This window comes from Dama dama, chromosome 17 (genome assembly GCF_033118175.1).
Source record: "Dama dama isolate Ldn47 chromosome 17, ASM3311817v1, whole genome shotgun sequence".
Lineage (NCBI taxonomy): Eukaryota > Metazoa > Chordata > Mammalia > Artiodactyla > Cervidae > Dama > Dama dama.
Window position 1 is genome coordinate 70178951 of NC_083697.1, and position 70231 is coordinate 70249181.

Below are 70231 nucleotides of genomic sequence, written 5' to 3' on the forward strand. Positions count from 1 at the left end.
GAAAAATTACCCCAGATCAGTTTGAAACATTAAAGTGCTGGAGAAAAACAAACCTGGCCAACTGGCACTTAATACTGACAAAGTCCCCGAGTTTATCAGTCACGCTTGAGCTAATCTGCCTTAAGGAAATAGGGATCATAGCTGAACAGCTCCAAGTTGTTACTAGGGAAGATGCTGGACCACGTGTTAAATGGCCAAAAAAGCAAGAGAGTCACTGGGAAGAGAAGAATGGTGGGTGTTTTCTGATTCTCTTTCCCTCATCTATTACTTGCTCCTCCCCAGAGCTCTCAGTCTCTATTTCCAAGTGCATGTGTGCATTGCTATGTCCAGCAATTTTTGTGATCCTATGGGTTGTAGCCTGCCAAGTTCCTCTGTCCAGGGGATTCTCCAGGCAAGAATACTGGAAGGTGTTGCCATGAACCCCCTCCAGGGGATCTTCCCGACCCAGAGATCAAACATCCTGCATTGGCAGGCAGGTTCTTTACCACTAAGTGCCACCTAGAGAGCCCCTCCCATTGTTAAACCTTATGGTGATGACTCCCGCTTTCTGCAGCACCCTTTCCCCTACGTATTGGGTTGGCTGAAAAGCGAATGAACTTTTCAGTCAACCCAATACTTCTGAAGCACTGAGGATGACGAAGATCAATTTCCAATCATTCCTGCAAATGGTATGTGAAAAATTAAGGTTTAATGATGATTACTGGTTATTTCATTTTGAATCTAAAACCCTGGACTTCAGAAATAATGGAATTTGGTATAACATTTGAATATCTTGCTTTTGCCTCCTTTTGTTCTCATGAAAAAAGCAAGTCATCTTCTAGAAGGTGCCAGAGGTACTTTCTATGACAAAACGGGGCTTCCTCTAGTATCCAGTTTCACAGTTACCAAGTGTGAAATCGCAGAACTGAGATGCAGGTTCTGAATTGTCTTGGACAGTGGATCTCACTAGAAACTGAAACTTCACCAGGTCCTGTTCTAAGGACTTTCTCCTGTAACAGTGTTCAATACTGGAGCACAGGAAACTGCTGAAACAATAAAATCTGTGCAAAAATAGTTTATTAAATAACATAAGGAAGATTATGAAGGACAGTTCCAGAATGCCCACTCATGTGGCTTGTAAAGGTGCATTTTTCATAAAGATCTGTACAGCTCAAAAGCATGACATCCTGCAGGGGAGGCTCCTTTATTCCAGGATTTGGCAGAATTTATTTTCATCTTCTATGCATGAGCCACCAAAGTAAAAAAAAAAAAAAATCCACTCCTCTTCAGTAAAGCAGTGTCCTCAGTAAAGGATAAGGTTTTCATGTAACCTCAGGGACTCTCAGGGCGCTTCTCATGAAGAGCAGCCACTATAATGACCACCATGGAGCAATTTTTTCATTCTTCATTGATGAGACATAAAGAATATTACAGAAAAATCCAAGTTTAGAAGTCACTCTCAAACATACATGTGGAAAAGTTACTGTCAGAATACTGTCAAGCTTTAACAAATTGGAAGAGCCTGTGATTTTTGCACTGTTTCTCAGTCAGTGGCTCTAAATGGTGATATTCACCATCAGTGACTTCACCCGGGGTTTCCTTTCACGACAGTCTTGCAGGATGATCCTCTGGGTTGGCAGTCCCTTTAGGTCACCAGGTTTCTGCAGTCTCTGTAAGAACTTGCAGCAGCTCAGCAAACGTCGGGCGGCCTTCAGGTTTCTGGAAAAGGGAATTGGAGGCGGTCAATTTAGTTTAAGACTCACACAGAGACCAGCTCTGGAACTTGCTGGCAGGACCTGGATCCAGGCTGCTTCACCACGAACAGAAGAGACAGATATCTTGGCTGATACACAGGGCATGAACAGCAGTTGAGCGAGGCAGGGGTGTGAAAATATAAGGGAAGAGATTGCTGCAAAAATAAAATGGCTAGAGATGCAAACACTAGCCGCATGTGGCTATTTAAATTAACTGAAATTATATACATCTTAAAATTCAGTTCTCAGTCACCCTAGCCACTTTTCAATTCTTTGATAGCCTGTATGGCCTGACCTGTTGGACAATGCAGATAGCATATTTCCATCACCACAGAACGTTCCATAGATCTGCCCTAGAGATCTATTTGGATGACTTGATATGCATGGAATAAAGGAAGAGCTGGGAGAGAGGGGCCTCTAGAGTCCCAAATCCCCAAGCTCAGCCCCAGTTATTCACTATACCTGATCCCCTGTAGAAAGACAGATTTTAGTCAGAAAGCAAAGGCGTATTTCCATGAGGGCATTTTCAGGTCTTGAAGCATTGATTGTGTTGCCTTAAGGCTCAGTCAATAACTTCCCAGCCGTGAAGATTAGAGCCCTTTTTGTATTTCACAGTGGGATGCGGTTTGACTTTGACTCCATGAGGAAGCTCCATGGCATCTTAGAAATCCATGGGAAATAGAAATATTCATAGTAGTAGAGGTCCCTGGCAACAGGATTAGTAGGGAGACACCATGCCTAGTGGCAGATGGCATCAATAAAAGTACAGAGTAGGAGACAACCTAAATGTGCATCAATGCAGGAATGGATAAAGAGGAAGTACATATATACAATGGAATACTACTCAGCCATAAAAAAGAGAAAGTAATACCATGTGCAGCGACATGAGTAGACCTAAAGTTATCATGCTGAGTGAAGTCAGTCAGAAAGAGAAAGACAAATACCACATGATATTACTTATATGTAGGATGAACTGTGAAACAAATGAAATTATCTATAAAAAAGAAACAGACTCATAGACATAGAGAACAAATTTGTGGTTGCCAAGGGTGAGGGGGAGTGGAGGAGGGATGGATTGGGAGTTTGGGATTAGCAGGTGCAAACTATTATATAAAGAATGGATAAACAACAAGGCCCTACTGTATACACAGGGAACCATATTGAATCTCTTGTGATAAACCGTAACAGAAAAGAATAAGAAGAATGTACACACATGTATTAACCGGATCACTCTGCTGTGCAGCAGCAGTTAATACACAACATTGCAAGTCAACTATGGCTTAATAAACTAAATTTTTTAAATAGAGTAGATAAAATATAAAAATTAAAGGACAGAATAGAAGGGTACGTGAGCACATGTGAGAGTCTTCCTTGAGACTTCAAGGATAAAGAGTGGAGCCTGTTGCTGGTGCTGAGGTCGTGCCAGGAGCAGAGCCAATGAAACAAGTGTAACCATGCCGACATAACCGTGTTTGAGTCTAGAGACGCTTAAGCTCCTTGTTTACTTGGTCCTCTTATTTACTTATTTACAGCATCTTATTTACTCCTTTCTCCATCTCCTTTCCACAGATATGTAAAATCTCAATAAGGATTATATTGTATGTGCATGTACAAGTATATTGCTTTTAAGCATGTATATTCCTGAGCTATTTATTTTATTATTGCAAAGATGCTTTTCAGACATCTATTTGCTACAAACAGCTTACTTTTTTTTTTTTTTATGTCTTTCAAGATTCCTTGCAGAGCAGTTAATCATATGTGAAGTATTTTCATACACTGGGGATATTTATAAAATTAATACTTCTCTGGGATGGAAACAACCATGGTACTTCTGAAATACTGAATTTTTTTTAGTGTTTGTGAATTGGAAGTTGAGTGATTTCTTTTTTGGCCAGGAGGAAGTCCTCATCCAGCTGTAGTTATTCTGGGCTGAAACTGTCAACTGGAAAGAGAGGAGAACTGTCAAAGTCACAGCGGAGTCTGATGATGGGGAGGGGTGTGTTGAGTTGTGCCCAGAAAAGACAGAGGTGGGATGTAAACCCTTCTGGCTTTATTTTTAAGCTTGGCATTTCAAGTAAAAGAGAAACTGGCCTTCTGAGAGAGTGTTTTCTGAGTACAAGTTCCTGGCACACTTCTGTCTTCATTCCTATTCTTGTTTAATCTCTCTATCAGGAGTCTCAAATGCCACAGGAGAGATGAAAGCCATTACTCTTAGCCTTGAAAAAGCAAGACAAATTAGAGTAGAGTGAAGTAAATAAAAACACCATCCTTTTCTTTCGACGTGAAAATTGACAAGTCTGATTCCACCCTTAGTTTCCACCCAGAAGTTCTTAAAAGGAGTAAAACCTCTCATCACTGAGGCTTTAACAACATTGAGAGTTTCTGTAGGAACCAATTTTGGAAAGATAAGACTTAGAAAAGGTACTGAATTCCTCAGTTGAACAGCCACTGTTAAAATGGGTTAATGATTTTTGTTGTGGAAGTACTTCTGCTCTCAGGGATAATTATCAAGAAATAGAAACCTTTTTCCTGCCATGACAGAATCCTGGGGTAACATGGGTGATAATCAATCTGCTCTCAGATGTGGGAACTGCCAACCTTTGCAGGAAAGTAAGGGCACTCACCTCATGCCAGCAGCTATACATGATTTCATATATGGACATTGGTGCCAGGTGAGGTCGGTACAGCCTAAAGCCTTTAGAAATAGCTTCCACAACTTGCAAATTTGACCTATTTTCAAAAGGCATTTTTCCTTCTGAAAAAACTTCCCACATCAAAACTCCTGAAAATAAAACACATAAAAATAAGAAGTTAGAGAGAGGTGGTTACTTGGAACTGAAAGAGCAGTTTCTAATTACAAGGCATTATTTCCCTCCTGCAGCCATGGAGTTACAATCATCCACAATGACTGCAGTTCTATACAGGAAGCAGATCCTGTGCATCTTAGTTTTGAAGAGGTCATCAAACTGAATATATTCCAAGGGAAAACAATTCCTTCCCTTTTCTGTTGGTCCTAACTGCCTCCTTATTGGAAGAAAATGCTTGAAGCATCTTTAATTCAAAGTACTATTCATGTCTCCACACCCTGACATCAATGAAACTTTCTACCATTCCATAGAAAATGGCAATATTGTGTAATCCCCTGCTGCCTGCTAAGGCCAGGAAAACTCCTGACCAGTAGATGGCATCCATTTCCCTCTCTCCACTGAAAGACTGCTGAGGAGAGTCCCAGAAAATCTGGCAGGGGTTCTGTTTATATAAGCAGGTGTTCAAAAATCACTGATGGCTGATGAAGCTCCTTCAAGTCTCTCAATTTGAGTTTATTTAATTATTCACTTATTCTACAAATATGTGTTATGTATTCATCAGACTCCACCCTTATGCTAGAGCCACAGAATTCTTAAGATTGAAATCTGTCCAAGTTCTTAAGAATTTAAGAAGCTCACTGTCCAGTGAGGATGAAAGACAGGTGGTCAGGTAAAACTCAAGGGTTGCAAATTGTTCTACAACCAGCATTCAGTTTAGTTCAGTTCAGTTGCTCAGTCGTGTCCGACTCTTTGCGACCCCATGAATTGCAGCACGCCAGGCCTCCCTGTCTATCACCAACTCCTGGAGTTCACCCAAACCTATGTCCATCGAGTTGGTGATGCCATCCAACCATCTCATCCTCTGTCATCCCCTTCTCCTCCTGCCCCCAATCCCTCCCAGCATCAGGGTCTTTTCCAATGAGTCAACTCTTCACATGAGGTGGCCAAAGTACTGGAGTTTCAGCTTCAGCATTAGCATCAGTCCTTCCAATGAACACCCAGGACTGATCTCCTTTAGGATGGACTAGTTGGATCTCCTTGCAGTCCAAGGGACTCTCAAAGTCTTCTCCAACACTACAGTTCAAAAGCATCAATTCTTTGGCACTCAGCTTTCTTCACAGTCCAACGCTCACATCCATACATGACCACTGGAAAAACCATAGCCTTGACTAGAAGGACCTTTGTTGGCAAAGTAATGTCTCTGCTTTTTAATATGCTATCTAGGTTGGTCACAGTTTTCCTTCCAAGGAGTAGGCGTCTTTTAATTTCATGGCTGCAATCACCATCTGCAGTGATTTTGGAGCCCCCAAAAATAAAGTCTGACACTGTTTCCACTGTTTCCCCACCTATTTGCCATGAAGTGATGGGACCGGATGCCATGATCTTAGTTTTCTGAATGTTGAGCTTTAAGCCAACTTTTTCACTCTCCTCTTTCACTGTCATCAAGAGGCTTTTTAGTTGTTCTTCACTTTCTGCCATAAGGGTGGTGCCATCTGCACATCTGAGGTTACTGATATTTCTTCTGGCAATCTTGATTCTAGCTTGTGCTTCTCCAGCCCAGAGTTTCTCATGATGTACTCTGCATATAAGTTAAATAAGCAGGGTGACAATATACAGCCTTGACGTACTCCTTTTCCTATTTGGAACCAGTCTGTTGTTCCATGTCCAGTTCTAACTGTTGCTTCCTGACCTGCATATAGGTTTCTCAAGAGGCAGGTCAAGTGGTCTGGTATTGGCATGTCTCTCAGAATTTTCCACAGTTATTGTGATCCACACAGTCAAAGGCTTTGGCATTGGTCTCACAACTCAACTGCTCTCCAGCAGAGCTTAAAATGTCACCAGCCAAGACTATCATATGTCAGTGGCGAGCTAATGAGATCAATACAGGCTAAACCTTATCGTGGGAAATAATATTCACCCCCTTTGAGGGTACAGATGTCTCTCAAAACCTAAGAAGGCACCCAGGAAGGTCAAGGTGAAAGAGAATAGATAGATCATTTACACATTGATTGCCATTTTCTGAAAGTCAAAGAACAAATTCCATCAGACATGGGTCCACAGTATCTCTTTTTCAATGAAGAACATTACCCAATATAAATAGCAATTGATAAACCTCAAGGAAGCCTATGTCTAATTTCACAAAATATGGGAATAATAATGTAAATGAGATGGCATCACTGATAGTCAAGCAATGAAGGTTATTAATTATACTCAAGATTAAATGATGCTGTAAGATCAGTTTTCCTTGCAAATCTCTGTGGTGTGGGAAGGTTGGCTGAATTTGTTTTCTAAATCAGCAGACTGTAATGGTTTTTACAGTAAGTGCTCACTGGGAAAGGAAAAGACCCTAAAGGCAAATTTATGTAAGAAGGTTGCCAGTTGCCAAAGACAATCTGATTTGTTAGAACACCTGAGACAGAAACATGGTTATAAGAAGACTTTTAGCTAGATCATATTAAGAAATCAAAGTTAAAAGAGCAATCTCTATTTTATTCAATAAAGCTCTAACAAATGAACATCAAATTCACTCACCGAAGGACCAGACGTCAGATTTGCTGCTATATCTGTTGAAATGGAAAACTTCAGGAGGGGACCACTTGACTGGGAACTTGGCTCCAGAAGAACTGACATATTCATCATCCAAAACGTACCTAGGGCCATCAGATTTCAGAGCACATTGTGTTAATCACCCCTAAGTTCTGTGTACTTCTAACCCTTTTAGTTAACCCTGATTTCTAAAATACGAAGTATTTTACCACAGAAAGGCTCAGTATACTTTCTCTTCTTACTCTCAAGGTGGGAAAGTAACCCTTATACAGTTTCCTCCTTAAACCAAACCTCCATTGTGTTTATTATATTTGAATCTCAGAAAACCATAGCGATTCTTCAGTCTAAAACAGGCCTGTGGTTTAATAATGCCAGGCATGAAGGAATCTTGCAGACAGAAATTCAGGATGAGTCAGCAACCACCTGTGTGAAGAGTCAGACAAGGACAAGACAGTGTCTTGTGGCTGCGGGGAAGACAGTGTCAGTGGATAGCAACAGGGACCAGTCAGGCCGTCTCTAGAATGTGGCCCCATGAGACAGAAGGAGTTTGGATTTTGACCCTGAAGAGAGTCAGGGAGAAAACCTGAAATCACTAGGATTAAATTTCTAGCAACCTGAAGGAAAGCAGACTCAAAATATAAATTGCACTGAGTTGTTGAAAATAAGGTTTTCCAACCTTATGTTCACACCCTTGCTGTCTGTCAGCTACTACAATTGATAAGAGAAATGCAGGAAAGGGACAGCAAAGTCAGAGCTGAGCAAACAAATTATTTTTTTTTCTATTTCAGAAATATATAAGGAAAACTTTTCTCTTAACCTTCTACATATGATAAGTAGACTGAGAAATTCTTTTTTGTTTTTAAGGGATGACACACTTTTATTCATAATGACCTGACACATCAGAAGACTGGCCCACAGTCTCAGTTTCCCTTATAGCTAAATTGGTGCCTGTCCTAAAGCTCAAATTGGGTCAGCAGGACATCCAACCACATCAATGCTTGCTTCAGGGAAAAAAGAGCAAAGCCAATAACACCTTCAGTTTGTCTACAGACGAATGTAAGATTCCCTACTATGAGTAAACAAAGAAAGAAAGTGTATCTTGTACCTTGTCATTCCAAAGTCCGAAATTTTTATTATACATGTAGAACTGACCAAACAATTCCTTGCTGCCTATAGAAAGAAGAAAAGAATCCAGGTTTGAATACAAAGTTTTTTTCTTTCCAGAGTTTGTACTCTTTTCCTTATTTCCTTTGTGGCTCAGCACTACCTCTGAGTGAATAGCCATGTTACTTCATGGTGATAACTGTCGATGCTACATAGGATTTAATGTATCTGCCCTCACGAGAAGGATTTTAGTGATCTTTTTGAAGAAATGATAAAAAAAAAGAAGAATTTTAACTAACTTTTTTTCCTTTTTAAAATGTGTAATCTTTCTCAAGAAGTATCCTTGACAAGTATCAGGATAAACTCAACCTAAGAGGTAAAAAACTATGAATCTTGATATAAAAAACTGTGTATTTAAAACTTTGCCTTTATAAATAAGAAGAGGAAAGTCCAATATGCATGAAAAATAAAAGATCATTATATATGTTTAGGATAATCATTATATAAAATTACTTATAGAAATTAAGAAATTGTATTTAAAACATACATTTTATTGAATGTAACTGTTTACAATTGATATTTTCTTATTTATTAAACCACAGTGAACCAAATATAATAGTATATAATGCAGAATTTATTTGATGCCAAGACAATCTATTTTCAGTCAGCTTAGTCAGGAAAATCATTGACTTGATTTTTTAGCCTCATGTAGGTCAAAGGTTTGACAGAATTTTTCTCTTTTGAGCTAATTTGTGGTTCAGTTAGTTCAAAAACAAAAGAAAAAACTTGAAATGGAGAGCCAGCAGGAGCCAGTCTGGAAGATGTTGACAGATGCCAGCAATGATCTCAAAGTCAAACCACGAGGCAAGGCCTCAGCAGAAAAAACGCGCACTGTTAGCTGACACACCTCAAGTGGCATGTAGGTGGGGAAAACGGGGCACAGAAGAAAGTGGCGAGCTCTGCAAGGAGACAGCTGGAGCAGACCTGACTGAACTTTGAATCCAGTCTTTACGGGGAGGAAAAACTGCAGGACCAGGAAGGTGAGTTAGGTGGAATCGATACCATATGCATCCGATAAAATGTGTGCTCAATGCAACTCAGGCCAGACACTGGGGAATGCGTCATGAGTCATGGAAAACAATGGTGGAGCTTTTCTACGTGCCAGGCACTGCTTTAAGTGCTTACACATATTAATTCATGTAATCCTCCCAGTAAGCCCATAGGAAGAAGGTGCTATAATTAACACCACTTGACTAGTTAACTAACTTACTTAAGGTCACATGGCTAGTAAGAAACAAAGGCGAGATTTCAACTAGCTCTGAGGCAGGGTATGCCATCTTGACTACATAATGAACTTATCAGGGAAATTTTCCAAAAAAGCTGATCACTAGATTTTACCCCCAAAGATTCTGATTTCATTGGTTGGTGGTATGGGCTTGGTACTGTGATGTTTTAAAGCTCCCAGGTATTTCTAATGCCCAGCTAAATTTGAGAGCCATTGCTCAGCAACTTGCACTCTCATGACACTGAACTGCAGCTCAGAAGTCAACATCTTGATGTCAAGGAGTCTGGAGTCTAATATTTGTGTAAACAATGTAAACAATTATTAAAGGAGGTAGTAAATAATTAATGCCAATGAGAGCTCTAAATCATGTGTAGGACAAGCAATGGTGTGCTGGGGCTAATGAAATTATGACCCCTTTCTTTCCCCAAAATAGTCCAGCCTGAATGATAGATATTATGGTCACCCTAGTCATGGCTGATGGAAGTTTAGGATTACCTGCAAGTGTCAGTAACAGGGACTTCTCATAAATTCTCAAATTTTCATTGGATTTAATTTGGGAACTTAGAAACGAGACATGAAAGGACACAGAAGGAATAGTACGAATATCATGAATAAATATGGAGCAGATAGAAAATGTTTTTCAAGGGGAGGTAGCAAGGCAGGGAAGCAGAGTTATTTGCTTCTGAGGTAAAACCAGCTTTGATCTTTTTTGTTTGGTTGTTTGTTCTGAGCAATACAGAACAAAATGGTTTAACATTTCAAGGCCTTCTCAATAATGCCAGTAGTGCTTTTATGATGCTGTAAGAACCAAACCACCTCCACTTGGAGGCAGTTTCACCCACTGGGTGAGACCCACTGGGGCTGGTTCTTCAGCATGGTTCTCCAGCACCTGGCAAAGAGCTTGCCATATATAAGCACTTAATATGTATTTGAATATTGGTTGAAACAAAGAAAGATTGCAGTAAGAGAAGGAAGAAGAAAGGGGGAGAGAGGAAAGAAAAGTAGTTTTAGTTGATTTGTTGGTGAACAATTAGTTCAAGACACATGTAGAGTAACTTCTTACTTGGTTACAGCATCAGTAGGCAATAGAAAATAAAGGTACATTTCCCAACAAATTACACGAATAGAAAAATGTTTTAAAATTAAGCCAAAGGATGCATTATTCACAGTATTGAAAGTCCTAACTTTCAATATATGTTTAATACACAAAACAGCCAGCAAATTTGCAGTGTACTTACTAAATCTCTATGGATAAAGCAGTTTCTCTCCAGATACTCCATTCCTTCACAGACGTCTTGGCACACACTCAGTAGCAGCTCCTTGCTAAGCTTTCCTTTTCTCTCTCTCAGATAGTTAAGCAGGCAGCCATTTCCCATAAACTCTGTCACAATATAGAGGGGCTTCTGCTGCATACACACTCCATAAAGCTGAACCAGCTTTGAATGAGATAGCTTCCTGTTGAAGAAAACACAGATCCATGAGCAAAATTGTTTTTGCTTTTTAAAGTGTTTGAACTCAACTGGTGATATTTACCATTTCCATATAATGTTCATCATCAAGCTATGATTAAAACTAACCCAAGCACAGAGCCAGTAGAACAGTTTCCTTCCCACTTTATGTGCTAAGAGAGTGGGGTCAAGAGGTTATGTGGTACTGCTTCCTAAGTTGTGGTACATACAGAATAGTCCATGCCCCATATTCTATTTTTCTTTTTTCCATTTTGTAAGCCTTGTGTTTCCTCTTTACTGCTGCTCCTTGCCCAGTTCCTGTTCCTTGAGTTTCAACCTCCCCAATCACAGCTCTCTAGACAAAAAATTTGGGACAGACAGAGGGAAGAAAGAGCAATTGATATGAATTTTAAAAAGAAAATTAAATTATAACTAATAAATGCATTTAAAGGAAATTTTTAGATTAAGTTGAAGACTGGAAAACCTTTACTGACATGAAGCTCTTCTATGTATTCAGTAACCACATGCATACACACACACACACATATCATAATTTTATGTCCCCTAAAAGGGTGATGGCTGTGACACCTCATAGAAATGAGCTTTGAACTGTCAGATAACTCTTAAAGAAAATTTCACTTTCGAGAATTAAAACATTTGTGCTCAGCTACTTGAACTTTTATCTCCTCTCTTTTTCTCTTCTCACACACACATACACAGTGTCCTTGAATATTGCCTACTAAAATACACTAAAATAAAGTTTTTAAGAAATGATACAAACGAGGGGCTTCCCTGGTGGCTCAGTGGTAAAGAATCCACCTGCCAATGCAAGAGACGCAGGTTAGGTCCCTGATCTGCGAAGATCCTACATGCCATGGAGCGACTAAGCCTGGGAGCCACAACTACTGAAGCCGGCACGCCCTAGAGCCTGTACTCCTCAAAGGAGATGCCACTGCAACGAAAAGCGTGCGCACTGCAGCGAGAGAGTAGCCCCAGCTCACCGTTACTACAGAAAAGCCCGTGCAGTGGCAATGACCCAGCATAGCCAAAAATAAAATAAATCTAAAGAAAATTTGTTTAAAGAAATGAAATGATACAAATGAACTTAGTTACAAAACAGAAACAGATTCACAGACTTAGAGAATGAACTTATGATTGCCAGCTGGGAAAGATTGGGAGAAGGGATAGTTAGGGAGTTTGGATCCACACGCTATATCTCAAATGGATAACCAACAAGGACCTACTGTACTCTCCTCAATGCAATGTGGCAACCTGGGTTGGGGGGGGGGGCGTTTCAGGGAGAATGGATACATGTAAATACATGACTAAGTCCCTTTGCCATTCACCTGAAACTATCACAACACTGTTAATCGGCTATGGTCTAATATAAAATAAAAAGTTTAAAAAAAGGAAAAAACTTTTTAGTCATCTATTTGTCAAAAGTTTATTGTTTCTTTTGTACTATAATATTTAGTCCCTAAAGCCCTTTTATGCCAACTAGTCAGCTTGAACATGGAATAGAATATTCAAATTAATGTTTGTAACTTTAGGAGGTATATAATAAACTATATTTTGTTAGTCAAAAGTACCTTGAAATGTTACTTCTTTCCATCCATAAAGATAATACAAGATCAATGAATCAGGGAGATTAATTATATTAAAACAACATGTATGAGTGATTGATACATTCCCATATAATGAGCAAACAGAAACACTCCAGTAAGTAGGGGAGAAAGATATTCAAGAACCTATACATAATTTTAATTTGTAGATATATGTATTATATGGTGGCACTAGTGGTGAAGAATCTGCCTGCCAATGCAGGAGACACAAGAGACGGGTTCCAACTCTGGGAAGATTCCCTGGAGTAGGAAATGGCAACACACTGCAGTTATTCTTGCCTGGGAAATTCCATGGATAGAGGAGCCTGGCAGACTACAGTCTATGGGATCACAAGAGTCAGACACAACTGAGCAACTGAGCACACACATGTACATATTATATGTGAGGATTTTGTCTGATTTACCTTTCTAATTCATGAAGTGTATTTTCACTTAGGGGATGCAGCAAACATGTGTGCAGAATAATGGCAGGGGGGCAATTCTTTAAACGGAAAACTAATTTTCCACGAGAAAGCCACCAAATTGATATTCACATGTAAGCATTTAAGAATTAGAACATTACACTGTATTTGCTCAGTAAGACCACTAGCAAAAGTTTATCAGAAAAAAAGAAATAACCTTTACCAGAAATAAGGCAAGAACAAATAAATAAACCCTCACTTGTATGGTTCAGTCTAACAAATAGGACAAATATTTTTCAAGGGCACAGAAAGATGCAAACAGAAAAAGAACACTGCTGTTTGCTGTAACTTTAGGACCCATTAATAAAAATTCCTTTCTCATCTTAGAAAAATGCATATGATTCACTGTAGAACAAATATGTCATATTTACGTAAATTTGTTACTTAAATATTTTCAAACTCTGTGGTCTCCTTCTCTTCTAACTGTTCTTTTTTCCCATGTGATCAGATCAAGTCAGAATTTTTAATGTCATCTGTGGTGACCAGGCTGACCTCTCTCCTGAACTCTAGACTCATTATGCACTTGACCCTTGGTCATACTTGGCTACCCACTAGGTCTCTCAAATTCAACATGTCCAAAGTAGAATTACTCATTTTTCCTCCAAAACTATTCCTCAGCCAGTCTCTCCCATTTCAGTAAATTGTGCCATTCTCTGCCTAATAGTGCACCGAAGACCTTGGTTTTCACTTTTTGGTCCCCCAGTCTCCTTAAGTGATTTGCCACATCTAATTTATCAGCAAGTTCTGATAATTTTATCTCAACAATGTATCCTGAAACTATTCTCTTCTTTCCATCTCTGCTATCACCCCTTTCACCATCATCTTCCACCTGCTTTATCAAAAGGGCTCCTAAAAATGTATAATGAGATTTGAAATAAAAGTGAAATATTTTCCCCCAAAGTTTAAATTGATCAAATTAGAAGTACATATTTAAACATCTCAGAAGAAGGATTTAAATTCTAATTCCTTCTTTTTGATAGAGATTCTAGGTGAGATTTTACAGGTGAGGAAATTGAAGCTTGGAAAAATGAAATAACTCAAGCCACACAGAAGCCAAATAATTTACCCAGGTCCCACAACTAGCTTGGGCAGAGTTGTGACACAAATCCACTTGTGACTGACTCCAAAATCCATGTTCTTTCCATGACACCCAAATGTTGTGCCATACTTATCTGGGTTTTGTGTATACTTACATCATCACTTTAGCTTCTTCAATGAAATCCTCTTCAGACATGAAGCCTTCGTTGATGGCCTTGATAGCTACCTGGACATGTGCTCGCCATTGGCCTAAATAGACCACTCCAAACTGACCGCTTCCAATCTGCTTCACAAAAGCCAACTCAGATGGATCTATCTCCCACTTTTCTGGAAAAGTAAAATATCCATGTTACAAGGAAAAATGTTAAATTTTAGAGCTAGAAAAGATCTAGGAATTATCTCGATCTATTTTCTTTTATTTTTCAGAGAGGTTGAAAACATTTATAAATGAGTAGAAAGGGCCTGTTACCATTTTTAATACTATCACTGTGGCTTAAAAGTATAATTCCAGAATTCAAGTTTAAATGCAATAATTTCTAAAGGAATTTTGTATGTTGAGTCATGCCATATAAACACATTTTTGTAAAATAAGTAAAATAAACAAAGATACAAATCTCACTTACTTGGAGAGAAATTATGGGTATCAAAACAGGCTTTTTCTTTCCCAAGAGACCCAGAAGGAAACACTGTTCTGTGTCTTCTAAACTAAACCTGCCCAAACCAGATGTGGGACCTAAATTTGTATGTCCCTAGACTGTTTTTGTTCTGATAAGTAAACTTGTGAGGTAGATAAAACCTCGGTTCCCCCCACCCCCACCCCAGTTTCTTTTACTGTTCCTCTGCCACTCCCACCCCTAAAGGGCTTTTTTGCTCTTTCTCTTTTGCAAAAAGTCTAAACAATTCATCACATAAATATTTTCAATATTAAGATTCTAACCTATATCTAAGTGTATGTTTGAAATGAGATTTGCATTACTGAATATGTCTCATCCTATAGAAGCAAATCAGTGGCGGGGGGGGAGGGAAGGACTATTTTTGCAATAATGCTTTGGAAAACTCTGAGAATCATATCTTAGCTTTTCATATATATATATATATATATATATATATATATATATATATATATACATACATACATATAGCCTTTTATATAGCAATGCCACCATCTGCTGGAACTTTAAGATAATGCATTTAAAAGAATTAAAGGGAATTCCCTGGCTGTCCAGTGGTTAGGACTTCATGCTTTCACTCTCCAGTGCCCAGGTTGAATTTCTGGTCAGGGAACTAAGATCTCACAAGCTGTGAAGCACATTCTCCCCTATCCGCTCCCCCCACCCCCCCAAAAAAAAAAGAATTATAAGGACTGATGGACCTTTGTATCAGGCTTTGCAAGGTACTCCCCTTTCCAAATAGTAGGTGTGTTTTTAAAGCAACATAGGAGAATATATTCATGACCTTGGGATTGGCATAGATTTATTCAATAGAATATAACCATAGGAGAAAATATTGATAAAGTATACTTCATAAAATCTTATTTATCAAAAACAGCCCGTTAAGAAAATGAAGAAGTAAGCCACAGACTTGGGGACGATATTTCTTAAAATATATAACAAACCTAAGAAGTCCTTTTTAAAATAATAATAAATCAACTAGGAAAAGGCATATAATCCTATTTTTAAGTGTTAAATAAAAACTTGAATAGAGTTTTCTCTCACAAAAGAGAATACCCAAAATGGCAACTGAACCTATGAAAAGTTGATCAGGGAAATTGCATATTTAAACCAAAATGATATATGCACACATGCACTAGATTAGCTAAAATGTGAAGAAAAACCAAGCCAGAACAAGCAAACACTACCAAAACACTGGCAAGGACAAAGATGTGGAACAGTTGAAACTCACATATGTCATTGATTGAAATATAATTTGGGATAAGTTCTTTGGAAAACTGACTAAATCTGAGTGTGTGCATACTCTATGACTGAGCAAATCTACTTCTAAGTATACATCCAACATTGTCTGGGCATAAATGTGATTAAACTTTATCAAAAGACAAACAAGAATGTTCATAATAATATTATTTAGAAAAGCCAATAATTGGTTACAACCCAAATGGCTGTATAAAGAAAAATGGGCAAGCCCATTGCAGTAGAGTCTCAGAGCGTAGCAGCGCAGTGCGGCACGGATGCAAGCAACCACGAGCTGGCTGGTTCCGACACCGCGGGTGAATTCACTCATGGGCCGGTGGAGAAAGAAGTTAGACATGGATGCACTGTGCTGAATTCTGTTTATGTAAAGTAATCAAAATGAGACAAAATTAATCAGACTCTAGATTTATAAAATTATATACTGTTAAGGATATTTAAATTTTGAAAAGTTTATTTTTTTAATGAATGAGGACCATATTTAATTTAGATAAATTGCTGATGGTAGAATTTTTAAACATGTAGTATTTATGGGGTAGAGGAATAATCTAAGCACCCATAAAACTCTGGAATCATCTTTCCATCCCAATTCAGAGACTGAATCCTGGGTACCTGCTACACAATAATTGTGTTTTGTTTTGTTTTTTTTAGCATATTCTTAGTCCCCATAGTGAGATAAATTTAAGGAAATAAAGTATCACCAAATTAGAAAGAAATATTCTTTGGCTCTTACTTATTCTCATAGATGTGCAACTACCACATTCACTAGAAAACAGTTCAAATCAAACTTCACCCAAGTTCTATTTGAAAAGGTGAAAAGGACAGATTTAGCAGCTCATTTTAGTAGGTCCCATTGGGAAGCAGTCATTTCCCAGTCACCCACATAACTCGAGAGCAAGAACCCAATCATTCAAATAAAACCAGTTGGAATTTATCAAACAGGTTCCAAATAATGTATAATGAAACTTGAAGCAAAAGTGAAACATTTCCCCCAAAGTTTATATGCCCTTATGAGATGCATTTAAATGCATTTGAATCTCAGAAAGGAGATCAAATCTTTGAGGAGAAAACATATATCAAGACAGACATCTCAAAAGAGCTGACAATTTAAAGAACATAGAGGGAACTTGGGGTAAACTGTTTTACTGGATTCGATTTTTACTTGAGCACACACGCATACTTTACCATAACTAAAACCAGCTGTGGCCGGCAAACAACTGCCCATCAGACCAACTGGGTAACGGAGACGGGACAAGAGCCCTGGGGAGAAAGAGAAACCAGCATTTTAATCCTAGTTCCTGGTACAAGAGAAAAAGCCAAATATACCGGAAGATGGAACCATTCCCTAAACAGATCAGCCAAAGAAAGTATTCTACAGCTAGTCTGTTTGCTTATTTTTCCTATTTGAAAAAGACTTCTCATAATATAGTATATGCTCATTGAACACAAGTTAAAGAATCCAAGAAAATACAAAAATGAAAAGGTCCCTTCCAAAATCTTAGTATCCAGAGATACTTTGTTATCATTTTTGGGACCATCTTTGCAAAAATCTCTATCTGTGTATTTGAACGTATATACACATCTGATATGTTTCATGGAAATGCCAATGTTTTGCTATAAACTTCTTACACTCAACAAATAATCAATAAACATCAATGACTAAATAGACCTTAAAATTATTTCCAAGATTTCACTATAGGAAAACATGCTGTGTGCTGAGGGGAGTGAGATGAGGGTAAGAACATGGCAAGCAAAAGGATGAAATTGAGATAGCTCGTGTTCGGTGACTGATTTTCTTTTAATTTTTTAAAACAGAATATAGTTGATGCACAATATTATATAAGTTACAGCTGTACAATAAGGTGTTTCACAATTTTTAAAGGTTACACTCCACTTACAGTTATGATAAAATGTTAGCTATAAGTCTCTATGTTGTACAATATATCCTAGCAGCTTATTTTGCACATAGTTTATACCTCTTAGACTTCAATTTTCTTAGTGAAGTAGAGAGGCAATTTGCTGATGGGCAGTGGATAATTCTGGAAAGAGGGATTTTGAGAATGGTAGAAGTTTGAACAGAAAACAGGAGAGGATGCTTACTAGTGACTCTGAGTGACTAGTGACTCTAATCCCTAGAGTCTAATTAGGGATTAATCCCTAGTCTAATTAGACTAGTGACTCTAATCTCTAGTTGGGATTAGAGCCCTCATCAAATTGGGACTCTATAACACACTATCCAAATAAAAACACAAGAGGAACTGCTTTAACACCCTAACACTTCCCTCTGAATTCAAAGTTTTTGTTTGCCAAATATTTTTATCCTGTGAATTACTACCAACAGTTTAGTGACAGTGTATCTCTCTGATAGAAACAAAAATTCTGTCACTCTCTTTGCACTATTCTTACTTCTGGTAAGGAGATGGATTGTTACGAGCTAAAGTGACCAGAAGTCAAAAAGTAGATGGGTCAGTCATGGGTTCCAAGACTCCTCTAAAATGGTCTCTCCAATCATCTAATTTGCTTCTTTCTGGAAAAGACAGCAGTCATTAAACACAGACTGTGGAGCCAGTGGGTTTAATGGCTCCAATGGTTTCATAGATTTCTGTGGTTTCAAATCTTGGCTCAAATACCTATTAATGGTGTGAGCTTGAGCACAAATCATGCCTCAGTTTCCTCATCTGTGAGATGATGATGTCAACAGTATCAACCTCATTGGATTTCTCTGAGGATTAAATAAATAAATAGACATAAATAGGGTCTGGCCCAAAGTAAGTCTTCAATAAATACTAGTTGATTCTGGATCCCGTGCCTTTCCTCTTATCATTTTTCTTCCTCTTTGTCTTATCTCTTTTCTACTTTCTTTTCTCTCTAACAGCAGCCATAGTTATAAGTTTTCAACTCCTGTTTTTCATCTTCTTATTGTTTGATCTAGCTTTAATTTTAAAAGTTATCTGTATGGTATTTCATACACTGTAAGAATAATTTATGTATATGTATATTGTAATAAAAAAAAAAAAAACCCTAGGGCAATCTATAAAGCAGAAAATAAAAGTTTTCCTTACCCTCAGTCTCCTTCCCCAGAGGTAAACATTAGCAGTTTATAGTCTGTTATCATCTTATTAGTTCAAAAATTATAATCTAAACTTTAACAGAATTTTCCTAGGCACACATGTCTGTGTGAGTGTGTATTACTCTGCAAAAGTGAGGCTATAAATATACTGTTTTGCACTTTTTTCCCTTTACTAAACCATTTATCACTAACATCTTTTAGGTTAGCACATCCTGATCTGCCACAGTACTTTTTTTAACCTCACCACCACAAACACTGAGTTTCTTAAATTTCATCTTTGAAGGAAGAGGAAAGAAGAGTGTGAAGAAGAAAACTCAGACCTGATCTGATTCTAAAGGTTTCTATCTCTGGCCACAAATACGTCTTCACTGGCCTCACTCAAACACGTTGCCACTTCCTCTCTAACCAAATGCCCAGTGACCACCAGGAATATCCAGGTGGACTCAGCCCATAAGTGTATAAAATTTCCATGGATTTATTCCTGATATATAAAACCAGTGTAATAGAAAAGTGACTGCTTTCCAAAAGGGATTCTTTTTGTCAATACAACTTTTCATGAGAAAAATCTTTAAAAAAAAAGAAAAATCTTAAAAAGTACTGTGCATCAAGAAATCAAAACAATATGAACTGTACATTGGGTTCCAAATTCTATCATGTTGAGGTAAAGAGATTCCCCTTGGACTCAGAGTAGTCCAGAATAGACTGAATGAGGGCTGAAGGTCAGAGCTGTGATTGTAATTGTGATGGAACTTTCTAGAATCTTACATCTTTCCACAGATGATAGGTTTGCAAAAGTAGCCATTATTTCAAATAACAGCAAGAGTAGGGGGTTAAATATGCCTCTGGTATGGTATATTTAAGTCAGATTATGACTGAGAAAGACTGTGCATGGTCTCCAAACAGGAAAGAACAGAGAATGAGACATTTAAGGGTAATTTTCTACTGCAACTGTCTAGAGAGCAAATTTATAGGGGCAAAGAAAAAAAAGCATGATTCTTTAAGACATTTGAAATTTTATTACATTTAGCACCATGTAAATTTCAAGAACAAATGTATAGTGACTAAATGGCCTTTTGAATCTTTGTCATGTATCTTTTTTCTAACCTGGCAGAAATGTAAAAAATCAACCTACTCTTGCCCCTCTGACTAGAAAAACAAAAAAACATCACTGAGGAGGAGAACTTCCCAGAAGACAGGTTGTATTTCAAGCTCTTAAACATTTCTTCAGGGATATTTGTTCCTGTTAAATGTCTGACCAAAGACACATAACCTGCCTGGGGCCTGGCTTCCCAACTCTCCCAGCCTGAATTTTCCAACTTACCGGCTGCATTGTGCTGGTGATACCAGATCAACTCAGGGATTGATTGAAACAGGTGTCCTTCAGCCACGTACCACTGTCCTGAGTCATTCCTTTTAATTTGATAATGCTTGATGGTAGCCTCCATATTTCTACAACCAATAAAATGTGAGTTTGTAAACAAGCAAAAGATCACTTTGGAACCAAGTCAATCATTAAGCAACAGGACTCAACTTCAAAACCTCGTATCCTCACTACACACTGAAAAGTAGATAGGGTTACAATAAACAGGTCCTCACCAACGGCTATGGCATTAGGGTCTTAGATTTAAATATAACTTCAGCCAAAGATGTCTAGGTGACAAGTCTAGTGTTCAAAAATGTACAGCTTGTAATGGACACTTACAAGTATCTACTGAATCAGGTATCAGTCCAATGAATAAACAAATGCACTGTGAGAGATGTGAGACAAAGAAAGGAGGAAAACCAGCATAGCGTGTCTTGATGAGCAGGTTTGTTAATCCCTTTAGGAAGCCATGAGAGACTGGAACAGACCTCGGAGTTGTCCCACTAAAGTGCAAAGGACCTGAGGAATCTATCTTCTATTTCACATGGATGGAGGGTCACTCCTACAATGCTCTTAGTCACTTCCAGTCCACCCCCGGGAGATCACAAGAACCCATAGGCAAAGAACGAAGTAAAAACAGGAAGCTTCCTGCATACAAGAGAGCTCTCTATAGGTAAACCCTGGGGTTAACCAAGGGATATGAGGAAAGCATCAGCAGTGTGTGCTACAACTAATCAAATCTCCTCACTTGATACTTGAGAAAAGGAGACGAGAGAGTGTAAGAACTTATATTTAATATCACACACAGAGCTTCTTAGGGGATAAAATTAGTTGGGAACCAATTAGTTGTCCCAATATCCAGGCCAGCAGTTTTCTATGTTAGGCTCTCACTTCCATTCTCTTTGTGGTGGTGTCTCTTTAACAATGAATATCCTAGTGATTGTTATTTCTAAAGTGACCAAAATCACAATTGCTTACCTCTTATCTCTTATAAACACAGAAATGGTGTAGGATCCCAAATGTCTTGAATCTCTGACAATAAATGCACCTTCTTTAGACTGCAAAACAATTCATTCATTGTACATGTTTATTCCTTATTTGGAAGAAAGACAAATATCTCTATAATAAAAACTAAAGCTATACTGACTTACTATAGAAGGATGATATTATTTTTATAAGTACACACAATCTTATCTCTTAAATCCTTACAGATTTAGCTATCATACCTATAAAATAAAATTGGGATAAGAATCTGCAATGTGTGAGCATTTTAAAACTTCACTTATGATTTTTCTAATACTGCACTTGACAACCTTGTACCCCACCATTTAGTTATTTTTGTATATTGATTAAGTAATAGATAAAAGAGCTGATGAATAAGAAGAACTCTGAGACAAATGGACAGGATTTTTCTTTACAGGAAAAGAAACAATATGGCAAGGGGGGGGTGAGGGAGGCAGGGAGAAATACATCTGGGAAGCTGAGGAATGGGGAGAAAAGACCAGTTTATGACACAGATGGAAAGAGAATAGACTTGGAGAAGTCTTGAGAGAAGAGCAAGGAGAACCATTTTCTTTGCTCTAAGGATATAAGCTTCTTGGGTGGTACTAGAGGTAAAGAGCCCACCTGCCGATTCAGGAGACACAAGAGATGCAGATTCGATCCCTGGGTTGGGAATATCCTCTGGAGAAGGGCATGGCAACCCACTCCAATATTCTTGCCTGGAAAACCCTATGGACAAAGGAGCCTGGTGGGCTACAGTCCATGGGGTTGCAGAGTTGTGCACGAGTGAAGTGACTTAGCATGCATGCAGGGATGTAGGAGAGACAGAGGGAGACATGGCAAGAGGGAAGAATATTATAGTAAGTTTGATGTTTACATTATCAGTTGGATCCCCAATGACATTCTTTAGGCTTTGGGTGGCTCAGATGGTAAAAAATCTGCCTGCAATGCGAGAGACCTAAGTTTGATCCCTGGGTCAGGAAGATTCCCTGGAGAAGGGAATGGCAACCCATTCCAGTATTCTTGCCTGGAAAATCCCATGGACAGAGGAGTCTGGCAGGCTATGGTCCATGGGGTCGCAAAGAGTCAGGCAGGACTTAGCAACTAACACTTTTGACATTCTTTGAAACTACTTTTAAATAAACTTGAAGGTTGGACTGCTTGGTTTGGTTTGTTTGATATCATTTTCTAAAAAAAATCTTTATCTCTATTAAGTTTGCTTATATTCATGAAGAGGAAAATATCTCAGATCTTGTCAAACTCATGAACATTTACACTTATGAAGTACTGGTGAGAATTGCACAACCCTAACAACATGATGTGACCCCTCAAGAGGAACATAATACATTGTCTCCTCCTTCCAGATGCTTACCAAGAAACAAGCCTTTTCTGGTCAGAGTTTTTAACCAGTGGTACAATAGAGAGCCCAGAAATAAACCCATGCTTATATGGTCAAATGATCTGTGACCAAAAAAGGGCAAAAATACACAATGGGGGAAAGACAGCCTTTTCAATAAACTGTAATGGGAAAACTGGACAGCCAATGCAAAGGAATCAAACTGGGCTACTTTCTGCCACAACATATCAAAATAAACTCAAAGTGGATTAAAGACTTACTGTAAGACCTGAAACCATCAAAGTCCTAGAAAAGAACATGGACAGTATGCTCTCTAACATTGGTCTTAGCAACATTTTTTTTGGATTTGTCTTCTCAGGCAAAGGAAACAAGCAAAAATGAACAAGACTACATTAAACTAAAAAGCTTCTATATAGTGAAAGAAATGACCAACAAAATGAAAAGGCAGCTTACTGAAAGGGAATAGATATTTACAAAAGATATATCTGATCAGGGGTTAGTACCTAAAATATACAAAGAACTCATACAACTCAACATCAAAAAACAAACAATTCTGTTTAAAAATGGGCAGAGGACCCGAACAGACATTTTTCCAAAGAAGACCTATAGATGGCAAACAGACCCATGAAAAGATGTTCAATACCACTAATTATCAGGGAAATGCAAATCAAAATCACCTTGAGATATCACCTCACACCTGTTAGAAAGGCTGTCATCAAAGAGACAAGTGTTGCCAAGGATGTGGAGGAAAGAGCACCCTTGTGTACTCTTTGTTGGATTACAAATCGGTGCAGCCACTATGGAAAATAGCATGAAGATTCCTCAAATAGAACTACCACATGGTCCAGTAATTCTACTTCTGGGTATTCACCCAAAGAAAACAAAAACATTAATTTGAAAAGATACATGTTCATAGCAGCATTATTTACAATAGTCAAGATATGGAAGCAACCTAAGTGTCCATTGATAGATGAATGGATAAAGAAGATGTGGTATACATATACAATGGAATATTACTTAGCCATAAAAAATAATGAAATCTTGCCATTTGTGACAATATGGACAGACCTAGGGAGAATCCCAGGGACAGCAGAGCCTGGTGGGCTCTGTCTATGGCGTCCCACAGAGTCGGACATGACTGAAGCGACTTAGCGGCAGCAGCAGCAGAGGGTATTATGCTAAGTGAAATAAACCAGACCAAGAAGGACAAATACCATATGATCTCACCTATATGTGTATATATATATTCTTTAACACAATAGCCGTTATTTACTTTGGTCCCAAGTCCAGCATCATGCTTTATGTGGAAATCATTCTGACTAAAATTAGGAAAAAAGAAATGCCCACTTTCAGCACTGGTATTTAAAACTGTTCTGAGAAACTAGCCAGTGCCATTAAATGAGGCAGAAATTAGAACCCTGAAATAAAATTGTAAAAGAGGGTTGAAATAATGTTTGCTACTGCTAAGATTACGTACCTAAACCTAAGAGCATCAACTGAAAAACTACCACAAAACAATATTTGAGCCACACTTGCCTTCTGTGATGGCCCATATTCTGTCTGTGGGGTGTGTTTCTCTCTAAATAAATTCACTTCTTACCTAACAAAAAAAAAAAAGAAAGCTTTGAATTCATTAAAGTCATCAGTTACAAAATTAATTCATGGAAATCAAGAGATTTCAAAAGTAAAAATAAAAAGATATGCCCATTTATAATAGAAAAAAAAGATAAATTATTTTAATATAAATTTAAAAATACATGTGCAAGAGTTAAATGAAGAAAACCTTAAAATTCTCCTGAAAAATACAAAAGCATTTGCTTTTTCTAATTAGGTCTTTCATCCTATCTAATATCAACTTTTGCTTGAGGTTTGGGTCTAATTTTGATTTTTTTCTATGTGAATAATTAATATATAGGTCCTGGAACAAACTGGTCCCCAAACCACACTGATTTGTAATGCATAAATAATCTTCCCTAAATTAATCTGTAAATTTAATGCAAACAACAGGAAGGTTTCTTAAACAAGGCAAATTAATTCTGGAGTTCATACAGACAAAACATATTTTCAGAAAGTTTCTTAAACAGAGAGACCAGCCAGAGGGAGCGTCATGCTTAAAACAGGAAAGCGCACTGTGCTGCACAGCAGGAACTAGCACGGCGTTGTAAAGCGGCTGTGAATCAAGTTTAAAAATAAGTGAGTTAAAAAACTGACAACTGTCAATATCTCCAGTGCTAAGATAACTGGGTGCCACCTAGTGCTTGATTTCCGCAGCTACTAACCTCACATTTTTCAAAACTGCTACTATTAATAAAGCCCAGGTTTTAAAAACTGCATTTTGGAAACAACATTTTTGTTGATATGTTTATAGTGGCAGAATAAGATCATGAAAAGAATGCATGTGATATCAAAATTAGTATGAAAATAGCCACATGCCCCTTAAATATGAAAAAGAGACCAATCATTTTTCACTGCAAATGCAGACTTCTGCTTCCCTTAAATTTCACCAAAATCTCAGGGGAACATCTATGTAACTGGAATGTACAACAACTCACTATAAAGTCAGCAGGCTAGTCAAAACTAGGGCTTAATTATAATCCACGATGAGTGTACAGCAAATGGTATGTTCAAAACTTCCATTTACTTTCTCAAAGTGGTCAAAGTGGAGAAGGCAATAATGTATTTTTTTCTCTTTCTTACAAGGGTAGATATGGTCTTTGTCAGACTATTTTATGAAACTTTAACTAACCTTCAAGAAACAAATAATGTCTATCTGATATAAACAATTTCAGAGATTAGAAAAAGAGATTAAAAAACCCACATTCCAATTCATTTTATGATGTTAGGATAACATTTATACCAAAACCAGACAAAGAGAACAGAAAATTAGAAGCTGGGCTCACTTTGAACTTAACAGGAAAATTGCTAAATTGAGGAAAGCCAAACTAGCAATATATATTTTAAATGGCTCATAACCAAATAAAATTTAAACCAGGAATAATTTTAAAAATAAAAATTGGAAAATATGTAAATTACACAAATATTTTAAGACATATAGGAAAAATATGTATGCATTTAAAACATCATACATACATTCTTCAGACAGATTAAAGTCCTAAATGTGAAAGCACATCTTTAAAACATTTAAAGAAAAATATAAAATTCCTTTATTACCTCAGAATAGAGAGGAATCTCTTACAGTAAATAAAGCAAAACAAAAAGCAGATATCATAAAGAAAAATATTGAGAGATTTGACATTAACATTTAAAAATTTTTGTATAAGACAATAGTCTAAGGTTTACAAAAAGCCAGAAATCCAAAAAATATCATTGCAACACATAATGCCCAAAGATTGGTATTCAGAATATATTTCTTAAGTACAACACATATTGATCAGTGTAAAAAAACCAAACACATAGAAAAATGAGCAAAGGATATTAACAGGCATGTAACAGCAGAGGCAGCACAGCTGGTCAAAGACGCATGGAAAGTTACTTCAGTTGAACTGTTTACCAAGGAAACGTACATTTTAAAATACAGAGTTTTTTCACTCAGTGAACTGGGGAAAAAATGTGAATGTACCCACTGTTAGTAAGAATGTGAGTGAGTGTTAATCACTCAGTTGTGTCTGACTCTTTGCAACCCCATGGTTATAGCCTGCCAGGCTCCTCTGCCCGTGGGGTTTCCCAGGCAAGGATACTGGAACAAGTTGCCAAGTCTTCCTCCAGGGGATCTTCCCAACCTAGGGATCGAACCCAGGTCTCCTGCACTACAGGCAGATCCCTTACCATCTGAGCCATGAGGAAAGTCCATGTAGGAAACCAGGTTTTTCACTCCCTGTAAGAGTATAAATTGGTCTAGGTACCTGAATCCTGATTTGAACACACAGTATCTAGTAATGTTAAATCTACACATCTCCTCTGACCAGATGGTTCCATTCTGGAGTGTAATTGAAAGAACCCTTGCCCTTGTATACAAGATGACATGAACAAGGATGTTCTTTGCAGCACTGTTTGTAAGAGCAAAAAATTAGAAATGATTAGAATGTTTATCTACAGTAAAATTGATACATTTTTATATACTCGTAATGAAATAGTACACAATAGTTGAAGGTATGTGTTTGATCCATGTGTATGCCTAAGAATTAAATAGAAAATATACTGTTTTGTTGAAAAATCAACATACATGTGCTCTCCTTGACATCAAATGTTAAAACACATAAACAAGCACTATAGGTTGTTTATGCACATACATGTGATAAAAGTATAAACCCATGGACAAAATGGGAACATGCCCCTCTATTGTGGTTGCCTCTGAGAAGTAAGAACCAAAAAGATAAGGGAGAGGGTGGGCCTCAACAGTTTCTGGAATGTCTTATTTTATTACAGAATGTTATGATCAGTGCTACCATTTGTGATATCTGGGTTGTGGGTATGGAGGTTTTGCCACAAAATGCCCCATTCTACTCTTGGTAGGGAGGTCAGATCCTCACCCTGTTCTGGCTTCCTCTCAGATGCAGAACCTCATGTAGAACCCTCTCAGCCCAGTGATTCGGTCCATATTGCCTGTGATAAGCTTGCTTTCCGTGGACCGAATGGTCCACTTCCTTCCTCCAGTGTTGCCTGCCTATCACCACGTCTTCCTTTTCCGTTCTGAACCAACTAATACATAACATCGCCATGCCGGGCAGGTATCGCATTTGCCGCCATGCTCCCTTTTCTTGTAGCCAACAAGACCGGGCCAGACCGCCAACCTCCATCCCCACCAGCCCCTGAGAGGCCTGTGTTCCTTGTACTCAGCCTATCCCCCAAATACTAACTGGATCTTCCCTGTGTCATAGGTCATTACTGGCACTGAGTTTTGAGTTACAGAACTGACTTTTTTCTCACTCATATTACTAGATTTCCTCAACATCTGACATCAGGTCATAATGACACGCATGCTTCTCAGCTACTTTCTAGTTTTGACTATTCATTTACCCACAGCTGATACCGTCAGTGGGATATTTAAACTATACTCAGTTCTGTTTTGTTTTGACCTAAATGAGCAGTTTTGATCCAAGTATGATATTCTGGCTGCTCCACTCTTCCTTCTGTTCCCAAGAATGAAGGTGTAGCTGCACGCACTTTTCTGTATCTGTGCTTTTTATGAGTCTAAGCTGAGCTCAGGAGGACAGAGTATCTCTTGGATTGACGTTGATGCAAATGTATACAGGCAGTTCAAATAGAGACCCTTCTGGCAGAATGCACCTTGCAGTGAATGAAGCAGTTTTGGTATGTTAGAGATGAAATCATTTCAGGAGAAAGATATGTGAAATTGTGGTGAAAATCAATGGAAAACATGATTTGATACAAATCAATCTAGTTTATAATTTAATAGAAAATGTAGTAGCAGTAAAGTTGTAATAATATTTTAGAAGTAAAAAAAAATCAGGAAGTGATAAAACATTTTAGCTGAGTATTTATAATTTACCTCTCAGAAATTTTGAAATTCCACAAAATTACTTATGAATAAATTACCTCTTGTCTCAAAAGATGTTCTGCCTGATTTCTAGTAATATTCCTATGGTACCACCTGTAAAAGCAATAAAAATAATTTTTAGATGTTATATATCACTTATTTCCAGAAAAAAACCTGTTCCATTTCCTTCATTTTAAAAAACACACTCCAGAACTGATTTTATAAATGGACTGATTAATTCACATAAACAATAATGTACTATGATAATATATCAATAGATTTAACACAGTTATATTAATTACAAGCCAGTATCTAATTTTTCTACCGTATTTCAATTCAACTTTCTGAAACACACTTGGTTTAACACACTTAATTTTGAATGGTTTAACTTCCTGAAAATTTCCACGAAATGTATGTGGTTAAACAGTCATCATCTTCGATAAACACTTTCCTGAGCTTTGGTTAAACCCAACTAAAACATACCCATTTCTTTCCCCTCAGGAATATCTTATTTGCATGCTTTTACATGTGCTGTTACCTTTCCAAACCTAAAACTCACACTGATTTATCTGATTCTTCTAAATATGTTGTTGCTGTTTAGCTGTTAAGTCATGTCCGACTCTTTCGCGACCCCATGGACTGTAGCTCGCCAGATTACTCTGTCCTTGGGATTTCCCAGGCAAGAATACTGGAGTGGGTTGCCATTTCCTTCTCCCAGGGATCTTCCCCAGTCAGAGGTTGACTCACATCTCCTGCATTGGCAGGCAAATTCTTTACCACCGAGCCACCTGGGAAGCTCCAAAGTATGTCACCTTGTAGTAAAATCAGTAATTTAATAGAGTAAATGGAACAACCCTAACCCTAACCCTAACCATCCCACACCCTCCTGGGCCTCATATTCTCCTCATTCTTCCCTCAACTCACTAACTTCCACCACATTGGAATTCTTTCCTGGCTGAAATTCACCAAGCCTTTTTTTGCCTCCAGCCTTCCTGTTATCTCTGCATGAAACATGTCATTAAATGACCTTAAAATATCAGAGGTTCACACAGTAATCATAATTAATGAACACTGTAATTTAAACATACGGTTTTGGGACTTCCCTGGAAGTTCAGTGGTTAAAACTTCATCTTGCAATACAAGGGGTGTGTGGGTTTGATCCTTGATCCAGGAGCTAAGATCTCATATATCTCAGGGCCAAAAGACCAAAAACAAAGCAAAAGCAATACTGTAACAAATTCAGTAAAGATTTTTTTTTAATGAAAAAAAAAATGGTCCATATAAAAAATATTTAATAAAAATTTAAAAAAAATTTAAAATAAACAAACATGGTTTGATGTGACAACACCTAAGCAGTAAGCAAATGTTGTACAGGAAAGAGAGAGGAAACAACTGTAGAACAATGGAGAGGAAAAGAAAAATGGAAATACTTTCACTTCAAAATAAGATTTTAAAAAGAAGTTAATGCAATATTACCAGAAATACTATTTTTGTGGACAGTGGAAGAAAGGGTGTGTGTATAACCAGGCATTAAGTCAAGTGGGGGAGCCCAGTGGTGGCTGAATGAGACTCATATCTGCCTGGGGCAATGGAACCTATCTCCTCTTGTGGACTTCCCCTAACCTTCTATAGTAGAAAGCTGCCACTAACTAGCATGGTCAGGTTTTTAAAATATTAATATTAATGTGCTCAAATTGAAAATGGTCTTTTAAAAAGATGAACCAGAGAGGACAGGGATGATTATAGATGATTCTAGTCAAAGTCCTATAACTACTTATTGCTAACAGGAACAAGAGGAACTGTGAATTTAAACTGTGCCTATCATTCAATACTTGCTAATGAACATTCACATGGTAAGAGGGAATTTCAAGGTGAGTCTGAGCCTCTTGCTGTACAAAGAAGTTCTTTCAAAATAAATGAGGCAGAGTTAAATTCACAGGGGACCAGTTTAAAGAGGCCCCCATACTGGCTAAGTTATGAAATATTGGTGCTAAAAAGAGACTAATGATTATAGCTCACTGAAATAGACTGAAGTTGTGAAAAGACTGCATAAAGACACTCAAAAAGGGAGGAACTAACATAAACTGATTTTTTTCTAAATAATGTTTCTTTACCTGCTATCATGTTATTATTAATCCTGTTGCTTTGTACTTATTATAGTGATAAATAAACTATATTAATTGTGATTAAATATAAATTAAAAATCCATCCGTGTGGAAGTCATTCTCAGGATGACTTCAAAGTAGTAACAAAAGAACCAGATAGAAGTATATGATGAATTTAAGATCAATTAAAATAAGGCAGAATTCCATCTGTATTATGATAATGATAAGGAAAAGGCAGAAAAGGGATAAATGTAATTTAGAGAAGGTTGAGGCATGGTATTTCAGAATTTCAACTATTTAAATCAGATGATAAAAAGTAGAAGAGTTTTTTGTTTTGTTTTGTGTTTTTCAAATAGGTAAGGCTGCAACTTCTTTATTGAGACAACATTGATTACAAAACTAATATTGAATGTCAGTAGAAGCCCCAGTACACAGGACTGGGGTGGGGATTTTATTAATACATTTAAAAAAATCTACTACATCTAACTGTGGTTGAGTACAACCATCACATATGGAACATGTGTGTAAGCCTCCCATGTGCCAGTCGTAAAGAACAGTATTGTGGCTTTGAGTTTTAGACCTGGAAACCCTATTAGATCTGAGAAGGTTAATTTGCTTCACTTGGTGACTTTCTGACCCTGAGAATATTAAGCATTTAGTGTAGAGAAAATGAGATAAATCAGACTATATATCCATAGCTCAGGATAATCAATGTCTGCTATTTAAAATATTAGATATATTAGATATTATATATATTTAAGAGAATCTGGCATATCAGGGTTTTGTCTTTGCTTTAAGATTTATAACTAATCTTCATCTTGTTTACCAGCTGAGCCGCAAGGGAAGTCCCTGATAGCTCAGTTGGTAAAGAATATGCCTGCAATACAGGAGACCCCAGTTCAATTCCTGGGTGGGGAAGATCTAATGAAAAAGGGATAGGCTACCCACTCCAGTTTTCTTGGGCTTCCCTGAGATCTGGGTTTGATACCTGGGTTGGGAAGATCCTCCAGAGTAAGGGAAAGGCTACCCACTCCAGTATTCTGGCCTAGAGAATTCCATGGACTGTAAAGAGTTGGACATGACTGAGTGACTTTCACGTCACACTTCAACTTGTATTTGAAGTTTGAGAATAAGTCATTTTTAAAATGGTTAAAAGAACTCAATTCACATTACGTTTAATTAAATATTTATGTTTAATTTATTACATTTCCAGGATCATGTAAGGACTTACAAGGGGCTATTACCATTGCAAATTTGGCCTGTTGGGTATGTCCTTTATAAAGAAAACTGAATTTATTCAGTTTATTAATGCAAGTTAAATGTTTCAGGAAACTTAATTAACTGAGTTTGTAAACAGGATGGATTGTTTAAGGACATTTTTATGTTAAGTATGAATTTAGGTGATTGTTCTTGTTTCTTAGATTTATAAATAGTATATCAAGATTTAAAAGTTCAACTTGAAGGCTTACTGAAAACAAAGTTTTTTCATTGTAATGTTGATAATTTGGATATTAATTTCAAACCAAAGTAGCCATAAACATTTCTCTGTATAAAGGTTCCCCAGAGATGTCAGAAGCCCATGTGGACAGCATTCCTTCTTCCATCAGCCCCCTATCTCCCTTCTTTTTCCTTTAGGCTTCAAGTGATGTCCTCAGAAAGGTCTTCCCCACTCAACATGCTCATTTAAATTATATTCCCTCCCCTCTTGTTTCCTTCCTGTGCCCCATACTATTCCTTCAAAACACCACATTTTAAAATGATGTGTCTATTTGTGAATTCAGGGTTGCTTAATGTCTATTTCCTTGTGAAGCTGTAAGTTCCATGAAAACCAGGATTCCTTCTGTGTATTCTGTATTGTGTTTCCACTGCTTACAACAGTTAACATCTAATATTATCCTAAGAACATAATGATAAAAATCAAACAAATGAAGTGGAGGACTGAAGTAACTCTGAATGTAGTATACCAGTTATACTAGGCAAGGTGGACAAAACTGTAAATGTCTTTCTTGTTTCACAGTTCAAGGAAATAATCATAACTTCTAGAATGTATTGAAGAGCTACTATGTATCAAATGAGACAGGCATTATTATCCCCAGGGTTCAGATGATTCAGAGGTTTAAAAACATTAGGTCACTTTGCTCAGAGCTGAACCATTAGTCAGGGGTGATGCCAGGATTTGAACCCAGATTTCTCTGATTTCTAAGCCCATACTACTGCACTTCAATATGGGACAGTAATTTCACTACAGTCAGTAGAATGGTGCTTGGCATATAGTAAGTGGTTGATTAATTTTAGTGATTTATATTGATGATCTATATTTTAATGATCTTCTTGAAACCATAATAAAGTTAAAAATTGGTCTTTTCATAATTAGAGTCATTATAAAAGAAGACTTACAGAAACATAAATCCAGGCTAAGGAAATGAGATGATTATCTAACTTCAGAGCGGTTTAATTTGTGATCCAGTATCTGCAGTATAAACAAGTTGTTAAAGCCAGATGCTAAGCCTGGTCTAAACAGGGGAAGCAACAAGCACATCGATTCATAACAGAAGGAAGAGAAGTAGCCCTGCTGATCACAGAGCGTCCATTCTAACCACCAGGCACTGTGTTAGGTGCCTTCACACAGGTCTCCTTTACTCTCCAGGAAAATCCAAACTGAAGTTAGAATATGGTGATAAAACCATCTTATTTTTCTGGTTTTTCTTAGCAGGAGATTTTCAAACAAAATTTTCCCTGACCTGGCCTTCAAAGAGACCTGTTTGTGCCGAGCAGCTTCAGCTGGGGCTAGTGGTGAGTACCCCCTGCCCACTCCCCACCCCCAACTCCATGCATGGGGCATGCTTGAGCAACTGTGGAGAGTTGTGGGGCTGTTTGCTAAGGAAGGTGGGGTCAGCCACCTGGGGACTTTGAGTGGAGACGGGAATTTCAGGGCAGAGCTAAATGACACAGGTCAAGAGATGGGGTTATGACAAGCTAAGCACAGGAGAGGGAGAGAGAAGAGGCACTGTGATGGAGCTGAGGACAGAGACTTGAGAAGGAGAACAGAGACAGCCTGCAGAAAGTTCTGGTAAGGTTATGGGTGTTTTCGGTGACACATGTGCTGAGTCTGCAGTTTCCCAGGTGGCACTAGTGGTAAAGAACCTGCCTGCCGATGCAGGAGATGTAATAGATGCAGGTTCTATCCCTGGGTTGGGAAGATTCCCTGGAGGAGGGCATGGCAACCCACTAAGGTATTCTTGCCTGGAGAATCCCATGAACAGAGGAGCTTGGCGGGTTAAAGTTCACAAGGTCGCACAGAGTCAGACGTGATTGAAGCAACGTGGCAGGCAGGCAGGCAAGCAGGCAGGCATGCTGAGTCTGGCCTACAGATGGGCTTCAATGAGCAGCAAGGCAGTCCAAGGCTGAGTTATCTTTCAATTTGCCTGGTTCTCAGGGAAGTACCTGTTCTAATGCCTCAACTCACATCACCTATTACAACCTACTGGAACATATACTCATTGCAAAACCAGTATCTAAGTGGGGGGAGGGCACTCAAGTGCTCAAACTGCAAACCTAAATTTATAAAAGACTAGGAAATGAACCCTGAATACTCTTTGGAAGGACTAATGCTGAAGTTCCAATACTCTGGCCACCTGATGCAAACAGCTGATTCATTGGAAAAGACTGTGATGCTGGGAAAGATCGAAGGCAGGAGGAGAAGGGGGTGACAGAGGATGAGATGGTTGGATGGCATCACCCGTTCAATGGACATGAACTTGGGCAAAGTCCGGGAGATGGTGAGGGACAGGAAAGCCTGCCAAGCTGCAATCCCAGGGCTCCCGAAGAGTCGGACATGACTTGGTAACTGTACAACAAGGACCACTCCTAGCCCTGTCACTTTCTATCTATACATTAATACCTCAATCTTAGTTTCTGATCTGCAGATTGAGCAGTTAAATAGTGATTGCTAATGTTTCTATTTTCTAAATCCGTTAATATAGTGTAACAAGAATGCATTTCTAAGCAAAACTCTAGTGAACATATCAAAAGTTCTTCTGCATTAGCCTATTTCTCATCTTCAGTGATTTCTAAACACTTCAAAACATGAGTCAAACTATAGTAATATGTCTGTATATTAAGTCTAACTTCATTAATGAACAATTGATGTCATTTTTTATTTTTTGTTTTTATTTTTGGTCAAGTTGCACCGCATAGAAGATCTTAGTTCCCCAACCAAGGATGAAACCCATGCTTCCTGCAGTGGAAGTGTAGAGTTTTAACCACTGGACCACCAGGGAAGTCCCCATTTTTCATTTTTATTCTTTTTTAAGTCCCCATTTTTTAAATAATAACTTTTCCACTTAGGACATGCAGTAAAACAGGTGCAAGATGAGTGTTTGGTTTCTTGTAGTCACTGTTAAAATTTTCTTTAACTGGCCATACAAAACAACAAAAAAAGTAATTTTAAGAAAAAGAAGTTTCTGAATCAGCCATTATTAAGATCAAAAATCTCTTAAGCTAAAGCTGCCAAATGTATTACTTTCTTTTCCCTTTTCAGGCCAAAAACAGTATGAATACTGATAAGTTACCCAAATGTACCTGATTTTTATAGATTAACCACGGGACATATTTTGGAGGACACTTACTCATATATTTCTAAATTAGTTGGTTTGTTTTCGGTCACATAGTTGCTTGGAATTAAGCCTTCATTCCTACAAAGACAAAGCAAAAATCAAAATTTTGGCACATCTGTGGTATTATTGTGGCAAAGACCCCTTTAAAAAACCTCAAGGATGCAGAGGAAAATCAAATTCATTTGACTAAATTGTTGAAAGAAGAAAAAAGTTTTTTCATTTCAACATTCAACTAAAATCTTTGCACAACAAATAATAAGTTTCTGATGTTTAACATTAGTAGTTTAAGATGTTTTCTGACAGAGATATCTTTGCAAATAGAAAAAGAGACACTTAACGTGATCATAGTAACTAGATTAAAAACATATCAATTGCAAAGATATTGACTTAATTCTTTTTAATTGCTGCAGAGCATCCCACAGAATAGATATTCTAGTTTAGCCATGCCTCTATTACAACAAAGCTGTAAAGAAATACTTGAATATGCCTTCTTGTGTACAAGTAAGAGTATTTCTCTAAGACAGATACAAAGCAGGGAAAATGCTGTGTTGCTGATTAAGTGCACCTTTTCAGTAGATACAGCTATCGAAGGGCAGCAATTTTCACACTTATCAGCGGGGGAGGAGTTTCTCTTTTCCTATAACTTCACCAACAAAATCTGAAATTTAAAATTATGAAAGATCTCTAAGACATATTATTGAGGAATACAAGCAAGTTGCAGAGCAACACATAAAGTATAGTCAGATTTAAGTAAATTAAATCTTCAGACAATACCATATTTTTAATACATCCCAGAAAGTGCATTGACAGTGATCTGGACAGGAAGATCATTGAAATGAATCACTAAATGAATAATGGTGCTTACTTCTGGGAAAGAGTCTGGGTTTGGCGGTGTGGCAACACAGAATTTGGGCACTATTTATCATGTTTGAATATTATTTTTTAAAAAACCTGTTTTCACTTATTAACTTTGAAGTTAAAAATTGGTGCTGTTTCTCTTTAAGTCTGAGTCATGACAACACACCACCTGCAAGGGTAGTTAGTGATACAGCCCTGAACCTACTAACTTACATGCTCACTGGGACATCATTCCTCTTTACCCACTGAAAAGTCTCCAGCATATGTTGAGTCTTAATTAAGAACTGGTAAATGAGCCAAATCAATAGGAAAACATAAAGAAAGAGGTTTGTATGTACTTCGAATGCTTACGTATTTATAACCTCAAAATCTTGACAAGGATCAGAAATCAAGGCCAGAATCCTCTCCCAGAAAGTAGACATACCCCTCAGAATTCTTTTCTACCCAGGACTTCAGCCTAGAATTAACAATCTATTGCAACTGGTACAAAGAAGTCTTTTTGTATCCCAGGGCCTTTTTGCCTAATTTCATTCAGAAACTACTGCAATGTTTACTTCCATTGTAGAAATATGAAAATGAGTAATACACTGTTTCTGCTTTTATCTTAGAGCTTAATAGGAAAAAAAAATTCAAATTGCCAAAAAACCAAAGCATAAATTAGAATAAGAACTTGTATGGTAGAAACTAGTATTCTTATTTACAAATAATATTCATTAAAAACAGAACTATCATATGATCCAGCAATTCCACCTCTGGGCATTTATCTGAAGAAAATGAAAACACTAACTTAAAAAGGTACACGCGCCCCCATGTTCACTGTAACACTATTTATAATAGCCAAGATATGGAAACAACCAAGTGTCCACTGATGGATGAATTGATAAAGAAAATGTGCTACATATGAAATATGATTCACCCACAAAAAGAAAACTTTTGTCATTTGCAACAACACAGATGGACCTTGACAGCACTATACTAAGTGAAATAAAGACAAAAACCATGTGGTCTCACTTACATGTGAAATCTTTAAAAAAAAATGAAAAATTGAAACAAAACAAGCTCAAGGTACAAAGAATAGACTAGTGGCTGCCAGAAGCAAGGGTGGTTGTAGAGTGATAAAATGGGTGAAGGGGATCAAAAGGTGTAAACTTCCAGTTGCAAAATAAATGAGGCTTGGGGATATGATGTATAGAAACGTGACAAGTTAATAGTACTGTATTGCATGTTTTACTTCCACAGTGATAACAGAACAGACTTCTGTAAGATTTCGATACATTTAGACAATGAAATTTCTGGACCTGGTCTTATGTCCCTGAATCTGTTCCAGTATCTCCTAGTTTATTGTCTATCAATTCAGTTCAGTTCAGTAGCTCAGTCATGTCTGACTCTTTGCAACCCCATGGACTATAGCACGTCAGGCTTCCCTGTCCATCACCAATGCCTGGAGTCCACCCAAACCCATGTCCATCAAGTCAGTGATGCCATGCAACCATCTCACTCTCTGTTGTTCCCTTCTCCTCCTGCCTTCAATCTTTCCCAGCATCAGGGTCTTTTCCAATCAGTTAGTTCTTCAAATCAGGTGACCAAAGTATTGGAGTTTCAGCTTCAGCATCAGTCCTTCCAGTGAATATTCAGGACTGATTTCCTTTAGGATTGACTGGCTGGATCTCCTTGCAGTCCAAGGGATTCTCAAGAGTCTTCTCCACCACCACAGTTGAAAAGCATCAATTCTTCAGCGCTCAGCTTTCTTTAGAGTCCAACTCTCACATCCATACATGACTACTGAAAAAACCATAGCTTTGACTAGATGGATCTTTGTTGGCAAAGTAATGTCTCTGCTTTTTAATATGCTGTCTAGGTTGGTCATAGCTTTTCTTCCAAGGAGCAAGTGTCTTTTAATTTCATGGCAGAAGTCACCATCTGCAGTGATTTTGGAGTCCCCCAAAATAAAGTCTCTCACTGTTTCCATTGTTTCCCCATCTAATGGCCATGGAGTGATAGGACTGGATGCCATGATCTTCATTTCTGAATGTTGAGTTTTAAGCCAACTTTTTCACTCTCCTCTTTCACTTTCATCAAGAGGCTTTTTAGTTCTTTTTACTGTCTATAGGAACTTGAATAGAATTTGCATCCTACTGTTGTGTGAAAGTTGTATAAGTTTAAATTATGTTGAATTGATTCATAGTGCTTTTCAGGTCTACTATATCCTTCTACTTCTCTGTATATTCATTCTATTAATTTTTGAGGGCTTTATATTGAAACTCTAACTAAACATCTTAATTTACCTACTTTTAAAAAATTATAATATATATAATAGAACTATATGTAACTTTGCTCTATATTTTCCAAGTCTCCTGTAATGTGTTACCTTATTTTCATAATTTAAAAAAGTTAAAAAGCATTAAAAGTGAAAAAGAGAACCATATTGCATGTCTGAAAGTTGCTAAGACAGTAAATCATAAAAGTTCCCATCACAAGGAAAAAGAAATTGTGACTATGTATGCTGCCAAATGTTAACTAGACTTGTAGTGATTATTTCACAATCAATACAAAGAGCAGATCATTACATTGTACACCTGCAACTAATATAATGTTCTATGTCAATTATACCTGAGAAGAAAGAAAGGAAGGGAAAGGGGAGGAAGGAAGGGAAGGAGGGAGGGAGAAAGGAAGGAAGGAAGGGAAACAGAGAGGCTAAGTAATTTGCCCAAAAACACACAGCAGTGTGTGGCTACATAAGGATATAAAGACACATGTATCTAGTTTGGAGAGTCTGCCTGAAATAACATTCTGCCTGAAATGCCCATTCATACAGATGGAGAGGTGTGGGAACAGCTTCTGTTTCATTTACAAGGGAGAGTTATAAACCTTGAAAAAATAAATAGAGTCTATTTCTCTAATAAACTAAACAGAATCCACTTCACACTTAGGAAGTTTTTAGGGACTGAAAGAGGAACGATTTGGTAAAGACAAACCACCAGTCTTACCCCAAGCGGTCTCTTGCCTTCCACCAGTGAGGATCATACTTCTCCAAGATAAAATATTCCTCTGCTTTCTTTAAGGCTAAATCATAGGGCTCTCTGGGTAGGAAATTGTACAGTGCCTTAACGTGGATCTTCTCTTCAGAAACCTCAGATGGTGGGAGGGGAGGCAGTGGCTTGCGTTTTGATGGTTGCCCATGGCCCCTGTTGGACTGTAAAAAACTAAGGAGTGAGTCGTGGTACTGTTGTTTAAGTGATCTAAGCTAAAAAAGAATAGGGGTAGAGAGTATCTGCCTGCCACCTTGTTTCTCCCAGCTTGCTGCAGTAAAGCAGAAGCCTGGGTGGTATAAACGTAGGAAATGACTAACTACAAAATAATTTTCAGATCCAGCAACACACTCATCATTTTGTAAATTCTCAAGATCACAAATTCTCTTGCCAGCATGGCACTGAATATTTTTCATGTCATAATTCTTAAAAAATTTATTTCCTCCTTAATAATTTCACTTTAAGGATTTTTCTCCTTTGGAAAAAGGAGAAAAAAAAAAGAAGCTTTTCCCTTTAATATGCTGTAAGCTTGTGTTTGGGCTTATCAACTTCTCAAGAAAACTTATTTTCTAACACTGAACTGAAAATTAATCCCGGCCTCAAAATGGTGATAGCCAGAAGGCATTTTTCCCCCAGTTTCAAATTCTGCCAAAATATTGCAGAATAGGCTGGTCTTTTTTTCTTTCCCTGTCTTCTAGGCTATTGATTCACTAAAAGTTTATTGAGAACTTATTATGTGCCAAGCATGACATTAGGTCTGGGCAGGGTAGCAAACGGTACCTCACGAAGCACAGACCCTAAAAATGGCACCTTCCTCTACCCGCCGTCTTCCCCATCAAAATGATACTCACTTGCTTCTTACTTGGCAATTCACGGAACCATGATGGGCGACGCTGTGTGTATTTTTCTGAAAGTTCTTCATCTTTGTTAAGGCTTATTTGTGTCCTCACTTGTCTGACATTGAAAAATAATCACGTTACAAAGGATTATTTTACTCTTAGCTATAAATCCACTATAAACAAGCTAGTAGTAAAGTCTCCTTCCGATTTTTTATTTAGAAGACTTCCTAACTCCATTTCCGTGGGCAAGGTACTCTGGGACCTGTCAGAACTTTATTTTACTTTTTTAAATCTAGGACTAGAGACACTAAGAGCATATAGAGTTGTTATGAATAATAAAATTGAGAAAAATACATGTCACGTGGGCAACAGAGTCTGGCGAATATTAAGGGCATACAATTACAATCACGATAATGAAGACCTTACTCTGCGTCAGGCACAGTGTTGAACATTTCACATGCATTACCTCATTTGAAAGTATCTATTGTTAAAAAGTAGACATGGTGTAGTGATTAAGAACATGAGTTTGGATCCCAGATCTACCATTTTTATAGTGTGGCCTTGGGCAATGTAACCTCCCTAGGCCTCCATTTCTTCATCTGTATAATGGGGATTATAAAAACAAACAAATAAAAAGGGTGGTTTTGAGAGTTACTTGAGCTAGAAAACGTAAACTTCTTAGGACAGTCTGACATATAGGACTCCCATTAAACAGTGGCTGTTACTATTATCATGGCACCCTGGATTTTTATCTTTATATATCATTTACTGGGCACCAAAGTATAAAACACATTGGTAGTTTCAGGGAGAACCTCAAAGAAGGCAGGATTCTTGCCCTTAAAAGGTAAAAATTACAGAGTGAGACACAGACACATGAATAGCATGTGTGAAACAAATATTAAATAGAGAACCAGGCTGCATGCTCAGGGAACACAATGGAAGGAGCAACTAAGTCCAAGAGGATCGAGAAAGGACCATGGACCTGACACGTGACCTATCGCTAGCTTTAAATGAATGGCCATTCAACAGGGAGAAAATGGGAGGAGTTTCCCAGGCAGAAGAACAGCAGATTCAAAGAGACGTGGAGATTCCACCCGAGAAGTTGCCCTCGGACTCACCGCTTCTGCAAGGAACCGCAACAGCAGCAGCAGAAAATCGACTGGATGATGGTGTTATCTGTAAAGCAGATCATCTTCAGCTGTTAGAAAGCCAGGAGCCCATGATATTGGAAAGAGGAGGCTGCTGGCACTATTCCAAGGGAGGAAATCCTTGAGGGCATGGGTGATAGAAAGTATCCTATTAATAAAGCACATGCAAACCTTTACCATGCCCTTCTTCACTAGTAGAAGAGGAAAGATTGTCACTAACTTGAAAATAAGTTACTGGTACCCTGGCCACTGTGGTTTCCTTTCTCAGGCTCTTGTCTCTGGGTCTGGTTTCACACATTTCCTTAGTGAATGATAAATGACCGCTGTATTCTACTTTACTTTGATCAGGGCTGATGTTGGCTGACGAATGTACAAAAGAATATGATTCCGAAAACAACGTTCTCCTAGGGAATCTGCTAGTAGGGATTTTAAATTAGGTCCATCACATTTCTTCAAATGTATTTTAAAATATATTTATATAAAGTAATATAAATATACTAAATGTATTTATAATATTATGTAATATATAATAATATAATTTAGCATGTTTATTCTATTTTTATATTTTGTGTATTAAAATACACTTACCTTTTTGGATCTGAAACTTTCTATGGATTAGGTTCAAACAAACTGAATATTTAAAGAAAGCACTAACTACTTAGTAAATCTGGGTCATTCTTACACTTCTTTTGTCAAGCTTAATCTTTATTTGTTAGATTATTTGCCTATTTTCAAATCATAAATAAATTCTGAATTTATCAAAAGCTGTTTTATGTTCATAGAACCTACATTTCACAGCAGCTCTTTCTCATACTGGCCCCTGAAAATGAAGTATTATTGAGAAAGCAGAGTACATTAGCTTTGAGGTTAGAAAGGGCTGCATATGAATTCTAGCTGGAGGTGGGTGGGGTGCTGACTACATCTGGAATAAGTCCCTTTACTTCTCTAAGTCATTGTTTTCCTATCTGTAAAAACAAGAAAATCATACCTATCCCCTATGAGAAGCCTTAAGGGGCAGAGATTAACCTCCACCTTTGTGGGTTTGGGCAAGCTACTTAACTTTTTGTGCTTAGGTTTCCTCATCTGTAAAATGGGAATAATAGGATACTTACCATGTAAGGCTACTGTGAGGATTAACTGAATGAGCTCATACACAACACCTAGAACAATGCCAGGTATGTCCTAAGAGGGCAATCAAGATCTGTTATCATTACAGTGTTGTTGAAAAGATTAAATTAGATATTTTCTTTAAAGTAAAGTTTCTCTCCCAGAACATAGAAGAGGGAAGGATACAAGCAGAAGACAGTACAATCTACCCCTCAGCATCCACTCTGTGCCCCCAGAACACAGGATACAATGGGGCCGCATCAGCTACCATATTATCACCAGGTGATGTCAATTTGATCACATGCCCACCTAAAACCTATTACCTTAACCACCATTAGGATTCTTACATCAGATAGAGAAAGAAACAAGGTGAAAACAAGAGTAACATAGGATACAGGTACTCCAATTCCCACCTTTATAGCTATCCTGAGTCCTAAGCTGATCATAGATGCCCTCTGTCACCTTCCATTCCTTGGACCCTCTTGTCTTTGCTTACACTTTGGTAGAAGGAGTTTTCATCTGCTGGAATTGTCCAAATGTTCATTCCTGTAGGATCTGGGTCCTCTGTTGGTCTTAATGGGGTTATTACAATTTTCTACTGACCAGTACTATTTTGAATATTAAGAAATGAAGCTAGTGGCTACTGTTGTCTCTTGAAGTGGCCCACACTCTGTGGAGTGTATTTCTCTCTAAATAAATTCACCTCTTATTCTCTCTAAATAAATCTACCTCTTACCTATTATTTTGTCTTTCACTGAATTCTTTCTGTAATGAGACATTATGACTGAGCTTCATTAGGTCCTAAAACCAGATACTGAAACCCCCACCATATGGAAGGAATTAACCTCATGCCACCCACAAGCCATGATCCCCAGACCTGTTGGAACCAGAAGTTGATGATGCTGACTCACCACGAGCCAATCAAAAGCGCGTCCACGAGCTGAGCACGCCCTGCTCCTTGGACCATTTCTATAAAACTCATTACTGCCTCCAGGGGCGAGACAGTTTTGAGGGCATTGGCCCACTGCAATCTAATCCCCTTGCCTGGCAAAGCAATAAAGCTATTCTTTTTTACTTCACCACCAAAAAGGAAAGAAATGAACCTAGTATGTCCCCTGAGTTTACAAGTCCTCTTTGTCCTCATTGTAAAGAATGAACCCAGTTTCTTCCTGGAAATTGGGATACTCATCTTGGATACGTTGAGTCCTTTCTGTGCCCATCAACTCACCAATACGAAGAATCCCACAATGGTCAGAGGGCAGTCTTAGCTCCCAATATTCCCTAAGAAAATGATTTTTCTCTTGGGCACTGGTATCTCCAAGCTCACCAAACCCAAAAGTCATGGGGAAAGAAAATAACAATATTCCAGTGGGTTAATTGTTGGTAAGAGGGGCCACTCCTATCTCTTCTCCCTCAGTTGCCAGACTCATGCATCCTAGCTTTATGAAGACATCACCACATTTGCTGCTGGTTTAAGACATTTACTCTATCCTATAGAACATCATTCCAACTTTGCAAGATGTTGTCTCCCAGATGTCATAGGAATTGAGGCTTTAGCAGGCCATTTAGCAACCAGAAGCCAGAAAGCTTGGAAGCATGTTGAACTAAGCCCTACAGATTAATTTTCCAGGAGAAGAAGGAATACCAAGAAGCCAAGCTCACTAAGCCACCATGGAGGCTGGTTCCACATTTGACTCCTGCTGGTCATCCTTCTAGGATAGAACAGGGTGAATAAGAATAAAGAGGACACCCAGACAGTAATCAATTGTATATTGTTTCCTTTTCCTTTCACCGAAGTTGACCTTCAAAACCTAGATTCATGTATTAGTTACATGCCTTTCTCTGATTTGGACACTGCCATTATTCTGTCTTTGGGCTATAGACACCTTGGGGGTTCAGTGGCAAACCTCTCATTTCTATCAGGCAAAGATTCACCTTTACCCCTCTGATTTAGTAGCTTTCTTCCTTAGTCAAGAAACCATCTGTTCTCCATCCCAAAGCTGATCTCTGGAGACTCAAATAGAGTCCCTCCCAAATTTGCACTACACTGTGTATTATTAGGCTTTTGGGTCTCAACTGCTTCTGTCAGTTTTCAAAATTTTACTGTTTTCCCCCACCCTTCTGTTACTAAAAAGCTCTAAGTCTCCATTATCTGAATTACACCAATAGCCTCCTAACTTCCTACTGCTTCTACCCTTAACTCCCCCTGTGGTTTCTTTCCTGCAGAGTAATTAACTTAAAACCTAGGTCCGATCATGCCACCCCTTGTCTCAGAAACCCACAATGGCTCTCCATTTCACTGCGCGTTTGAGCCAGTTTTCTCAAATAGTCTATAACCCTCCCATGGTCTGGCTTTCTGGTGCCTTCTCACCCATCTCTCCAATGTGCTCATGCTCATTTACCCCGCACACACTGGCCACACTGTCCCCACAGTGCTTCCGGGCCAGGCCTGCTCTCAGCAAAGGCTCTTCACTTCCCCTCTGCCTGGACCATTATTCCCTTGGGTGTCAGTCTTCATCACCCTCTCCACTCCTCAAGTCTGCTTCAATCTCACCTCCTCAGTGAAGAGTGCCCTGACCCATGACTGTTGCTACCTGTCCTCCACCCGCCAACTTCAGGATTCCTGACTTTGCTCTATTTTTCTTCTTTTTTTTTTTTTAAGAAATAACATTTCTCACATGCTAACCTGATAAGCAATTTATTATTTTTTCCCCTTACTGTCTCCTCAACTAGAATGCAAACAGGGATCATTGTCTACTTTGTTCACAGTTAGATCCCAAGAGGCTTGAACAGTTTTTGACACCTAATCATTATTCAACAAATATTTGTTGAGCAAAATAAATATATGAATGAATGGGTTTGAAGGAGCATCAAATGATAACTTTTTCAAAGCACCCACCTGTTTTGATTCAATCCCAAGAGGAAAATGAAAACTGAATGTGTGGGGGACAGAATAGGCAGGTGAAACTAAATAAGCAGCAGAATAAGTAGTGAGCTGTAAGAGTGGGGATATAAGATTAGATTATGAAAGTCCTCGAAATCAGAGAAGATAGGATCTTGACTGTATATGTAGAACGGAGTCATTGACTACCGAAGACAGAGAACAATTTGGTCACAATAAAGCAGAATAAACTCTGTACTCAGCCTAGAAACCTTTGTAAGATAGTCTGGCAAGGTGAGTGATGACCTTCATGGCCACAGGTTTTAATATAAGCTAGAACATTGAATATCATCAAAGCTAAGTATTTATAATGGTTACTTTACTCCTTGAATAACTTCTGGCATGCTAAGAAAGCAAAGACCCAGAAAATCAGGTAGGTCTGTGACTAGTTAGATGCCTATTCTAGGACTGAAAATTTTTGAAAGTATATGATTTTTGGTGATAGATACAAAGATTTTTTTATTTCTCTAATATCTCACCTTTTACCCAAACAGAATTATCATCTTCCTTGCAAGCCCCAATAAGAAAACTAGCCAATCATTTCCCCTTTCCAGTTTTCCTTTGTCTGTGTATGAGTCCATCAAAATCATGGATTCTCTCTGAGCCCCATCCTTTATATCCAATTGCCATGATTCAGTTCAAATTGTTCAGCTTTTTACTTCTTCTCCCCACTGCTACCAGCCTAGTCCAAGCCCTCAGAAGCTCACACCTATAATTCTGCATTAATTCACTTAATCCGCACAATGACCCCATGAAGGAAGTCCAATTTTTCAGATGAAGACTCTGGGTCACAGAGATGTTGAAAGTCAAGGGCTTGTAAGTGGAGAGCCAGGATTAGAACCCAGGGAGGCTCACTCCAGAGTCTGCTCTGAACCTCTGGGCACCCAGGGCTTTTTCAGTGACTGAATAAACTGGTCAAATTCCCCACTGGTAAAAGTCCTCCCCCTCAATACGTACTATATACTGATTTCCCTAAAAGTCTATCTTAGCTAACTGCTCCACATCCTCAGCATCTAAAATGACTCTCTGGTGGCTATAGTTAATAATACTGTATTGCATTTCTGAAAGTTGCTGAGAGCTTAGATCTTAAAATTTCTCATAATTACACTGTAACCAGGTATGCTGACTGATGTTAACTAGACTTATTGTGTTGCTCACTTTGCAACATATACATGTACCAAATCACTGGGCTTCCAAGGTGGTGCTAGTGGTAAAGAACCACCTGCCAATGCAGGAAACATAAGAAATGTGGGTTCGATCACTGGGTCAAGAAGACCCCCTGGAGGAGGGCATGATAACTCACTGCAGCATTCTTGCCTGGAGAATCCCATGGACAGAGGAGCCTGGTGGGCTGCAGTGCACGGGGTCACAAGGAGTCAGACACGACTGAGCGACTCAGCACAGCACAGCCCCAAACACTGTTGTAGAGCAACAGCTATTATAACATTCAGTTCAGTTCCGTTCAATCACTCAGTCGTGTCCAACGCTTCGTGACCCCACAAATCGCAGCATGCCAGGCCTCCTTGTCCATCACCAACTCCCATACCAGTTAATCCTCAATAAAAAATTAAAATAGATTCTCAACAAAATATGGCAACAAGATTGTATCTTTCCTTATTTTCAGGGCCTTTCAAAATCTGATCACCCCGACCCCGACTCTTACTGTTCACCAATTCGTACTACATCAGCTTATTCTATTTGCTGTCCTCACAGACACCTTGCCTATTTCTGCCTCCAGCCTGAAAAAGGCTTCCTTTGTACTTTACTACCGCCTAATCCTCCTTCAGGCTCCCAAAGTGCTGTGAACTGTCTTGCCCTGTGGCTTTTAATTAGGTACCATCTTCCATGGTCATTTATATTTCTTTGTGTAGCCTTCATCGCTCACTGGGCTTCTCAAACTCACCACTGTTGACACGTTAGACACTTTAGACTGATGAATTCTTTGTTGTGGGGAGCCATCCTGTGTATTGCAGGATGTTTAGCAGCATCTCTGGCCACTATGCACTAGGTGCCGGCGGAAACAGCCCCATCACCCCTCTAATACCCACCTCGCCCTCACAAGTGTGAACACCACAATATTTACCGGCATTGTCAGATGTCCGCTGAGGGCAAAAATCACCCTTTGTTAAGAACCATTGAACTAGATTGTAAGCTCTTCATTTTCAGGGTCTGAGTTGCATGCTCTTTTGTCTTGTCCATAACATCCAGATCAGAGGCTCGTTTAGAACAAGAACTCAATAGGTAACTGTACTTCCGCTGCTTGCTTCTTCATGGGCAGTACCGCTATCACCTAGGAATATCTTTGCAAGGATCGCAAAGGGAAGGGGAGATACACGGCTCTGCCTCTGGAACTTCTGTCCTCTGAGCCTTCCCTGAAGGAGGCTCACTTTCCCCGAATCCTGCAAACTCCCTGTCCCAGCCTCCTTGAAAAGTGCTTCTTGGAGTTCCTTTCTTAGGGGCAGTTATCCCTGAGCTTGGGGCCATAGGGAGTAGCCCCATACTCACAGGGAAAGGCAGAGCCACCTCCACACATCTCTTCCCTCTGCTTTGCTCCATAGGAGAGCTCTAGTGAGCCTAGGTCTGTCAGGAAAATTCCTGGCTTTTATGGGAACACACTCGGTGTGTGAACCTGTATACCCGACCTAGGGGCCACAGGGAGCCTGTTTTGCTCGAGTGGGCCCTGAAGCGGTGCAGCCTAGCAAGAGCTTGAAAATCCATCCAATTGCTCTTTTCTTACCTCTGACAGAGCTAGCTTTGCTCCACCCATCGGCAGTGTGGAGGGAAGAGGGCCCAACCGCCTGCCCAAGGGGACATGGGGCCTACTTTGAGATGAAAGGCCCCTTGAGGAGCTGAGCCCAGGAAGGCATCCAGTCATGTCACACTCCTGCTGCTTGCTTCTTAAAGGGCAGTACCGCTATCAGCTAGGAATGTCTTTGGAGGATTGCAAAGGGAAGGGGCGATACATGCCCCTGCCTCCGGAACTTCGGTCCTCTGAGCAGATCTGGAGGTCTCCCGTTGTATAAGTGAAACTGTTCCTTCCAAATAGAGGCTTGCAAACACACACCAGGTGGCAGCCTCTTCTTCCCCGAAGGAGGCTCGCTTTCCCCACATCCTGCAAACTCCCTTTCCCAGCCTGCTGGTAAAGCGTTTCTTGGAGGTCATTTCTCAGGGGCAGTTTCCCCTGAGACTGGGGCCATAGGGAATAGCCCCAGACTCACAGGGAAAGGCAGAGCCACCTCCACATGTCTGTTCCGTCCCCTTTGCTCTGTGAAAGAGCTCTAGTGAGCCTAGGACTGTCAGGAAAACTCTTGGTTCCTACCGGGACACACCCTGTGTGTGAACCTGTACAGTGGACCTAGGGGCCACAGAGCGCCTGTTTCTCTCCCGGGCGCCTGAAGCAGTGCAGCCTAGCAACAGCTAGTGAGCCTAGGTCTGTCTGGAACATTCCTGGATCCTGTGGGAAAATCACCCTATGTGCACCCCTTTATACTGGGCCTAGGGGCCGAAATTCGCATTTCTCTCCCAGGGAGCCTAACGCGGTGTGACCTAGCAATTGCTTGAAAATCCATCCCATTGCTGTTTTCCTCCTTCTGACAGAGTTAGTTTTGCTCCTAGCTTTGGGATATCTCTAACAAGGGGCTGGTCTGTAACTCCTTGCCTGGGGCCCATTGGATGACCCCACCATGGCACCCGGCCCCCTCAGACACACTCCCGCAGCCCTCTTCCTCATGGGCAGCACCTCTCTGCCCCAGGAATGTGTTTTCAAGGCTCGGAATGTGGAGGGAGACACACGGCCCTGACTCTGGAATTCAGGCCCTCAGAGCAGGCCTGCAGGCCTGACATCTGAGAAACAAAACACTTGCTGCAAATAGAGGCCAGAAAACTCTCTGTGGATGCCTTTCCTTCCTCCAAGGAAGATAGCTTTCCCAGTCTCCTGCGTGCTGAGTGTCACACAGCTGGAATGCGCTTGCGTGGAGGTCACGATTCAGTGGCAACGGCCCCTGAGGCCCTGTGCCCGGGTAGGGCTCCCACACTCACAGGCAAATCAAAGCAACTTCCAAATGAGTCAGCTCTTCGCATCTAGTGGCCAAAGTATTGGAGTTTCAGGTTCAATATTAGTCTTTCCAATGTATATTCAGACCTGATTTCCTTTAGGATGGAGTGGTTGGGTCTCCTTGTAGTCCAAGCGACCTTCGAGCATCTTTTTCAACACCACAGTTCAAAAGCATCAGATCTTCGGCTGTCAACTTTTTTTATAGTCCATCTTTCATATCCATACTTGACATATGGAAAAACCATAGCCTTGACTAGATGGATCTTTGTTGGCAAAGCAACGTCTCAGCTTTTTAACATGCTGTCTAGTTTGGTCATCACTTTCCTTCTAAGTCATAAGCATCTTTTAATTTCATGGCTGCAGTCACCATCTGCAGTGATTTCCAAGTCCCCCAATATAAAGTCTGCCACTGTTTCCACTGTTTTCCCATGTGTTTGTCATGAAGTGATGAGACTGGATGCAATGATCTTAGTTATCTGAATGCTGAGCTTTAAGCTAACTTTTTCACTCTCCTCTTTCAACTTCATCAAGAGGCTCTTTAGTTCCTCTTCACTTTCTGCCATAAGGGTGGTGTCATCTGCATATCTGAGGTTATTGATATTTCTCCTGGCAATCTTGATTCCAGCTTGTGCTTCATCCAGCCCAGCGTTTCTCATGATGTACTCTGCATATAAGTTAAATAAGTAGGGTGCCAATATATAGCCTTGACATATTCCTTTTCCTATTTGGAACCAGTCTGTTGTTCCAGGTCCAGTTCTAACTGTTGCTTCCTGACCTGCATACAGATTTCTCAAGAGGCAGGTCAGGTGGTCTGGTATTGCCATGTCTTTCAGAATTTTCCACAGTTTATTGTGATCCATACAGTCGAAGGCTTTGGCATAGTCAATACAGCAGAAATAAGTGTTTTTCTGGAACTCTCTTGCTTTTTCAGTGATTCAGTGGATGTTGGCAATTTGATCTCTGGTTCCTCTGTCATTTCTAAATCCGTCTTGAACATTTGGAAGTTCACAGTTGACATATTGCTGAAGCCTGGCTTGAAGAATTTTGAGCATTACTTTACTAGCGTGTGAGATGAGTCCAATTGTGCAGCAGTTTGAACATTCTTTGTCATTGCCTTTCTTTGGGACCAGAATGAAAACTGACCTAGCAACCTAGATGTTTTCAATTGCATATGCTAAAAGAACTGGCTTTGCAGTTTCCAAGCAAAAAAGTCCCATTTTAACCAATTTTCTCTGAAGTCCAAGGAATATCATGGCCATCCTGCATCAAAAAGTCATCTTTCCTTTATGTAGTCATAGTTTCATGCCTAAATTATAGACCAACTCATGCTCAAATTGACTCTGATATCAGGGGTAGATCAGCTGATAAAAAGCTTGGATTGTCCCTCTGGAAGGAAGTGGGACCTTGGTCCCATGAGAAGAATCTGAGGGCTTAAGGGAATTTGCAGGAGTGGGGAAAGCTTGGTCCATCCTACATGTACCATAATCTTAAATAATGCTTATGTACCTTACCGAAGTAAAAAACAGATGATAAAAACAAACATAAATCACTGAAAGGTAAAGAAATTCATCTGTGATTGAAAGCTGCATTCTAAGAAAACTTTGTTCTCTTAACCTAGAGAGGAGACTAAATTCCAGTCTGGTATCAGCTTACCAGATAACAAACAAAAAAATTGTTTACAGGTAAGCTTAGAAAAGTCTTTTCTATGTATCTTGAAGTAGCAGTATTTTTGCAAAGGCATCAGTGTGAAACCATAGAAGGCATGTTTAAAACCTGATTAGATAGAAATTGACAATGTAGTCTGGTCACTGCTGTGATTGAAACACTGTAATATGGTAACTAGAATTATAAGTGACAGCATTTTACCAGGACATACCAGATTTTCATGGATGTCACATAATTTCTAGGATACCTATGTTAGTAACTGAAGGAGTCTTTGGGCCTAGAAAAGAAAACAACAGTCTCAAAGGCCCTTGCTGAATCATCTAACTTCGGAGAAAATAAAACCCAACTTTAGGTCCTGCCCTGAGGCTCCAGGCCGTTTGTAGCTATCTGGGACTTATCACCCCCTGCCCGGGGGACTTATCACCCCCTGCCCAACTACAAATGCCATCTCTCTCTCCTTCTTTTCTGCCTCAGCCCAAACTATACCTTATAGTAACATCCACCATATAATATAACTTGGGAAGATTTATCACTCCTGATGAACTCAGGTTGCTTAATATCTCTCCTTGGGAGGCCTCAGGGGCTTTGAAGCATCCCAAAGTTACCTAGACGTCAATTATTTAGGAAGGTTTGTTCATAAATATCAAAAGGGTTTTTAACAGTCAGGTAGGATCAAATAAGTCACCGTGAAACAATATTTATCCACTTAGCCAAAGTTAACAAAAGATTTCAAAGGTAAACCTAGAACAGATCACTTAAGAGGTAAAGAAACTTAAAATCCATTAGCAAAGGCAGTTCAACATCTCAAGAAAACTTGTACTAGGCACAAAACTCTTTTCTGGGGGTCCACTTTCCATAAAACCTCTTTATCCCATTCTGTATCCATTCCTTTGCTTCTCCCATCCTGACACTGCCACCTGTAAGTCAAAACTACTTCGTTTTCCTTCATCAAATGTGATTTCATTCCTCATACCTTCTTTAATAACAAGTTGTACATTTTCCTTAAGCAACAAAGAATTGACTTTTATATTGGCATTCTGTAGATTGGTGAACATACATATCAGTGATAATATATATAAAAAAATTGCTTTCTTACACTGAACATCTCAGGATGGCACCAGACACTATTCATGGATAGTCAAAAATATCTTTAGTTTCTGTGTAAGAGGAAGGTCCTGTCAAGTAGTGGATGTTTCAGAAACTTAATTTATTTGGAAATGACCTAGCTATTCAATACACTGTCATCACTTAGTTTAGCACAATGATAGAGACTCAGGTAACCGAAATCTGGAGAAACTATTGTAAGTTCAGTTCAGTTCAGTTGCCCAGTCGTGTCTGACTCTTTGTGACCCGGTAGACTCGAGGATGCCAGGCTTCCCTGTCCATCACCAACTCCAGGGCTTGATCAAACTCACGTCTGTCGAGTCAGTGATGCATCCAACCATCTTATCCTCTGTCGTCCCCTTCTCCTCTGCCTTCAATCGAGACTATTATAGACAGATAGTTTAGAGTATAAGTATTGTTAATAGTTTATCTAAAAGCTCATATCACATTTACATTTTTTAGGAGTTTTTTTGTTGTTGTTTTTAGAGGTACTTTCTTTGTTGACAAACTTGTGACAAATATAACAATATAGCAATTTGTAACTTATAATAAACCTAGGCACTATGAAAATTTTGTGCTTACTGTTAATGACTCTTAGACATGGCTATAGTAGAGTAGTGTAAAAAAAATACTAGATATTTAATATTGACTATTTCCCAGTTGACGTGAATCTGAAATATATTTAGGTAAATTTTTTCTTGTATTTACAACTGTTTGATTTGTAAGGGCTTCCTTTTTTTTAGACCATTTAAATGAAAACTCACAACTTCAGCAATATTATCAAAAAACAGAAGACTCACACTGAAAGTGAAAGTGAAATGGCTCAGTCCTGTCTAATTCTTTGCGACCGCATGGACTGTAGCCCACCAGGCTCCTCTGTCCATGGGATTCTCCAGGCAAGACTACTGGAGTGGGTTGCCATTTCCTTCTCCAGGGAATCTTCCTGACCCAGGGATTGAACCCAGGTCTCCCGCATTGCAGACAGACGCTTTAACCTCTGAGCCACCAGGTAAGCCCAACTCATACTGAGACATAAATCCAGACAGACAGACAGAGATCTAGTTTTCTGCCTGAGATTTAAAATATTTCTTTGAGCTCCCCCCTTTTTTTTTGGGGGGGGGGCAAGAATACTGGAGTGGGTTACCATTCCCTTCTCCAAAAGATCTTCCCGACCCAGAGATTGAACCCCTGTCTTCTGTGTTGTAGTCAGTTGCTTTATCGTCTGAACTAGGGTAGTCCTTCAAGGATGTGGAAAGGGTTCACTTCAATCTTTGCCCTAGGCAGGCCTTTGTTGTAACAAGCTAATTGTTTTGAATTGCATATGCAAAAGAAGCAGCTTTACCATTTCCAAGAAAAAAAATTTTTTTTCTTTGTAACCAATTTTCTCTGGTTCTATAGAATATCATGGCTGTCCTAGGTCAGGTCATGTTTCCTTTCTGTAGTCATAGTTTTATCCCTAAATTATAGACAGATCAGCTGATAAAAAGCTTGGATTGTGTCTGTGGGGTGGATTTGCTTGTCATTGTGCTTCACCTGGCGGCAGTAGGGAGGCCCGCGCGCCTCTCAAGGAAGTAGGCGTGGGGGCGGGGCGCACCTGGGCGGCGCGTCAGGGGCGGGGGTCCCAGTTGTGCTCTCAGCGGTCACCATTGCGGCTGGGAATGTCCATTTCGTGGGCTCCTGGGTCCCCATCGATCGGCATCCAGTGGCGGAGTGGAGGGGTGCGGACCACAGGTAAGGGAACTGGGGCTCGGTGGCGCAGGGAACCACGTATTCTGCCCTCTCTGTTGGCACAGTCTTGGAGTCCTCTAACCTGGCGGTGGCAGAAAGGCCTCACCTTGGGGTCAAGGCCTTTACCGCTTTACCCCTTCGCTTAAAGCTCAGACCCGCGCGGTTTTCCCAAGCAGCCTAGTGCCTGCTGGAAGTCCAAGGGGTTTATCCCGCCTGGTGATTTCACCTGCTGGGGCGCCACAACCCTTACTCTGGCGGGCTGGCCCAGCCCAGCGGGCCCTTGACCACATGCTGGGATGGGACAGGGAAGGGTCCTAGAAACTGAGTAGGGTGCGTGGATTTAAAAACCTGGTGCAACAAGTCAGGAAAGAAGGGAGGAGGGCACCTTGCTGCCCTTTCACGGGGGAATCTGTGGCTGTCCTGCTGAGAGTGGGCCTTTCCATGGGTACCCTGTGCAATATGTTTGGTGTTTTGGAACTGAATAACTAGAACGTGTAAAAATTTTAAATTATGTGGTACTTTAATTAAAAAAAAAAAGCTCCAAGTTTTTTGCAAATTGAGGTCTAAGAATTGAAGGCCTATTTTCCTTCCACTGTGGTATTCTATGAAGAAATGTGCATTTCTTTTAAGAAAAGAGTCAGAAAAGTGAGGGAAACAGGAAACCCAGAGGTGCCCCTGTAGTTTGGCGAAGGCCTTAGGAGGTCACCTGTAAATGCTGCTGGCTGTCGGGAGGCAGTCTCTTCCTGTGGCTGATGGGCACAGAGCTCTGCAGGCTTGTCCTTTGCATGGATGTTCTTGTTTGTGTAAATCCAGCTTGGAGCCATCTCCTGATGTGTAAGAATTTCCCAGACTAGACCCCTAGGCAAATCCCGCAGGGCCAGGGTCTCCTTCCTTCATTGTATTTGTCTGTTTGAAAACCAGCAATGATGTATTTTTCTTTCAATCTGGTCTATCATCCAGGCCTTGGAGTAATATTTCCCTCCCCCTCAATAGGCTGGGGTTCCAGGGATGAGTTATCGTCAGTTGTCCATGATTTTGCAGATGAGGAAACTGAGAGCCAGAGAGGGTGGAGGACTGTCCAAGGGAGAATGGGATATTTTTCCAGGAACCCTGGCTCCTGGGTTTTTAATGAGCTTCTTACCCAAGCATTGTGATTAATTGGCAAGTGTTGACATTGAGAATAAAATGTTGGTGGAAATGTAAAAGGCCTTTTGAAAGAATATGCCTACCAGTTGTGCATCTTATGGAGTATTTTCATTACACTCCCCAACCCTTGGGAAATGCTGGGCACAGGGCAGATGCTTCATCATTTTTATTGAATAAGTTCAATTTCAGATAATTATATCCATAGTGTGAGCAACACTATGAGGTATATTAGAACAGTGATTGTTACAGTTGGTACTTCACAGATCATTAAAGAAAGACAACTTTTAATTAGGAAGACTGTAAGAGAACTGCTAAGTTTTAAGTTTATCCCACAAGGATGTTTAAAAAAATGAAACAGATCTCTCTGATCATCACCAAGGCTTTCGGAGGTCTGTTGAGGACCCCACGCAAGGGAGGTTCTACCTCTTGGGACACCCCTGCTTCAGCATCTCCCTAAGCCAGCAACCTGGGACAGCTGAGTACACTTGAAGTTCCTTCCTTGACCTTGGGAGTTTTTTTGGAAGACAATTTTTTGACAGACAGGGGTGGGGGGAGGTTTTGTGATGTTTCAAGTGCAGTCCATTTATTGTGCACTCTATTTCTCTTTCTGTTCCCTGGTGGCTCAGTTGGTAAAGAGTCTGCCTGCAATGCGGGAGACCCGGGTTCAATCCCTGGGTTGGGAAGATCTCCTGGAGAAGGAAATGACAGCCCACTCCAGTGTTCTTGCCTGAAGAATTCAATGGACTGAGGAGCCTGGTGGGCTACAAAGGGTTGGACATGGCTGAGTGACCAAACACTTACTTCTATTATTATTTCATCAGCTCCACCTCAGATCATCAGGCATTAGATCCTAGAGGTTGGCCCCTGCTTTAGTTCTGTCTTTCATCTTCTACACAGCTCCAGCCTGCTTCCTCCTCCTCTTCCACCCGCAGAACTATCTGCTGGGCTTCTCTGAGTGTGACTAAGGGTCTCTTTCCCTTCTTCCTTCCCTCTGAGTCCTTTCTCCTAACTAGGTTTCCCTGATCTCCATTTAGGCACTTTTGCCCCAGGTGGTGCTAGTGGTAAAGAACCTACCTGCCAATGCAGGAATCCGATCCCTGGGCTGGGAAGATCCCCTGGAGGAGGGCACGGCAACCCACTCCAGTGTTCTTGCCTGGAAAATTCCCATGGACAGAGGAGCCTGGCGGGCTCTGACAGTCCACCGTGACTGAAGCGACTTAGCCCAGCACACCAGAGGACCTTTGAACTGCAGAGTCCTGTGATTGTTTTGGCTCCTTGGAGACCCTTGTCATTCCACCTGTATGTTAGGGTCAGCTTGTGTATTGCTTCCTAAAGGCCCTGAGAGGGTAACAGGCAGGAAGGCCAGGGGTCTCCAGATAGAGGGAATAGGCTGCAAGCATCAGACTTTTTTTCTTTTTTTTAAATCTCTCTCTTAAGCAGCCTGGAAATAGATGGGGAGACAGTGGAAACAGTGTCAGACTTTATTTTTTTGGGCTCCAAAATCACTGCAGATGGTGATTGCAGCCATGAAATTAAAAGACGCCTGCTCCTTGGAAGGAAAGTTATGACCAACCTAGATAGCATATTAAAAAGCAGAGACATTACTTTGCCAACAAAGGTCTATGTGGTCAAGGCTATGGTTTTTCCAGTGGTCATGTATGAATGTGAGAGTTGGACTGTGAAGAAAGCTGAGTGCCGAAAAATTGATACTTTTGAACTGTGGTGTTGGAGAAGACTTTGAGAGTCCCTTGGACTGCAAGGAGATCCAACCAGTCCGTCCTAAAGGAGATCAGTCCTGGGTGTTCATTGGAAGGACTGATGCTGAAGCTGAAACTCCAGTACTTTGGCCACCTCATGTGAAGAGTTGACTCATTGGAAAGGACCCTGATGCTGAGAGGGATTGGGGGCAGGAGGAGAAGGGGGTGACAGAGGATGAGGTGGCTGAATGGCATCACTAACTCGATGGGCATGAATTTGAGTAAACTCCGGGAGTTGGTGATGGACAGAGAAGCCTGGTGTGCTGCGATTCATGGGGTCACAAATAGTTGGACAGGACTGAGTGACTGAACTGAACTGAACTAAGCAGCCTGAAGAAACAAACTGGTGTTACATTTTTTCCCCTTCTGGATACAAATTTAAAAGAAGGTTTCTCTTAAAATTCTGTGTTGCCATGACAACTCCTGGCTCCACCTGAACTTAACTCTTCTCAAACCTTGAGCTAAGGCAATGCATTTTTTCTTAAGGAAATGTGTGTCTTAAGCTATGTTAATATACTATGTATTTCTGCTAGACTCTGTCTTCAGATTGGTTCCCCCTAAAGGCTCAGAACTGACTTGACAAACCAGTATGTTTGACTCATACCTTGTTCTCCTAATCTATGTTAATGAAATGATACATTTGCTTGGAAATCTGCCGTTCTTCGAGATTCGTGTCAATCATTTTATGGCCCAGGATGACTCACCTGCTGCCAATGTTATCTCAATGCATGTTGTGGGTGAGGGGCCTGGTGCCATTCTCTGAGACATTGCCTTTCTTTCGTTAGCAGACTTCTAGTGGCTGCCTGGAAAATCCCATGGACGGAGGAGCTTGGTGGGCTGTAGTCCATGGGGTCGCTAAGAGTCAGACACGACTGAATGACTTCACTTTCACTTTTCACTTTCATGCATTGAAGAAGAAAATGGCAACCAACTCCAGTGTTTTTGCCTGGAGAATCCCAGGGACGGGGGAGCCTGGTGGGCTGATGTCTATGGGGTCACATAGAGTCGGACTTGACTGAAGTGATTTAGCAGCAGCAGCAGTGGCTGTATAAAATCTGGCTAAAGACTAACAGGGGGTACTCTTACTGCCCCTGTCTGACGTCTATGTCAGCAGCTTTCTCTATCTCTTTTATACTTTAATAAAACTTTATGACACAAAAGCTCTGAACAATCAAGCTTTGTCAACTGGCCCTGGATTGAATTCTTCTCTGGAGGCCAAGGATCCTGGTGCCTTTTGTGGTTCAGCAATGACCTTTCAGTCGTTTATAATTCATATTGAATCTTCATTTCAGATTGAAGATGCATTCCATGGTATTGCCATTTTAAGTCTTTCCATCGCTATGGAATGTCTGTACATGTATTCAGGATATTTTTCAGCAATCATGTAGAATTTCCAGTGTGCCAGTCTTGTCATCCTCATTACATCCATGGCAAAGTATTTTATTAATGTTGACATTATTGAAAGGGAATTGTTTTTTTAAATTCCTTTTCAGATTATTATTTGCTAGTGTATACAGATAAAACTGTGTAATCATGCATTTTTCTCAGTTTGGATAGCTTGACAGTTGTCTTTACTTTTTCATAATTTAAGATTACCCTGGCTTATATATTTACTGTCTCACCCCTAGTCTCAGTTATTTCTTCAAAGAACTGGTGTTCTTTTATTTTCTAACATTGCATTAGTTCTGACTGTGCTGGGGCTTTGTTGCTAGACGTCTGGTTGTAGTGAGCAGAGGCTGCCCTCTAGCTGCTGTGCCATGGCTTCTCATTGCAGCACTTTCTCTGGTTGCAGAACTTGGGCTCTGGAGCATGCAAGTACTTCAAAAGTTGTATGGGGGCTTAGTTGCTCCTGGGCATGTGGACTCTTCTAGGACCAGCGATTGAACCCGTGTTCCCTGCATTGGTAGGACCATCGGACCACCAGGGACATTTCCTGTTCCCTTTCATTAGAGAATGATATTTAAAACATACATGTAGGAGCTAAATATGCTCAACTGACAATACATGGAAATATATACATGTATTCCAGGTTACCTTTGAAGATATTCAGTTAAAGGTAATTTGTGATGATGTCTCCATGGATCTTGTAACCTTTCCTTTTGTTTATCTGTAACTTCCCATTCCAATGGTAAGATACCTGGCTTCCACCACTTGTCATGTATAGAATTCAGTGCTTGTCCCATGTGGTTACTGAAAAAACTGTCAGACTGTCTTCCAAAGGGGGCTGTGCAGGCATCCCACCAGTATCTTGAGGGTGTTTCTGTAGGAGAGTTTACTGTCAGTATACCCTCCGTGGCCAGGTGTCTATTTCAGTGTTTACCAGTTATGAATGGACTTGTTTGCTCTAGTGTTCTTGGACAATTTGAGTGCAGATTCTTTGTCAGACATGCATTTCTTTTAGGAAAATGATTGTATTTATTTTTGGCTGTGTTGGGTCTTCGTGTGTGGGCTTTTCCCTAGTTTGGGTGAGCGTGGGCCATAACCAGTGGTGTGCAGGCTTCTCACTGCAGCAGCTCCTCTCGTTGTGGGGCACAGGCTCACGGGCTTCAGGAGTTGCAGTGTGTCAGCTCGGCGTTGTGGCTTCCAGGCTCTAGAGCACAGGCTCCGCACTTGTGGTACATGGGCTCCATAGCATGTGGGATCTTCCCATCCCAGGGATCACACCCGCATCTCCAGCACTGGCACACGGGCTCCATAGCACGTGGGATCTTCCCATCCCAGGGATCACACCTGTATCTCCAGCACTGGCAGGCGGAGTCTTTACGACGGAGCCACCAGGGCATATTTTAGATTCTAGTTTTCCACACATGTACCTGGTGAGAGAGGCCAGGATCAAGAGGCCTGGCAGCTGGGAGTCCTCAGCCACAGTTGTGGCTGTGCCATCGAAAGCTCTGGGGCCTTTGGCGAGCACCTCAACTTCCCTGGGACTGTTTCCTCCCTAACCCTAACCCTAACCCTGCTGTTGGACTGTAGCCCACCAAGCTCCTCTGTCCCTGGGATTTCTGAGGCCAGAATACTGGAGGGGGTGCCATTTCCTTCTGTACAAGATAGCATTTTGAAGATATTTTCTCATGGATTGTGGTTTTGATGAAGGAAAGGGGACCCCTTCCAGGGCTTGAGAGTGGGTTCTTGTCTGACACTTGGAAATGAATCGTCCGAGGAGAGGAGTGCTGTCCAAGCGAGAGGCTTTATTGGGAAGGGCTGCTGGGATGGAGGGCAGGAGGGTGAGGGAAACGGAGAGAACTGCTCTGCCACTTGCCTCACAGTCTCAGGTTTTATGGTCATTGGGCTAGTTTCTGGTTCACCTCTTGCCAATCATTCTAAATTGGGATCCTTCCTGGGGGCACATGCATCACTCAGCCGAGATGGAGTCCAGCGAGGAGTATCCTGGGAGGTTGGTAGGACCTCTGGACTGGAGTCTCCCATCTCCATTTGACCTCTCCAGAATCCTGGTTGGTGGTAGCTTGTGAGTTCCTTGATCCTTACCAGGACCTTCTGTTGTAAGATGACTCCTGCAAGTGTTTTCTCTTCTCTGTTGCCTGGCAAGGGTGGGTGGTCAGTGGTTCATTTAACAGTTTGTCTTTTGGTTCTCTCGAATAAGGTCCTTCACAGAGTAAATGTATAAAATTGTAAAAGCTGATGTTTTAAGTAATTTATATTCATAATGTGGTAAGTTGGCTTGTTTGTTGTGTGTTAGAATCATCACCAGACCAAAGGTCATGTAGATCTCTTGTTGTTTTCTAAAATTTTCTAGTTTTTTAAATTGAATTACGGTGTCAGTTGCAAAGTTTGTGTTTCTGTTCATTTCATTTCATCTGTTTTATTTTTTTTAACAGTTATTTATTTTTAGTTGATTGATCATTGCTTTACAATATTGGTTTGATGGTCATACATCACATGAATTAACCGTAGGGGTGCGTGTGGCCCCTCGCTCTTGAATCTCCCTCCCACGTCCCGCCGATTCCCACCTCTCCAGGCTATCAGAGCGCCCCAGGTTGAGTTCCCTGAGGCAGACAGCGAATGCCCAGTGGTTGTCCAGTTACCAAGGTTGGTGTCCATGCATCCGTGCTGCTCTCCCCGTTCACCTCACCCTCTCCCTCTCGTTCCCCACCCTTGTCCGTAAGTCTGTTCTCTATGTCTGCATCTCCACTGCTGCTCTGTGAAGAGATTCGTCAGGACCATCCTTCTAGAGTCCAGGTTTTTCTCTTTCTGACTGAGTTCCCTGTTTCATACGCTCTAGGTTCATCCACTTCATTAGAAGTGCCTCAAATGTGATCCTTTTTGTGGCCGCATTCCATGCAGGCTCTGATTGTTCCTTACCGTGTTTTGAGGAGGGTCGTGGAGCTATTCGGCTCCATTTGGGTTTGGGCTTCCAGTCTGAGCGCTCCCGCAGAGCTGCTTCTGGGGGAGCCCTCTGGGCTGTGTGAGCGCGGGGCTGCCCGCTCTTCTCCGGCGGCCCGCAGGGGGCGCCAAAGCCCCCTCTGACCCGCGGGCGCAGGACGCTCTGCCCTCAGACTGGGCTCGGTGACCAGCTGGCGGGAGCTTTCTCTCCTCAGGGCCGTCAGGGCTCGGGCTTCTGGAAACGGGGCTGCGTCCAGGCTGAGAGGAGCGGGCTTGCCTCAGTGCCCCAGCAGGGAGGCGCTGCAGGAGGGAAAAACGAGGACCAAGTAGACGTTTCCTGTGTCCAGCTGAGCGCTGACCGGAGGGCCATCTCAGAGGACTCGGGGCGCGGGGGGAGAGCTCCATGTGCAAAACGGCGGGTTTCCAGTTAGATTTCTGTTAGATGATCTGGAGGATGCCCAGTGATGTTCTTCAGTGCAGGTGGCCAGTTTTCCTGTCACTGTTTCTTGAGAAGACTGTCCTTTCCTCTTCGCTCGTTCCCGGTTTGATGTTCATGAACTGACCGCGTACATGTGGGTTCCCTCCTGGGCTCTCTATGCCTTCCTCGAGTCCACGTGTCTGTGTTCCTGCCAGATCCTCACTGTGGTGCTTCCTACCGCTCCGTGATGTAGTTTGAAGTCGGAGAGGAAGATGCATCCATCTGTGTTCTTCTTTCTCAGAGTCTTTTTGGCTGTTTACGGTCCTGTTCAATATTAGCAGCCTAATATCAGGAATATTTCTGTTTCTGCGAAAAATGCCGTTGCATATTATTTTGTGATTGTAGTCAGTGTATTTGTTGATGGCTTTGGTTGGAATGAATATTTTAATTCCTCAGTGTTCCAGTGCATGAGCGTGGAATAGTTTTCTGTTTATTTGTGTTTTCTTTGATTTCTTTAACAGTACTTTCTAGTTTTCTGATTACTGGTGTTTTATGTCCTTGATTAAGTTTGTTGCTAGATATTTTATTCTTTGCAATGCAATTATAAGTGGGATTTTCTTAATTTTTGTGTCATTGTTATTAGTGTATAGAAACGCAAGTGAGTTTTGTATATTGGTTGGGATTGTAAATTGTATTATTTTATATCATTGTACAGTGATCTGAAATTATTCAACTTTACTGAATGTAGTCTAACAAGTTTTTGTGAAGTTATGAGGAAAATTTCATTTGTAAAATCTGTTTCTCCTGCAATAGGTCATCCGGAGGACTCAAGACATGGTGGTTACTAATAGACTTCCTACAGTACTTCTTCATCCCATGTGGACTCCTTCAAGAGTGGTGAGCATCACAGCTTCCTTTGAACTTCGTCTGGGTAAGTCTTGGCTTCTATAAGAAAGTTTCATGCCTGTCTAATCTGATTTTCTTTTATGGTATTGACAAGGTTGTTTTGAGAGATAGTTTACTTTCCAGTAATTTAAAATGTATAGAAAACTCCTAGCAATGGGAAAAAGTGCTCGCACGTGCTACATCATCTAAAATACTCTATGTGTTTTATCCAAAATGGATGTATTTTCCTGCAGAACCAGCACATAACCTCCAAAATTAGGAAATCATATGGTTTCTACATTATAATGTAATCCACAGCCCCACTTCCCTTTCATCAATTGTTCAGTTGTATGAATATATGTTTTCTTCCCATCCTTTTCCTCACCGCCCCCCCCCCCCCCCTTTAAGAGTGTTACTGAGATTTTCAGTTATTTGGACAAACTTGATGGATTTAAAGGAGACATGGTGAATATGGGATCTGGGTGGCCTTTTCTGTATGAATTTTTTCACTAAAAATGGTTTTAATGTTTATTCATGTTGTAACATGTATGGATCCTGCATTCTTTTTGTCCCCCATAGTAATTAAAAATAAATAGCATGCCATTTACCACGTAGATATTTGTAAGCATACAGTGTTGTCGTATGAACTACCTTAACTTGTTTTGCAAACCAGTTTAATAATGTGTATCTTGTGCATGCTTTGGAGAAACTCAGGAAACTGAGTCAGTGACTGAAATGGCCCAAGATATCACCTTAGATCACATCTTCATCTAAAAACAAAACAGGGGCTTCCTGGTCATGCACTGGCTAAGACTGGACACTCCCAAAGAAGGAGGCCCGGGTTCAATCCCTGATCTGAGAACTAGATCTCCCATGCCATAACGAAGAGTTTGCATGCTGTAGCTAAGTTTCTGGCTTAGCTAGGTCGACCTGGCGCAGCCAAATAAAAAAACAAATAAATATTAAAAAAATAAAAGCAAAGGAAAGGAAGGGTATGGTTGTTGTACAGATTTACGTCTTAGCTTTCCCTATTGTTTAAAAAAAGCGTTTCACAAGACTGTCATCCTTCTATCTGGTTTATATCGAGGATTCCTTTGAAATGAGATTTCTCTTGTAAATGTGACTCACAGAAGAGCCATCTTGAACTTGGCTTTCAGAGATGATCATGTGTCCTCTTAAAAAAAAAAGTTAATGAGGTCCAACTAATTCTCATGCTGAAGAGGTATATTCTGGGGTAGCATTTGCTCCCCTTCACTTTGGATGTATCCCAATTTGCTTACACAGTCATCTACCGAAGGCATCCTGATATTTGAAAGTTTTTAGCTTTCAGAAGTAGAGCTGCTGTGTATAATTGTGTGATACGTTGCCTGGACACTTTTTCAAAGCTGTTTTCTAAGTGCTAGACGTGTAGTGCTCAGGTCACAGGTGAGCCTTGTTTAGCTGTGGAAGAATCCAGCTGTGTTTCTCTGTGGCATGTGGGATCTTCCTGTGTAAGGGATGGAACCTGAGTGTCTTGCATTGTCAGGCCGAGTCTTTACCTCTGAGCCACCAGAGAAGCCCCGCCCCTTTACCCCCGAGCCACCAGAGAAGCCCCGCCCCCTTTGAGTTTACTGGATCTCATAGGTGTGCAGTGCTACTTCACTGCTGTTTTAGTTTGTAATTTCCTATTGATATATGATTTTGAGTATTTTTTATATGCTTATTTACTATCTGTATATTTTCTTTGGCCAGGTGTTCAGATTTATACATTTTTAATGAGGTGGTTTGTTCCAGACTTTTTGGTATAGTGGGAGTACAATCGTTTATCAAATATATATTTTGTAAATATATTTTTCTGTGGCTTGTGTTTAAATTTTGTGAATAAAGTTTTTCACAGTTTAAATTTATAATTTTTTAAAGTTCATGTTATAAATTTTATATCCTTTTTTGGATATACTTTAGTGTTTTTTTTTTTTTTTGGTTAAATTTCATAAGCAAAACTGAGGTAGTGTAGATACAGTTTTAAGCAAAGCTGAGGTACCATAGATACAGTTTTGCCTTTTGTCTGTTGAGAAGTTTGAGTGAGGTTGGTGTAAATTGTAAAATTATGTCTACATTCATTTGATTGGATATGGCTTCCAATTATTTGTATAATTGGTTTTGGAGATGTCATGGGAAGTCAGTTTCCCCAAGGGAAATTGGGTGGGTTCCATGAAACATGAATTGTCTTTTATCCCTGGGAATCACGTTCTGCTTTTTCTGGCTTTGGATGTGACTTGTTTGGATATCTCATACTAATGGAATCACAGAACGTTTGTCCTTTTTTGGTCTGGCTTATTTCATTTAATATGATGACCCTAAGGTTCGTCCACATTGTAACATTGTCAGAATTACCATCTTTGAAGGGCTGAATCATATTGCATTGTGTGTATACCACAGTTTTCATGGAATTGGCTGTCCATGGACACTTAGATTGCTTCTGTTTTTTGGCTAGTGTGAATTATGCTGTTGTGAATATGACTGTAGAAATATGCATTTTTCAGCGCCCTTTTCCAAACCTTTTGGGTACACAACATGAATTAGAATTGAAATATATATTTATTCCATGTGTTAGTTTTGGAGTAATTTCTGTAATGTCTTGCACAGCGGCAGAACCATTTCAGTTTATTTTTTTGTATGGTAGAATACTGTTCAAGCTTCTGAATCTACCCTGTGTTGCATATTCATTCACCCACCGATGGACACTTCGGTGGGCTCTACCTTTGGGCTATTGTACATAATGTCACTATGAATATTTGTGTACCAGTTTTTGTTTGAATTATTAACAAATACATAGTACTATATATGAAAGAAACCACAAGGACCTACTGTATAGTTTAGGAAACTGTATTGCATATCTTATGATAACATATAATGGAACAGAATCTCAAAAGGAATATAAGAAAAGGACATAATACCATGATAATTATTGTGCCAACACTATGAGTTATCATAGCACTATTCAACATGTATTTATACACACCACTGAAATATTCACATCTGTAAGTATATTTCACTGCTTGATTGTATAAAAATAGAGAATTCAAACAGAATAAATAAACTTCCTGTCATTGCTCATCATCATTTATGCACTGTTATTACCTGTAACACTCATAGTATAAGTGCTGGACTAGGAATTTACATTCGTGTAAACCAAGTGATTATGAAGGTGTAAGGAAGTATAACTTATTTAGTTCCTTAATGAAGGATTATAGAACTCTATGTACATGAAGTGAATGAAAGTCAAACAGTTTAATTGAGCCACATTCTTACTAGAGTGATGAGCTTCCACCCCATCCAGTGTTAGCTCACAGTTAAATCCTGAAGTCATCTGGCCTCAATGTCTGCTTCCTGCCATCCAGCAAGAAAAGGTGAGGAAGTCCTGACAGAATCGTTGCTATTTTTCTTTTTTTGATTTGTATTTTATTGCAGGGCTTGGCAAAAAGAGGGCCTAACCTGTGTTTAGAGTTCCATCCCAAGGCTTGCTGTGGCATGTTACATATGTTGACAAACTGCTGATTATTTTCAAGAAAGGACAATGATCTGCACTTCAGTGTCTGTTGCTTGAGCTGGAATAGTAGGCATCCCTTTAAGTGCAGTCCTTCAGGCTGAAGTAGGCATACCTGAAGCAGCAGCGTAAGATGAACCCATTTATCATGTAGACCTTGCATCCCATGAATTTGTAATAATTTTTCAGTTATACCCATCTTCATTGGAGGAACTGACTTGTCCCAGTAGTAACTGGAGTACCCAGTATAACAGTTCCTTGACTAAATAATAACGCTTACAAGTACTTCTTCCAATGTTCTTTCTTCTACCCCGGTCATGGACAGGAGAAGCTGATGGCTGTGGTTATTGATTCCTAGGTGGCACAGTCGGCAAATAATCTGCCTACCAGTGCAGGAGATGGAAGTGATGTGGGTTTGATCCCTGGGTTGGGAAGATAACAATTCATACACTCGTTTTATGTGAGCAAGTTTGATAATCATGAGTTTTTTACTTCTGTATACAGAGAAACAAATGCTGTTCAAGGACACTGAGAGAATCCTTGTTGGGGTCCTTTAATGGACTGGGACCTTGTGGTACGGAGTTGACGATAAGAAAGTGAAAGAGAGAAAGAGAGAGAGAGAGAAAGAGAGAGAGAGAGAGACAAAAAAGACCTGGGGACCTAAGCTCTGGTGGAGCAAAGGTGCTTTAATGATTTTTCTATGAGTATATATAGGCTGCAGTACAAGAAACTTCTTTCGGGAATGATAGAGATCAGAAAACCAAATGTACAGCAACCGTTACCAAGGGAACACGGGGTAACGTTAGTCACAAGGTCAGGAGACAATCTATATCTCAAGTAAGGGGAAGGAGATTAAGCTGTTTTGTCCTAAGGAGAATGTTTACTAAAGGAAACTCATGCTTGCCTCACACAATGACCTCAGTCCCTGGGAGCAGCGTGCTGTTCCGCTTGAAGAGGGACAAAGGACTCATGAGAGACAGCACGTAGGAATCCTCCCATCAAACATTCCCTGACAAATCCTCATGTTGAAAATCAGATCTGCGTTGTGAGCAATGCTTAGAAATCCATGAGTTGAAGCGTAGTGTTATGCCTATCATCCTTGTAGTTCCCTCAGTGAAATATTTTGAGAAAAGCTCTTCCTGCATGGTATAGATTCATGAAGAAGCTAAATAGCATTAATCCTTTACGTTGACAACTGTGAATTTAAATCTCCTGTGAATCCTATGTGACAACCACACATACCAACATGATTTATTAGTATTATATCAATATTTTTAGTCCTATTGTATTTCAACTAAAAATATCAATATATAATTGTACATGAATTCAAGACATAAAATCAGTGCAAATACAAAATATTCCATCCTTTGAGGAAGGTAGCAAAAAATCTATGTGCTTTGCGTATTGCATTTTTATGTATTAGATCCTTAAGTATTTTATTCACCACAGCCAAGTGAGTGATTAACAAATCTTCAGAGAAGAAAGGATCATTTCTCTTTAACAATGAATAGTTGAACTCCTCCGAAAGCAAAGTCATAAGTGAGTCTAATTTTGTGTGAGACCATGAAAACTCAGTGTTTCTATTATGCTTGTGCTTATGATGGGAGGTCTGAGAAGGCACTTCTGAAGGTTTATTCCTAGCAGTCGTTCTGATATTTATCGAGTCTTTAAAGGTTTAATCACTGAGGTGTTGCTTCTACACTTGTACTAGGCTGAGTAGCAACATTCCCTTTCTCCCTACGTGCAGTAGAAGTCATTGCCACTTCCCAACATGTCTGTCTTCTGTCCTCTGGAGTATGTATTACTTGAGCTCACCATGGCCTAGTAGATGGAAATCGTCAGGATATTCTAGAAACACTTTTTACTGCAGTCTCTTCAGGAGGTTACAACTGCTGCAAACCTCAGGATTTTGCAAAGCACTTTTTACAACCTCAGATAAAGGAGAAGTCAACACTCATCACAGCCACAGGCTTCCATGGCCTGTACCTGATTGTTGGCTTTGCTTTCATAATCATCCTGTTTCTTATACCAACTGAGATGTCCCTGTATTTTTTTGTCATCATTTTATCTTTGATGGTTTTTAGATCTATTATGGATTTTCCTATATATCTTCACTTATTGGTGAGGGTCTTATGTTAGTAGTAGTTACTAAAACTGACTTCCAGTCAGTAAGCTGTGGTAGAATAGGAAAAAGAATAACCAACTGTATATTATTATTATTATTATATATTAATATACTATTAGTTTTATTGTTTGCAGGCATTCAATTCTAACTGTCTGAAATAAACATTCAGGAAAATCACATCCTTTTGAATGTCCATTTGACTGTATAGGAGCACGGCAGTGTTATTACATAAAATTGTTTACAGTTTCCATTATGTTTCTACTGTTTGATGTATATATCAGCCTTTGGTTCTATCACTAACATTGCAAGTAAAAAAAAAAATTAATTAGAGCTGCTATGGTAATTTAACTGTTAGCAATAAGTATAGCATAAAGTGAATACAGAAGAGGTTAGAGTAGACCAAATATGAAAGTTAGTTTAAAAGAAAACATACAATGTTGAATGATTACAGCAGGATTAAATTTATAGTTATGAAATTCCTTTAGTATAGACAAGTATTCTATCCTTTGCAGGGGTGTTAATATACAGATTCCAGTACCATGGCTACAGTGAATAATACTATCATTCATGAGAGCAACTCTAAGTCTTAGTGCTCATATCACTCAAGGTATTTTAATACCTATTATGTTAGTAGTGTTTGTAGTTTGTGAAGTCACATAAGTTGTATTCATTCAAGCAATAGTGTCAAACAGCTATGGCATCAATTATAGATGTGAATAGATATAGAATGTGAATCCGTTTCACTGTGACAGGTTATTATTTAAGGTATTCTATTAATGCCAGTAACAAAGCTGTGCAGAGATGATACAATGTTTATTAAGAAAACAAGATTTACTAATTTGCTTTATTATTCTATTTCTTTTAAGCCGATTTAATGAGAACAGGCTTAACTTCTTGTTAACTTGTATGACCATCAGCAGTTTGAATGAGTTGAAGAACATGACTTGTTCGTAGTCTTCCTCATCAGCTCACTCCATCTGCTAGCTTTAAAATTGTTTAGTACAGAGCTCAAACATTGTCTAGGTGTTAATCCAGTGTTTTGCTTGATTATCTTGCAGGATCAATTTAAAAGTAAAAGTATGCCTGTATGGGTTAGAGCTCTGATCCCAACAGTCCATGTAGAAGCTTCCACTGAGAAATGTATCGTTTTTGCACCAATGCTGCTGAAATTTGTGAGTGTGGTATACCTTGAATCACAATAAGTGTAGGCAGACTCACATGCTACTTATTTGAAATGACCACTACTAATGACATTCTCATTCATGTGAGGACTAAATATAGCCAACTTAGGCTGTGTTTGCCAAATCGACTTTGAAGTATTCTTCACATAGTCCTTCATCGGTCCATGGCATTTGTCAGATTGAAGAAATATGTATGCTCATGTTTTGTTTGAGATTAAAGTCATTCTTCCATTTTATTTGAGGAATGGTTCTGTATATGCCCTGTGGATCCCCAGATCCACTGGTGTTCATGTGTCTCAAGGCTTCCCAGGTGGTGCTAGTGGTAAAGAGCACACCTGCTAATGCAGGAGACATAAGAGACATGGGCTCGATCCCTGGGGCAGGAAGATCTCCTGAAGGAGAGCTTGGCAACCCACTCCAGTATCCCTGCCTGGAGAATCCCATGGACAGAGGAGTCTGGTGGGCCCTAGTCCAAATGATCCCAAAGAGTTGGACACAATGTCAGTGACTTAGCACAGCGCATGATTCATTGTTGTAGCTGATACAATGGAGATGACATGGAAAGAGGTGCCAGCAGGCGAAAGTCAATATTCACCACTTTTAAACTTTGGAATTTATTGTGATATTTTACATCCATATTTGTATTCATAGTTGGAGAATCTATGCATATGAAGGGCTGATTGTGTTATATCTATGTTGAGGGAAGATTTATTTTTACATGGTTTGAGATATGGGTCCCATTTCATTCATATGCATGTGTATACTAATCACCTATCATTATTTTTTGAAAAGACCATTGTTTTGAAAGGTTGTTGCTGAACCATGAAAGATGCTGGGATTCTTGGCCTCCTTAGGAGAATAATTCAATCCAGGGCCAGTGACGAGGCTTGATCACTCAGAGCTTTTGTGTCACAAAGTTTTATTAAAGTACAAAAGAGAGAAAGCTTCTGACATAGACATCAGAAGGGGGCAGAAAGAGTGCCCCCTGCTTGTCTTTAGCCAGATGTTATGTAGCTACTAGCAGTCTACTAATTAGAGAGAGGAATGGCAGCAGGCCCGTCACCCACAAGATACATGGAGATGGCACCAGGTGAGTCATCCTGGGCCATAAAAAGATTGACATGAGCAGATGTATAGCTTCATTAACATAGAGTAGGAGAACAATGTATGAATAAGTCATATTGGTTTATCAAGTCAGTTCTGAGCCTTTAGGCAGAACCTACTTGAAGACAGAGTCTAGGGTAAATACATAGTACATTCACATAGCTTAAGGCAAACATTTTCATAAGAAACATGCATTGGTTAGCTCAAGGTTTGAGAAAAGTTAAGTTCAGGTGGAACCAGGTGTCATAGCAAAACAGAATTTTAGGAGAAAACCTCTTTTTCAATTTGTATAGAGGGCAAAAGAACAAACCAAACAGAACAAAACCAACCAACT

At 39.8% G+C, this 70231-nt stretch overlaps 1 protein-coding gene across 1 annotated transcript; it reads right to left on the bottom strand.

Annotated features, from left to right (window-relative positions):
• Positions 1–1039: 1039 nt before the first annotated feature.
• Positions 1040–41039, bottom strand: TXK (TXK tyrosine kinase). The gene is made up of 14 exons (XM_061164702.1): positions 40786–41039; positions 39680–39782; positions 38787–38992; positions 34954–35019; positions 28280–28334; positions 21382–21461; positions 20362–20489; positions 17156–17230; positions 14201–14372; positions 10715–10931; positions 8193–8257; positions 7073–7191; positions 4358–4515; positions 1040–1698 (listed from the first exon to the last, which is right to left on the bottom strand). The coding sequence occupies exons 1-14, from the start codon at positions 40857–40859 to the stop codon at positions 1630–1632; spliced, it is 1587 nt and encodes a 528-aa protein (XP_061020685.1). The 5' UTR covers positions 40860–41039; the 3' UTR covers positions 1040–1629.
• Between the last annotated feature and the right edge of the window lie 29192 nt (positions 41040–70231).

Excerpts from the sequence above, each read along its gene's own strand:
- TXK (XM_061164702.1), bottom strand. The coding sequence starts at position 40,859 with ATGATCTGCTTTACAGATAACACCATCATCCAGTCGATTTTCTGCTGC. Across the intron at positions 20,490-21,381 it reads GTGTTTATAAGAGATAAGAG|AAATATGGAGGCTACCATCA; the intron begins GTAAGCAATTGT and ends TATTGGTTGTAG. Across the intron at positions 17,231-20,361 it reads TCACCAGCACAATGCAGCCG|GGCTCTTGTCCCGTCTCCGT; the intron begins GTAAGTTGGAAA and ends CTTTCTCCCCAG.